At 35.6% G+C, this 71,532-nt stretch overlaps 5 protein-coding genes and 1 non-coding gene across 8 annotated transcripts; 3 read left to right on the top strand and 3 right to left on the bottom strand.

The window, feature by feature from the left end:
- The first annotated feature begins 884 nt into the window (after nucleotides 1-884).
- LOC18604337 (ERAD-associated E3 ubiquitin-protein ligase component HRD3A-like) lies at nucleotides 885-5,869 on the top strand. Its single transcript, XM_018117863.2, has 6 exons — nucleotides 885-1,564; nucleotides 1,657-2,148; nucleotides 2,748-2,963; nucleotides 3,825-4,148; nucleotides 4,255-4,497; nucleotides 5,438-5,869. The coding sequence occupies exons 1-6, from the start codon at nucleotides 1,007-1,009 to the stop codon at nucleotides 5,639-5,641; spliced, it is 2,037 nt and encodes a 678-aa protein (XP_017973352.2). The 5' UTR covers nucleotides 885-1,006; the 3' UTR covers nucleotides 5,642-5,869.
- A 311-nt stretch (nucleotides 5,870-6,180) lies between these two features.
- LOC18604338 (protection of telomeres protein 1b-like) lies at nucleotides 6,181-23,157 on the bottom strand. 2 transcript variants are annotated; one of them, XM_007036751.3, is made up of 10 exons: nucleotides 22,963-23,157; nucleotides 22,418-22,554; nucleotides 18,881-19,070; nucleotides 17,284-17,348; nucleotides 17,050-17,138; nucleotides 8,950-9,231; nucleotides 8,760-8,836; nucleotides 8,545-8,603; nucleotides 7,081-7,233; nucleotides 6,181-6,514 (listed from the first exon to the last, which is right to left on the bottom strand). In XM_007036751.3, exons 1-10 carry the CDS (start codon nucleotides 23,075-23,077, stop codon nucleotides 6,314-6,316), a joined length of 1,368 nt encoding a protein of 455 aa, XP_007036813.1. In that variant the 5' UTR covers nucleotides 23,078-23,157; the 3' UTR covers nucleotides 6,181-6,313. The 2 variants fall into 2 exon arrangements, with proteins under 2 accessions (XP_007036813.1, XP_017973353.1); XM_018117864.2 differs by lacking the exon at nucleotides 22,963-23,157 and adding an exon at nucleotides 22,739-22,870.
- Nucleotides 22,706-22,804, bottom strand: LOC148763527 (small nucleolar RNA snoR113). Its single transcript, XR_016025620.1, has one exon. It is a non-coding gene; the product is annotated as a small nucleolar RNA snoR113 (small nucleolar RNA).
- A 1,165-nt stretch (nucleotides 23,158-24,322) lies between the features above and the next one.
- On the bottom strand, nucleotides 24,323-29,425 carry LOC18604339 (zinc finger (Ran-binding) family protein). Its single transcript, XM_018116637.2, has 7 exons — nucleotides 28,921-29,425; nucleotides 28,450-28,567; nucleotides 27,890-28,236; nucleotides 27,363-27,479; nucleotides 26,823-26,939; nucleotides 24,884-24,982; nucleotides 24,323-24,798 (listed from the first exon to the last, which is right to left on the bottom strand). The coding sequence occupies exons 1-7, from the start codon at nucleotides 29,289-29,291 to the stop codon at nucleotides 24,678-24,680; spliced, it is 1,290 nt and encodes a 429-aa protein (XP_017972126.2). The 5' UTR covers nucleotides 29,292-29,425; the 3' UTR covers nucleotides 24,323-24,677.
- Nucleotides 29,426-30,559: 1,134 nt separating this feature from the next.
- On the top strand, nucleotides 30,560-36,246 carry LOC18604340 (uncharacterized). Of its 2 annotated transcripts, XR_001926887.2 has the most exons (7): nucleotides 30,560-31,056; nucleotides 32,138-32,272; nucleotides 32,424-32,511; nucleotides 34,159-34,253; nucleotides 35,262-35,429; nucleotides 35,727-36,011; nucleotides 36,152-36,246. XR_001926887.2 is itself a non-coding variant. In XM_018116800.2 (6 exons), the coding sequence occupies exons 1-6, from the start codon at nucleotides 30,711-30,713 to the stop codon at nucleotides 35,885-35,887; spliced, it is 993 nt and encodes a 330-aa protein (XP_017972289.2). In that variant the 5' UTR covers nucleotides 30,560-30,710; the 3' UTR covers nucleotides 35,888-36,246. The 2 variants fall into 2 exon arrangements, 1 of the variants encoding a protein (XP_017972289.2); XM_018116800.2 differs by having other exon boundaries at nucleotides 35,727-36,246.
- Nucleotides 36,247-38,932: 2,686 nt separating this feature from the next.
- LOC148763528 (zinc finger BED domain-containing protein RICESLEEPER 4-like) lies at nucleotides 38,933-39,992 on the top strand. Its single transcript, XM_088804572.1, has 3 exons — nucleotides 38,933-39,749; nucleotides 39,852-39,913; nucleotides 39,975-39,992. The coding sequence occupies exons 1-3, from the start codon at nucleotides 38,933-38,935 to the stop codon at nucleotides 39,990-39,992; spliced, it is 897 nt and encodes a 298-aa protein (XP_088660698.1).
- Nucleotides 39,993-71,532: the final 31,540 nt, after the last annotated feature.

Here is a 71,532-nt window from a genome sequence, read left to right on the forward strand (position 1 = left end):
ATTTTCTCATGTCTTAGCAAAGTTTTTATTTAAGTATTGAGTAATTTTTAATTTTGGTAAAGATTTAATTTTTTGTTTATCTTTTTATATGTTAACATTAATATAATCGTATTTTGTTAATTATGATAAGTCTTAACAACCAAATAAAATTAAATATACTGAAAATACTTTATTCATAAATTACATAATTTACATCATCAACTCTTTTACTAGTGTAATTGATATACATTTCGCTTTATATTTGCAAGTGTAAAAGTAATTTGATATACTTTGGATGGATGCTTGTAATTTTGATATTAAAAATCCTCTTAATTTGTATTTTTTTTATTCGAGGAATTTTTTTTTATTTTAATATGACTTTAAATACTTAATAAATACATGAATTGAATTTCATTAAGTATTTTAGGATTTTTGAATGCTTCTTACACTTACAAGAAATTATTTATTTGATGAATTTATAATAAAATTTATTAGATTAATTTTCATAATTTATTTTTGTTATTTCAAAATAAAAATCAAATTATAATACTTGTAGTGACACTATATTTAAAAAAACATTGTGAAGGTGAGAAACATAATTAAAACTATTATTATCAACAAAAATATATTACGTTACATCAAAATTAAGAAATGGTTGCATTGCAAAAGACAAAAAAAAAAAATAATAATAATAAAAAATATATATATATATATATAAATATTTTTACAAATTACAAAAAGTATATACTTAAACCATGTGAGCAGATGTATTTACATTTTTACCCAAACAAGTATTTTTATTTTCTATTTTTAGGTTGAATTACTTAGCCGGAGGCCAAGGGATGACACATGATGACGTGTCAAAAAACAATTGGGTGAAGGACCAAAGTGAACGCGGCAAAACCAAAGCACCCGTCTGTCGGTGTGGGCTTTGCTTCCCCGAAGAAGAAGAAGAAAGTCCCTTCCATTCGAAACAAATCCTCACAGCTATAGCGACGGGCAGCAGGTACGTCTAAAGAAAAGAAGTATGGATCTAAGGTGCCATCTCTCATTACTGCGACTTTTACTCTCCCTCCTCCTTTTCTCTCTTTATCCTCTTTCCCTCCACGCCCGCCAGTTCGTTCTCGTCCTCTCCCAGGACGACCTCAAAGACGCCCAGAACGACGACGCTTCCTCCCCCGATTCCGATGCTTCCTGGGACGACGACGACTTCGGCGGCACCCACGTTAGGCCAGACGACGAGCTCGATCCTGGATCATGGCGCCGGCTCTTCGAACCCTCTTCCACCCCCACCTCCACCTTCGACGACGGCACGCTCGGTTCCTACTACGCCGCCGTTGAGAAAATGATCTCCGCTTCGACCAATGGGGACGCCAGGATGATGGAGGAAGCCGCGGCTGAGATCGAGACGGCAGCAAATACGGAAGGTGATCCACACGCGCGGTCGGTGCTAGGGTTTTTGCACGGGATGGGGATGATGCTTGAAAGAAACAAAGCTAAAGCTTTTTTAAATCATTATTTCGCTGCAGAAGGTGGCAATGCCCAGTCCATGATGGCTTTGGCTTATACTTACTCGCGACAAGACGTAAGCTTTGTGTTTATTTTTAAGAAATTTCGAATCGCCTTTTGTGTTTGATTTTAATTTACCTGAGTAGTTGATATTTTCAAAATTTTCAGATGTATGAAAAAGCGGTTAAATTATATGCTGAATTAGCTGAAATAGCAGTAAACAGTTTTTTGATATCCAAAGATTCACCGGTGATCGAACCGGTTAGGATACACAATGGGGCAGAGGAGAATAAGGAAGCTTTAAAGAAGTCAAGAGGGGAAGACGATGAGGATTTTCAGATATTGGAATATCAAGCACAGAAAGGGAATGCTGGTGCTATGTACAAAATGGGTCTTTTTTACTATTTCGGATTGAGAGGGTTGCGCCGTGATCATGCCAAGGCTTTGATGTGGTTTCTGAAAGCTGTGGACAAAGGGGAGCCCAGGTCTATGGAACTTCTTGGTGAGATTTATGCTAGAGGAGCTGGGGTTGAAAGGAATTACACCAAGGCTCTTGAATGGCTCTCACTTGCGTCGAAACAGGGGCTTTTTTCAGCCTATAATGGGATGGGTTATTTATATGTTAAAGGCTATGGGGTGGAGAAGAAGAACTACACCAAAGTATGTTCATTTCTCTGCTCACTGCATAAATTTCTTGATTACTATTTCTGTATTGTTATCACGTGTCTAGTGTTTCTACTTCTTTTGGTGGCTTCATATGACTTAAAAATTACAGGTTCTTGTCTTTTGTTTCAACAGTAATCTTCACATAGCTGGAAGGTTACGCTTCACTATGAATTATCTTCCTACTCAATGCTGGCTCTGTTTTATAGTTTTTCTCCTTATGGATTGTTTTGAAGATTGAAACTTATGGCGAACAATGATCCTGAATTCCATTTTTCAAGCTGTGCTTTCATCAACTACTAATCTGGAGTTATTGTGATGAGTCAGATAAAAGATGGTGCATGCTTCAGATTTTGTAGCTTTTATAACTAACATTGGAGATAATTATTCACAGATGGGGTTTACATAGTTTTGAATCTGGGAACAGTAATACTAGCTGAGAATTTAATGGAATTTTTTTTTGAAAAAAACAAGAAAGAAAAGAATTTTCCAGACTCCAGACCCCTTAAGAAAAAAAAAAAAAACTGATATATGTGGTTTATCGTTAGTATGTTAATTGTAGAGTTTTGCCAGAAACTGATTCCTTTTTTATGCAGGCAAAAGAGTACTTTGAGAGGGCCGCTGATAATGAGGATGCTGGCGGGCACTATAACTTGGGGGTAATGTACCTTAAAGGGATTGGAGTGAAGAAAGATGTGAAGATTGCTTGTAAATGTTTTATTGTGGCAGCTAATGCAGGTCAACCAAAGGCGTTTTATCAGTTGGCTAAGATGTTTCATACGGGTGTTGGGCTTAAAAAGAATCTTCCTATGGTAAATACTATGGTTTATGCTTATAGTTGCTGTTTTCTAATTTTTACCTTGTTATGAGTCCTATATCTTTATGAATGACATTCTTAAACTCCCTTGTGCTTAACTTAAAGGTTTCTAGCTTGGTACCGGAAGAATTTTCCCTTTTGTCATAATTTTTCACCTTGTGAAGTTGCTGGTTGCATATTTTTCATCCATGCTCTAATTTTCACCCTTGTCCTAATTTCTATTGGGGTTGAGGGTTAACAAATGCAGCATGCTGCAGTATTTCAATATTCTCGTTTATCTTTCTATTATAAGCAAAAGATAGGTTTGACTTATCAAGGTCCTTTGAGTACTTAGATTTGCTTGATTTTGGACCTAAATGAGGAATTTCGTTTAATTTTCTCTTAAAATAACTTGGTTTTAACTGGTAAATATGTGGTTGCCTGTTATGCTAAGAAGTACCATACATAGCAAAAGAAATGATTTGAATGCTAAAGATTGTCCTAGAACAGTTGAATGTTATTTTACATGCCACAAGCTAGATTGCTGCTGTCCATGACTGGTATTCTGGTTGTGATGATAATATTTAATTTCTTGACCTGACAACTTGATGGAAAATGGGACTGCTTTCCTCACTTCTAGCCATGCTTTTCTTTTTGACGGGCCTAAAACCAAAAAGGAAAACAAATTTCTGAGAGTTGTAAAAATATGTGACACTCATAAGTTTTAATCAGTTAAAAGAAGTCACAATAAATGTAACTAACCTTTACTATATTTAATGTGTGCATTGTGACATGAATCCTTTTGAATCATGAATGGTTCTAATGTACATAAGCTCCCATGTACTTGAATTTGATCTTTTTCTGATTCTTTTTTCAGGCTACTGCATTGTACAAACTAGTTGCTGAACGGGGACCATGGAGTTCGCTGTCTAGATGGGCACTTGAATCATACCTCAAAGGTGATGTGGGCAAGGCATTCCTCTTGTATTCTAGGATGGCTGAGCTAGGCTATGAGATAGCACAAAGTAATGCTGCATGGATCCTTGACAAGTATGGTGAGCGCAGCATGTGCATGGGTGAATCTGGGCTTTGCACTGATGCAGAAAGGCATCAACGTGCTCATTCGTTGTGGTGGCAAGCCTCTGAGCAGGGTAACGAACATGCTGCATTGCTTATTGGGGATGCATATTACTATGGTCGAGTATGTATCTGTAGTCTATATAGATAAGACATTATCTGGTTTTCTTGGGTATTGCTTTGTTATTGCTCTGCTGAAGTTTCCTATAACTATATCGTTTCTCTTTTAGGGAACTGTGAGGGATTATGAGCGTGCAGCAGAAGCTTACATACACGCGAAATCCCAATCTAATGCACAAGCCATGTTCAACCTTGGATACATGCATGAGCACGGCCAAGGACTTCCGTTTGACCTCCATCTTGCCAAGCGTTACTATGATCAAGCGCTAGAGATAGATCCTGCAGCAAAGTTGCCTGTCACGCTCGCTTTAACAAGTTTGTGGATACGAAAGAATTATGCTGATAGTCTCCTGGTGAGTTGCTCTTTGTGGCATATGCTCCCTCTACCTTTTGAACAATGTCCGAAGATCAGACAAAATTCTGTTCAATCTTCAATCACAATTATGTTCCTTTCACTTGGTCAAAATGCTTGCAATTGCACACAAGTTGGAATTTATAGTTTGACATTTCCCCATCAATTGAGGTGCTCACCTTGTTTTGCATTCCATCTCCAAGAAATGCAAAAGTTTTTATTTAACTTTAAAACCGGAACTAGTTACTGTGCTTAAGTTCTTCAACCCCTGTGAATGCAGCTTGGTAGTCAATACATATTGATAATGAACATAATATCGTTTCATGCAAGTTAGGTTGATAGCTCTTTGATCTGCTGTTTGGGACAGTGATCAGATATTTCTGCTGAGACTTGTGTGAACACACATGGACTTCAAAATTGTTTTTGCATCTTATGGAGAGAAAATAGCCTCAACAACTTTGTTTACTTATGTTCCATTGATTTTTAGCATTTTTTTCATTCTCATTAGGTTGGTATGTGGAAGAAAACCAAGTTATTCCCTTTTTCTTGAAAATCATGCATAGAAATGTTTTATGATAGATTGGAACTTAAATAAGAAAAGGAAAAATTCAAAAAACAAACACAGGTTTAGAAGGGATTTTCTCGTTTTTAGCTAGTCTTTTGCTGTTACATCCAGTAATGAGTTTCAATACTGATGGCGTCAAAAATAATCTTAAAAGAGTTATAGCATTTCATATAATTTTTTGTCAGTAGTGGAAGAAAAGAAGGAAATCTTGAAAATGTATAGTTATTGGTACAAGTTTGGTAGATGAATGCCAAGTGTTTTTTTATTCCTTCTGCCTTAAAGTCAAGAAAATGAGTCAGTCAGATATAAGTGCTGGATTTCCACCAGTTGTTCTAGTTAATCCCCTGACTCATTGCTTTGTGTTTTTTATTATTAGGTCAACATAGTCGATTCCCTGCCTGAAGTCTATCCAAAAGTGGAAGAGTGGGTGGAGAATGTGATAATGGAGGAAGGAAATGCTACAATTTTGACTCTCTTTGTGTGTCTACTCACTGTTCTATACCTTAGGGAGCGGCAACGCAGACATGCTGCTGGGGAGGTGGCCCTGCCTAATGAGCATGATTTACCTGCACCCCACTAATGGTATTCAGGTTACATGTGGTTTTTTGGGCTGTCATCTGAAAAGTTAATTTCCATAGCAATACATACCCATGTACAGGTCGGTCGGCTTCTTTGGCTTGGTTGTAGAGATCTCCCTATATTGATTTGATTGTACCGTAAGAGATTTTTTTCAAGTCGAAACAGCTCTGTGCCTCACTTAGTTTGGTAAGATTTATATGAATCAAACAATATAGCTCTTCAATAGCAACACACGGATGAGAGTTATTACTTAACATGACTTGTTTTGATGCCATATGTTAAGTACAATTCGATGAGATTTATTTCGAAATATAACATCATGATACCTTCCACGATCAAAGTTATTACATTCAATGAGATTTATTTCGAAATGCCACAAGTTGGAGTTATTACAAAATCTTGACATGAGGGGAAATCAAAACTGTAGCAACACATGACAAATGCCAAAGTTGATGATATATGTGCTTTAAAATTCGATACTGCATGCCAAATTTTAGGCGCTTCTAGTGTTATATCAGTATAATGGGGGGAAACCAAGGATGGAAAGACAAATGCCTATTTTTTCTTTTAAATACAGGCAAAATAATATCATATTTATAGAATCCTCAGTGATATAGTAGATAATACAAGTAATTTACCAGTGAGAGTTCCTCTGGATACCAATCCATTGCAGTCAAACTTGTTGACCAACAAGCTTGGTGTCACAGATCTTACAGCACTTGAGGTAATGAGATATCAAGCAACACTGCACCCATGGTGGATTTCTAGCAGCATCCTTAATTTCCTTGCCATCAGCACTTATAGCTACTCCAAGCAATTTATTTAACTTGCTACTCAAAACATCCGCCGACAAATAACCATTGAAAAATTTCTCCTATCACAGATGAAGAAATGCAGTTAAAAAGGAATCCAATAATATAGAAGAGCCTTGAGAAATGCATAAGTATAGTCAACTTCAATTTCACAAGACAGATGATATTTTTACAAAATTAAAATCAGCAGATGCACCACACTTGAAGTTTGTAAGCAGATGTTGAGCTGAAGAAAACAATAGGAGGATTTCCAGAAAAGGCTTCTGAAAATGAATTTTTCCTACTACTAAGGCTAATTTGTGTTTGAGACACTTGTTAAAGAAAATCATATCATGCAGGTATTGGTCATGGCACAATTTACAAGGGAAGAACCTTATAGCTCAAGCTTAGAAGGAAAACTTTCTTTTGGGTATTGGCATCAGAGACTGAACATAAGAATGAATCTAGCTGCTTTGGGTAAAAGGGAGTGTTTTTAAAACTCTTCTCTTTCTATTCTTCAATTTTCATTTGGATTTACATTTGGGGAGTAGGAGTCAACTATTGGATGAAGACTGTTATTGAAATTTACAATCATGATTCTATTTTGCATGTATATAAATGCGGAGGAATGGTAGAATCATGTCCTTACCCCATCTTCAGCATAAGCAAAAGCATGAATTCTGGCAGTTGGATCTTCTACAGTGAACCTAACCCTATAAGTTCCACGAGGAGAGCAGAAATCCTCAACTTGCCATGGAATTGCCGCTACAAACCGTACTACACACCTAAATTTCTTTCTTACCTGTAAGGTTACCAAGCACAATGTTAAACAATATTCTCTGAATTTATGCTTCCATTGCTTTCATGTTTAAATATAACTATCCCCTTTCTGGAAACATGCTAAGTCTACCCCCCTTTTGACCCAATTCAACACTTCCTTCCTGAGACCATCAGCTACTTTATATACATAAAGACCAATGGAGAAGGGGAGGATATGGATCCCTGCTCAAGTATTCAAGGCCTTGCCACAACATGACAGGTGCCTTCTTCCACTTCCCCTTCTGCCAAAAAGATAAAAAGGGTAAAACCATCTAGAGCTCAGTCCTCTCTACTTAAGATGGTGCTTAGCAGACTCTATTAGGTATAGCAACCAATCAGATGGCAGATTCACCAATCAGCTTTCTATATATACCAAGACATCAAGACAAAAGGAGAGGATTAGTACCCAAAAGAATGGGTCAGAACTACTTTTTTTTTTCAAAAGAAAGAAAAAGGAAAATTAGAGACAATTGCAAACAACAAAGAAGAAAACTATCTACGCCATCACAAGACAGTACACAACCAGGGCTCAAACCACTCAGACCATCCTGCCACCCACTGCCAGTTGGAATCAACTTCCACCATCACAACCACCAACTACAACCATTAAACAGCAAAAACTGCAGACACCCAAAAATCTGTACACTCACCAAATTATTGCAGCCAAAAGTTTCAAATTTCAACTAATTCAGAACAAACTCAACTCCCCCAACAAATCTTGAAAGACCCATAATGTAGGTCGTGTGTGAGGGACGAAAAGAGGTTGTGGATGATTCGAAAGGGTTTCAAAGGTGTCTGACGGTATTTTGAGCATTATGTGGTCCCTTTGGCATTTTCCAGCTGGTCGAAATGAGTCCCATGCAAAAGTAATGTATGAAATTGGCTTGGGTTGGATCCAGGGGGGGGGGGGGGGGGGGGGGGGGGGGCAACTATTTCTGGGTGTTTTCAAGAGGGTTTTGTAATTACTCTATTGCTTTCTAAGGAATGACAATATCGAAAGATATTAAAAGGAACTCGTTGACATCCAACTATTTAGATGTAGGGTTTGAAAATAATAAACAGAATCATAAATATAAATGCCCAAAATATAAAAGTGCCTCTTTTTTCAAAGATGGAGGGAACAAAAGAAAGAAGAATCTTCAATCAAATATTAAATCATCACCAACCTAATAAGTGCAACAATGAACATAATTGTTTTGATTTCCATATAGTTACCAGGTCAATTGGTACATTCTACTTCTTTTAACAAAATAGCCATCTCCATATGATCAAAAGATACTCAAGGGTGTGATACCTTTCGACAAGTGAGAACATCCATCAATGTCGCAAATGGCACATCATCGCAGCTAACCTCTGAGGAAGGACACACAAAAATAAAAGCTAAACTATCAGTCATCATTGCCGTCGGGGTTCCAGGAAAAATGAGATAACTGTGTCCAGGAGATTGAATCAAATATGCCAATAAATCAAAACTTAAAACAACTAATAGATTCACTAACAACATGAAACCTGTGATTCTTGACGGCCATGGAAAGCTCCAGTATGGCATCCGCTCCAGTTTGCATGATAATCGGTGATCATAATTGCTGACATAAATATATTAAACGAGTGAGATATTGAACTTCCAAAACAAACAACAGTCACAAGAGAATAAAATCTATTTCTTTAACAAGGCGTTACATGAAACTAAAAATATCACCTCTGACGCTCAGATATGAGCGTATCCTCATTTGGCATATCTTGGATTTTTGTAGATGGTGTCAACACACCATACCATAATCCTTCACGCACTTTGCATGGTACATTAAAAAGTTTCACCCATTGACCAATTTTCAGCAACTGAAGAATATACTTTCTGCAGTTTTCATCAATGGTCACCCTTAAGATAGTTCCAACGGTAGGAAATGTACATAGCACATCTCTTGATAAAGGCAAAGGTTCCAAATGTAAAGGCAGCTGGTTATGCATTTCATCTTCCAGCCTGTGGAGTAGCCATTTATATGAATTATTAAAAAAGAATCAACCAGACACAGCTAACATCAATCTTGCGTTTGCAAAACTAAACCCCATTCATTTAGGCAGGAGTCATTAATGAAGTTAAAAACTGTTGACAGACCAAGTTTTAATTTTAAGAAGATATTATGCCACAAAGGTGGCAAGGCATGCAGATGTACTCCCTCCGAAGTAGGCCAAAGTGGTAACAATAACAATAAAAACAGATAACGGCTAGCTTATTCAGACCCAATACCTAACTATGCACAAATGCAAATGACTATTTTCAATTTTTCAGTTTTTGAATAAAAATTGAAAGGAAAAAAAACATTGGTTAATAGAAAAATCATTTGTCAAGTATAGGAATATAAAGGTAACTATTTGAGAAGGTCTCAATACATGCTACATAAATGCATATTAGCACAGCAATGGAAGGAAAAGTTAGCTTGCTTTTTGCTATTTAATTTTAGCAAATTCAAAAAAATATCAAGTGTAAGGACAACTTTGTACTTTGGCTATATTTTTGGTAATGTAGAAACTCTAAGGCTTTCTTTGTAGGAAGGATAGGAAGAGGTAAGGGCCAAAAAACTTTTAGTCCAATGGTTAACCTACTAAGTGGATATGAAACCTAACCATTACATTACAAAATTTTCCATCCTTACCCATTTTTATCTTTCTAATGAAGCAAGGTCTAAGGTTCTAGAAGTTACCAAAATTCCAATATCAATCTCCTTAAGTGGGTCCCCAACTCATCTTCTGAAAGAGCTTTTCTACTCTAAAAGCTTTTCTACTTTTTAGTTTATTGGGAAGCTAATTTGGGATTTTAAGAACAGTTAAAAGTTGAAGTGACGTAGGCACATTTAGAATTTTATGTTATTTAATTTAGTTTTTCTAATTTTAATTGGTTTAGGATTTTATTTGCTTTATTCCATTTAGTTTGGGGTTCTTTTCCTATCTTTATTAGTATTTTTATACATTAAGCCTTAATTTATTTGAATTAAGATTACTATTCAATATTTGATTAAGATGCCTTTATTTATTTGAATTAGGATTACTATTCAATATTTGATTAAAATTTATCCTAGCTAGTATAAATAGGTGATCTTTGATAGAGGACTTATTGTTATTATTATTTTTGTTTATTCTGAATTTTTATTCAAGTGGTTTCTTTAAAACCTAATTATCCTTCTATTTTTTTCAAACACAATCAACCCCATTTAAACCCTAATTATTGAGTTCTAACTACCCTAAACCTTTTTGTTACACCAAGTGGTATAAAAGCAAATGATTCTACCATCCTACAAGGTTTTTTAGCTAAGAGACTATAGTTGGCCGAGGCAAAGATTGAGGTAAGGTTGTTGCTTCCACAAATAAAGGAGGTAGCAATTCTCAGATTCAATGTTTTACTTGTAGGGAGAAAGATACACTTTTTTCACTTGCCCACAACAAATGTGAACTAAACAAAATTAGGAGAAAAGTTAGAAATAGTTTATGATGAAGAGATAAAAGAAATTAATGTTCATTTTGCACAAGGTGAGTTTTGATAATACAAAGAGTAATGACAATAACAATCAATGAGGAAACAGAACATTGATGGAGGCAAAATATTTTTCACGTGTTGTTTGTAAAGGTAAAGTGTGTGATCTTGTCATTGACGAAGGAAGCATAAAAAATATTATTTCAAAAGAGGCGGTTGACAAATTAAAGCATCTTACAAGCAAACATCCTTATCCTTACAAGATTGGGTGGCTAAAAACAAGACACGAAATGTTAATAGTTACTCGATGTTTGGTGAAATTTATTATGAGAGGTAACTTGGATAATGAGGCTTTGTGTCATGTTGTGCCAATGGATGTTGATCATATGCTTGTTGGTAGACCTTGATTGTATGATCACGATATAGATCATAAGACAACCAAATACCTATTCCTTTTTTAAGGACAACAAGAGGTATACTTTATATCCTTTTAAAGAAAAAGATAAGCAATTGGCAACTTCAAGCCTTACAACTAGCAAAATCACTGGGTATTTATCTTTTAAATATTTTGAAGTTGAACGTAGTGAGATGAGAATTATATATGCTTTGCTAACTAAGTTTCTAAATTGTGATCATGTGGGTAAATCGCCTCAATATCCAACTAAAATTCAACAGCTATTGAAAAAGTTTAGAGAGTTGGTTAATTAAGATTTGCTGAAAAGTCTACCACCTCTAGGGAGCATCCAACATGCAATTGATTTGATAGCAGGAGTATCATTATCAAACCTGCCAGCATATAGAATGACACATGAGTTGCAAATCAATCATATTTTCAATGTTTCCAACTTGTATCCATTTGATGGATTTGATGAGACTGTATCTATTATAGATGCTCAAGTTCAACACCTTCTAGTTGATAAGGCTGAAGTTATTGAAGAAGTGTTAAATGTAAAAGAAGTTCGATCTAGATGAAGGAATCTATATAAACGATTTTTGGTGAAATGGCTTGATAAACTTGCTAATAAAAATATTTGGATTGCTTAAGAGAAATTGAAACCTTTCTATTTCAAATCTAACACTTGAAACCTTTCAATTCCTCTTCAGCAATCCAAGTGCTTTCATTAGCAAGTTTACCAAGACACTTCATCAAAAATTGTTTATATGGGTTCTCTCATCTAGATCGAACTTCTTTCACATTTCACACTTCTTCAATAACTTCAACCTAAGCAATTAAAAACTACTAAACTTGAGCGTTTATAGTAGATGCAATCCCATCAAATCCATCTAAGTTCAAAATATTGAAAATAGGACTGATTTGCAACTCAAATGGCATTCTATATGTTGGCAGGTATGGTAATGATACTCTTGGTACCAAATCAATTGCATGTTGAATGCTCCTCAAAAGTGATAGACTTTTTGGCAAATCCTTATTAACTAACTCTCTAAACTCCTTCAATAGCAACTGAATTGGATATCGAGGCGATTTACCCATCTGATCACTATTCGAAAACTTAGTTACCAAAGCATACAAAATTTGCATCTCACTTTTTTTCGCTTCAAAATTTTCACCTGATAAATAACCAGTAATTTTGCTGATTTGTTGCTTGTAGGGCTTGAAGTTGTCAATTGCTTAGCCTCTTCTTTAAAAGGATATAAAGTATACCTCTTATTTTTGTAAAAAAAATAGGTATTTGGCTTCATCTTATGATTCATATTGTGATCATACAACCAAGGTATATCAACAAGAATATGACTAACATTGACACATCACATAAAGCGTCATCATCCAAGTTACTTCTTATAGTGAATTTCACCAAATATTGAGTAGTTACCGATATCTCGTGTCTTTTCTTTAGCCACCCAATCTTGTAAGGATGAGGATGTTTATTTGTAGAAAGTTTCAATTTATCTATTGTCTCTTTTGAAATAACATTTTTCATGCTTTCTCCATCAATGACAAGATCACACTTTACCTTCACAAACAACACACGTGTGAAAAATACTTTGCCTCCTCCAATCTTTCACTTCCTCATTGATTATTGTTGTTATCACTCTTCGTACCATCAAGGACACCTTGTGCAGGATGAACATCAATTTCCTCATCTCTTCATCATATTCATCATAAACTTGTCTTAATTCTTCACTTAATTCCGCTAAGTTCACACTTCATTGTGGGCAACAAAAAGAAATTTGTCCCTTCTCTCCACCAGTAAAACATTGAATTTGAAAATTGTTGCCTTTATTTGTGGAAGAACCAAAACTGTTTTGTCTACCATAAAGCATTATACTCTTGCCTTTATCCTTCTTTTCAACATTGGTTACACCCCATTAGTTTTATTGGTTGTGGCAACCCCTCGATAATTTTGTTGGGATGTTTGATAACCTTGCCTTGCTCTAAAATTGCTTTGCCAATTAGTGCCATATAAGGGCTTTTTAACACCATAGTGTGAAACTCACTTTTTCACTACTCAAGCATATTGATAAGCATCTTCAATGTTGTACAAACAAACTACACCCACCTCCCAACAAGATGATAAGTAATTTTTTGTTACTTTTACTTAACCCAACTCGAATTGATATGTTCTTAAATTTCGATGTATACTCCTCAACAATTATGTTATTTTGCTTCAAACAATAAAATCTTTCATATAATTCCATAATATAATCAATAGGTAATAATTTCTTTTCATGTGCTCCCAAGTGTCGACTTTAAGCTTCCCTTGCCATGCACGTTGCTCTTCAACTCTCTTCCACCATTAAAGTGCAGCACCCTTCAATTTCAGTTTTACGAATAACACTTTTTGATTTTTGACATGAATTTCCTCAAAGTAATTTTCCAAACAGGCTTTCCAATCCAAATAATCCTCCACATGTAACTTGCCATGAAAATCAACTATTTCAATCTTGACTACACCATTTAAATCAAGGCATGTAGTAACCGATCCTCTGATCCAACTCTTGCCATTTGATTTGCAAGTCGATCTTTATAAGAAAGGTTCTCATTCTCAAATTTATCATCATCCTCGATCTTGAATCTCAAGGGGATTGTGGTCACCTTTCGAATTCTCCATTTGGCTCCCATTAGGTTCCTGACACTGCAAAGCTTGCACAGCCCAGGTCAAGTCATAAATCATTTTCCATATCTCAACCAACTCAATTTGTTGGGGTTGGTTGCCTCAACCTCTACCTTGACCAACCATAGTCTCCTAGCTAAAAATCCTTATAAGATAGTAAAATCATTTGTATTGATACCACTTGGTGTAGCAAAAACATTTAAGACAATTAGAACAAAACAATTAGGGCTTGAATGGGGTTGATTGTGTTTGGAACACTAAAAAGATAAATGGGTTTTAAAGGAACCACTTGAATAAAAAATCAGAATAAACAAATAATAATAATAATGATAGGTTCTCTATTAAAGATCACCTATTTATACTAGTTAGCATAAATCCTAATCATATATTGAATAGTAATCCTAATAAGAAATGACTTAATGTACTAAAATCTTAATAAAGATAAGAAAAAAATCACAAACTAAATACAATAAAGAAAATAAAATCCTTAACCAACTAGAATTAGGAAAATTGTTTTAAATAAAATACTAAATAAAATAAAATTCTAGATGCAGCTGCATCATCAAGCTTCTTTCAAGGTAGCAACTAGAGGGCTTATTAATATTTCAAACTTCCACTTTATCCTTCATGCTTAATAGAATTACAAATAAAATTACCCCATTGTATAGGAGTCAATTATGTTGTGATCTCTGTCAATCTCAAAGCTGCAGGCATAAAGATTTATGTTTTTCTTAATTATTTGATTGGCTTTTATTTTTTGTGTTGAACCTTACATGTTTCTAAGAGGGAAAAAAAAGTGATTATGGTCACTTGTGGATAAATTTATGGGAAGAAGATAAGTACAGTCATGAAACAAAAACCATCAATTCAATTATAAAAATGAACCCAGAAGCAAGTAGTTTTTAATTTGAATAATCAACCACCTCAAGTTGCCAACATAAGTGATACCTCAAAGTGAAACATTGCGGAATAAAATTACTAATACCTAATAGTCAATGAGAATTCACATTTGGCCAAACAAGTCCAGCACACCTTGCACACCTTAAACAATTAATTCACAATTTGTTGGGAATTAATTTATCTTTATTTAAAGTGCTTGCCTAGTGCAGTTTATCCTTTCTACCTAGTTCACAATTTAGTTTATACTCTCCCAGGAATGTGATTAAGTGCTCTATTGGTGTTTGGAAGAATAGACTGGATATATTGCTCAACATGCTAAATAATTTACCTATAAAAGTACTTCAGAATCACTTCTAAAAAAATACTTCCCTAAAATGCCTCTTTTTGTAAATTCAGCATTTGACAGCATTTTGACAAAATACAGTAAGTAAAACAGCTTTCTTCATCCTACAGTGCTTCTACAGTTAGTTTGGCAACACTATGTTAGCTTCTCTTTGCAGAACTTATCGAACAGCTCTACTCAAACAATACTTCCTACAAAAACTCCAGCAGGGCCAAGTAGGCTATAAGAGTTTAAGATGATCATTTATTTTTTTACCGGACAAGATTATTTGTGTTGCTAAGGTAGTTACCCATTTGAGAGTCCAAATCTTTGGAAGACAATGAATCAGTCTTCAAAGTTTCCATAAAGATCTATATGCTTATTATATTATGCAAGTTTCATATTTGACGAAGTTACGAATAATTACGTTAAACAAATATGGATGCCTAACATTTTGCTCCCTTGCAGTCTTTTCCTTTTCTCATTGTCTTCTAAATCTCCACAAACATTTCTTTCCACAATCGATCTGATTTTCAGTTTCCAAGTTTATATCAGAGTTCTATAACCTTAACATGTCACCCTTAATAACCGCAAAACTATACAATCATAAATATATCACAACCAACCTGCCACTGTTTACATAGCAACAATAGCACCCACAAGCTTCTTCTTCAATTGCATAACCACACTACCCCTTATAAATCTTGCACAAATTTCAGACCAATTTCAACCAATTAAACCTGTCCAATATATCCTAACTGCCAAAGTGCTCCAGCAAATATTCTTCACCGTCAGCAAGCCAAACAGCCTTAAAGCTGCCACTTTCTGCCTCTAAAACACTAAAATCAATCTCCCATATGTAGACATCAAGAAACCTAATTTTCTTACACATAGATAGGATAACATACAGAATTAGCATAACTGGCTTCATGTTGTTATGCAATCATTTAGGCTTTAAAATTTTCTTCTATCAAAACACACATAAGTCTTAAGAGAACTAACAGAAACTCTAATTACATGCACCACATGAGGGCTTCTACCTAAAATGTACCCATGCAAAACAACTGCCAGCTTTCAGCACTTAAGCTCATCAAACTCTTAAACTAACTCCTGAACCACAACCTCTTTTACCATGATTGGATACATAGCTTAATCTGAAGCTAAGATACACTCGTAAACATACTGGCATGGGCAATGCCCTCTATATATGATTCTACTAGAGAAAGAAATTAACAAATATAAGTCACTTAGACTCTGAATAACAAAGCAGAGCCTTTCCAATCATAAAATTAAAAGATACAATAACCTCTAGCTCCCAAAAGACATAAGAACACTAAGACTTCACTAGTCCTTCTTCATCACCATATACTTTACCATTACCACAGAGGTTCAATTGCAAATACACTAAGATATTAGGAACAACCATGTCTCTGTGATATAGATGCATATGGCAATTACTTGCAAAGTCGTCTTTCTTTTCAATCCAACCACCTTTAGTTTCTATGTATGTAAAATTAACAGCCTTAAGAGAGATCAGCAACTAGCCAAACTTTCTTCAAATGGAAAAGAGAGGCGAAAGGGGGCCTATGATGCGGTCAAGAAAACAGCAAGTTTTGAGCATAGCCACCAATGTGCAATCATTTGCTAATCCACCAGACTTATATTCACACTGCCTAAACCAATCTTCAAGTCAAACTGTCAAACTAGAGGTCTTGGGGGAGAGAGAACCAGTTAGCTTTACTAAATGCTGAACTAATTCGAGCCATTACATAAATTTTCAAAGAAAAGGGATCAAATATCTGCAAGTGTTAAAAAAAGCAGGCACTGAAACAGCAGGAGTCACAGTGCCGTATATGGCAAAGGCATAACCATATGCTTTGATTACATGTTGATGTATCAGAACTTCCATGGAAACATGTGTCAATGTTGCCAAGCAAAACTATAGGAATGCGAAGTCCCTCAAACCCTAGGGCTTACTTTACAGTCAAAGATTCAACATAAGTAGTAAGGAGCATTTAAAAGACACCAACTCACTTTCTATGAATACTGAGAGGTGGGGCATCAGTTCCATCCCAAAGAAAGACCATCCACTCATCTTTAGCAATTTCGCATATATGAAGTACCTTAGTATGGCCAAAGATAAATACGAGGATGGATCAGCACACCTTGAAATAATCAAAAAGCAGGATTAACTATGACTACTTTGGAAATATTTGAACTATATCAAGTACAAAAATATTATAGAGAAAACAAAGATATGGTTAGTACCTTGCAAGCTATATTTATCGTATCCACTTCATTGATCTCTCTCAACAAAATGAAGTTGATTGGCACTACCAAGCAAAAACATAAAAGAGGTGATGTTTTATATTGGGTAACAGGTATAAACAAATATGTGGCATCACAATTAGAGGTCAGAATCATCAAAGAAGGCAGTGCACGTGCATAACATTTAACATACAAATGCATGGAACCAAAATCCCACTTCATTGCTTTAGTGTAGCAAGTCAACATATTGGAGGATGACACGCGCATATACACACAAATATATATATATATATATATATGGCAGACCTTTTAGAAGAGTTAAAAAGGGGTAAATTCAGGAACTGTCCTTCTTAAGCTAATTTATATACGTAGACTTACATGATATTCTATGCTGACAATCTGATGCAGGCGCATCAAGAATTTTATTTTATTTAGTATTTTCGTTAGCTTAGGATTTTATTTTCTTTATTTTGTTTAGTTTGAGATTCTTTTTCCTATCTTTATTAGAATTTTAGTACTTTAAGTTTTTATTTAGGATTAGAATTATTATTTGATTAGGATTTATCTTAACTATTATAAATAGGTATCTTAGGTAGAAGATTATTATTATCATCTTTTGTTATTTTGAAAAATTTATTCAAGAGGTTTTTTTGAAAACCCAATTATCTTTTTATTGTTCCAACACAATCAACCCTATTCTAGTCCTAATTGTTGAGTTCTAATTGCCCTAAACCTTTCGGCTACATCACAATCGAAGTTCAAAGAGAAGAAGGCACACTGTTAAATACCAGTATATTATAAAAACTTTCAATCTATTCCTCATATCCAGCCACTTTGAGTCCACTACTTTAAAAAATTAAAACGTTATAAGAATTCTTCAAAAAGAATAGGCAGAGGATAGGCTTATCGCTAGTGGCTTAGTGTTAGTACAGCCCATCACTGCCCAAGCCCAGGCTAGCATGCAATATCACTTATGTTACTCCTAATATCAGAGCATGGCAAACTCCCTAGGATTTGCAGAAACCCTGTTAGTTTATACCTATGTGTTCAAACCACCACAATGAATTCAAACTTCCTTCAAGGACAAAATGAACTAGCATCAAGCTCTCTTAAACAGAGAATCAAACCCTGAAGGGCTTAAAGAAAAGAGGATGGGGGCTGAAGAAATCAACCTCAGTCTAGTGGACCACCCGTGAAAAGAAAGCTTGATGGCAAAATTTTAAATAGACAAGACCCCATAACCGAACACCAACCAAAAATGTTAAATAATTAAGTAAATATAAGCATCAAATTTAGAAAGGAGAAAATAACAATAAGTTTCTGAATTGTTCTGACTGAAAGTGAACCAAATGGAGAATATATATAAAACCAGCTTCAAAAAAGCAACTTATACCAATTTCAAACCATACACATTTCTTAGAGCATGAAAATGCAGATCGATGTTGATTGAGAAATTATCGTTATTTAAATTTAAAAGACATTTAACCCACAAGTTAGAGATGAAATATAGATTTCTTTTTATCATAGAAAAGGTGAAATATAGATATGCTAGCAAAGGAATTTACCAGTTACTTATTTAATGAGCAGTTGAGCATACCGTCAATAACCTTCGAATCAGCTAACCATTTTCTCAGGTCTGCTATTAGCTTTTCATCCTGTTCTCTTGCGTGAAATCTCAAGGAAACTTGATAAGGATGGAAACCTTCACCATTTTTCCCTTCATATAAAGCAAATGAAGAAAATCTTTTGTTGAATATAGCATATACATCTCCTTCATGGGTTTTCATCTGCAGAAAAGTAATTACCATTTTCAAACTAAATTTATAAAAGACAAACACTATTTGTGGACAGTGAAAAATATGAATGTAAATACAATTTTCTCTTAAAAAGTCTATAAAAAGGTAGAATAACTCATATATCAAGCTAACCTCTGTTCATACAACAAGAAATATTCATAGAAGATTAGATGAGATTAAGTCTCATGCCCTTCGTCTCATTTTCCCAATTTTATATTGACTTTTTGGCATTTAAAGACTTATTCTTCTAGCCAAAAAGGATGGCTTATTCTTTAAGGAAAAAAGAAAAAGAAAGTATATATTGATTAAATGACACACCAAAGAGAAAAAAAAAAGGAAAACAAGAGATATATAAGGTTTTGATCCTGCAAAAAAAAAAAAAAAAGGTTATATTGAAGCAAAATTTTCAAAGTAGAATCAAAGAAGAATATAAAGCTAAAACTAGAAACAGTCGAAGAAAACTTTTCTGTTTTGCTTTAGAAAATGTTAAAAACATAGTGATTTCTGTTAATGTTAAACCAATGTCAAAGATTTTCAAAGCCAAAAGAATGGTGATATTTGTGTTGATTTTTGGAGGAAAAAGTTTTCAAAAGAGGGGAATAGATGCAATGAGATGGGTACTTGAGTATTTAGGTTTTATTTGTAAATTGGAGTAATGAGACAAGGAGAATTGTTGTCAGAAACGTCCATTTGGCAGGTTAATGATAAAATGGTGTGACAAGGCATTGAGTTCCAATTTTTGTGTAACTTTTGACTACCAAAGCATATGGTCAAAGGCCAAACATGTATTTTAAAACAAGGGGGAGCCCAAGTGTCCTTTTGGGTGATCTCGGACAAGAGCCCGGTGGGGGAGAGCGGGGGGGGGGGGGGTTGGGGGGATGGGGGGGGTTGTATTTTACCCTGTCCCTCAGATTTTGAATCAATAAAGAGTCCATCTGAAAAGGCGTTGAAACTGAAAACAATGGTTGCTGGAAATTCTTGGAAGAAAGAAGATTTGGTTTTGATTGGTTAGTTGATGGGCTGCTGGGAACTGATAGAAGATATGGGCAAGAACCAAGTTGAAAGTCTCAAGAAAGGGGGTGTGATTTAGGTTGCAAGGAAGAGAATATACAATTTAAAATAGGAGGCTCTCGAGCAGTAAACAGTAATGCAAGAATAATGTAAAAAGAAAGATAGATAAGGAGGATGACGAAGAGAGATAGAAAAGCAACGATACATGCCTCCATAAATCAAAATACTCATAATTCCATTGATACTAAAATCTAAAGAATACATAGGTATTTATATTGAGTGCTAAACTACTGCAAAACCATTAGTAACAGAAACTAACTTGTAAACAAGTAAACAGCAAACTTGGGCTCCAAGAAAATAAACTTAACTCCTAAAAGTTCCATGATGAAAACTCAACAATTATTATAATTATTAAAGCAATAAAGTTTCTTCCTCCATTGTCTCATCACTTCCCCATTTCTCAAACCTAGCTGACCAAAAATGTCAAATCCTTAGTAGTCAGAATTTCTTCACTTTGTCCTACATTACCAATCACTTCAGAAGGTGCAGTCTTAGAAACTCAGAAAAATATAGTTTTTCAATCCTTTGATTTAATCAAACACTGCAAGATGCACACTAAATTCCTAATACCTTAACAGAAATTGCTCACAACAACAGCATAACAACCATATTTCAACAACCCAATGATTTCATAAAGCAAGTCAAAGCTCAAACTCTTAGAATAACTAGAATCCTTAGTATTATACATGCACGCAAGCCCACACCCACCTACAGCTAGTAGTCTATATGTATATGTGAATTTAAGGGGAAACACACATTGGAAGTATCTTGAAAGACTACATTTCTGCGAAAGTACTATTATGTGTATCTGATTCAGTTATAAGGAAATTCAGATGAAATAGCTAAAACATTGAAACTTGACTATTCAATTCTTCCCAATCCCCTTACCTTATCTAACAAAAAAAAAAAAGAAAGAAAAAGAAAAAACTTCAACAAAGTGTAGAACTCTTTTCATAAAAATTTAATAGTGAAATAGAAACTGATGTAGCCGAAAGGTTTAGGATAATTAGAACTCAACAATTAGGACTAGAATAGGGTTGATTGTATTGAAACAATAGGAAAATAATTAGGTTTTTCAAAGAAACCTTTTGAATAAATATTCAAAATAACAAAAGATGATAATAATAATTTTCTATCTAAGATCATCTATTTATAATAACTAAGATAAATCTTAATCAAATAGTAATCTTAATCCTAAATAAAAACTTAAAATACTAAAATTCTAATAAAAAAAGGAAAAGAATCTCAAACTAAACAAAATAAAGAAAATAAAATCCTACGCTAACGAAAATACTAAATAAAATAGAATTCTTGATATGCCTGCATCAGTCCCCTCGGGTTAGAAAAACTCGACTCTGACGAGTAGGCCTTAATACCCTCCTCATAGATGTCTAGATTTACTTGTTTCATTTCCTTTTCATTACCACCTTCAGCTTCAAAATTTTCAACAGATAGATACCCGGCAATTTTGCTGTTTGTGAGGCTTGAAGTTGCTGATTTCTTAGTCTCTTCTTTAAGAGGATATAAAGTATATCTCTTATTATCCTTGTAGAAGGAATAGATATTTAACTTTGTCTTATGGTCCATATCGTGATCATACAACCAAAGCCTACCAATAAAAATATGACCAACATCCATTGGCACAACATCACATAAAACCTCATCATCCAAGTTACCTCCATAGTGAATTTTACCAAATATTGAATATTTACTGGTACTTCGTGTTCCTTCTTTAGCCATCTAATCTTGTAAGGATGAAGATGTTTGCGTGTAGGAAGCTTCAATTTGTCTATCACCTCTTTTGAAATAATATTTTGCACACTTCCTCCATCAATAACGAAATCACACACTTTATCCTCACAAACAACATGCGTGCAAAAAATACTTCGCCTTCTCCAATCTTCTTCTTCCCCATTGATTGTTGTAGTCATCACTCTTTGTACCACCAAAAACTCACTTTATACAAGATACACATCAATTTCCTCTATTTCCTCATCATATTTATCATAAATGGGTTTTAATTCCTTCCTAAATTCTACTAAGTTTACCCTTCTTTGTGGGCAAGCAAAAGAAGTATGTCCCTTCTCCCCACAAGTAAAACATCGAACATGGAAATTGCTGGCTCCTTTATTTGTAGAAGAACCAGAAATTAAGAAAAAATGTAATTGAACCGGAGAGGTTCCAGAGAAAGATATATAGATAAGCAAGCTTTTTAATATTAAACAGAAGGCATGAGACAGAAAAACACTTTGGTTATCAGAATATACCATGACGCGAGAGAGGTGAATAATATCTCCGATGGAGGCAACCTGAGGAAGAGCATCCATATGTTGAGCAAATAGATGAACTGGAATCCCACATTTGGGATGTGACTCATCAATTATTTTTAGCTTACAGAAATAATCTGCAAAGAAACCATAAAGAAAAAACTAAGACCAAAATGAAATAAGTTTACAAATAGCCAGAAAATACCAGCTCTTTATCCCATTAAAAATCACAGCTTTCTTATTCGGATTATATTAAGAAATTCAGAAAGGATAGATATATAGTGGCAACTGGCTCAGCACGAACACCTTATAGCAACTTACATCATCCTACTACCAACCCAAGGAGCAGTAGCAGCCGTAAGACCGGCCTTTGTGTCATCACGGCCAGTCACAGATTGTAAAAACGAAAATGTATTCCCATTTAAAAAAAGAAAAACCACGAAAAGCTTTAATAGCGGCCGAAAAAGTTCAGAATCAACAGGTAAAATTTGGAACATTTGAACTCAAGCAATGAATCTCGATGGCGAGTAAAGAAATGGTAGTACCGGTGCCTTTGGTTTTCTGGGGCACACTGAAGTCAAGAATGGCGCCAATAAGGTTAACTTTCTGGTTGATGCAAGCGATGGCGTCCTCTATCTTAAGAAACTTGTAATCATCCATTTCTCTCTCCGTCCCTAGCTCTCTGCTAATCGCCAAATGCTTAGGGTTTATTTGTTTTTGGAGGGAACTGGATAGAGGTGTAGACAGGCCGAGGGCCGAGCAGCCTTGCCCAAGCTAGCCCCCCACTATTCGGAGTTTGAAGGAAATAAGATCCATTCCATTAAGGTTTCGGGTGAGTCCATGCCATTAGGCTCAAGATTTGAGGCCTGAGTCCATGGATTCCTTCGACGAGAGGAGCTCTTACGTTGTCTGTTGAGAAGGGGTTAATTTTAAAATATCTGAATTTAAATTTAATTTAAATTTAATTATTTATATTTTACACAAATTTATTAAAATTCAACACTTAATATGTCACGAGCCCTTAAACTCTAAAAATAAAAGTTAAGTAACCTATAAATTAAGAGTTCACGTTTTTAACTTTAAAGATAAATCTGATAGGTGGTGAAAAATTCATATTTATATTTTTAAAATTTATTTTATTTTTTAATAATGTAAAATCTGTAACATAATAATCAAACCTAATTATTAATACTCACAAAAAAATTGAACTAGATTTAGAATAAAAAATAAAAATAAAATTAATTTATTTATATTATTATTAAAAATTAAATTAATAAATCAAAATTAACTCATAAAAAATTGAAGTATTTAAAACAATTAAGGAATTTTAGTAAGTATTTTATTAATGATAAATAATTTATAAATAAAAAATAATATATAAAAAATTAAAATTTAATATTAAAATTGTTATTTATAATCAAATTTGAAAATTAGATACCCTACAATCACTACTCAAATCCGTGACAACTACTAATTTTATTATCCAAACTTTATATTAATCCTACTTAATTGAATAGAGTAGAGCAAGGTTCCAGTTATAGGGCAGTGCCAACGGCCATTGTTGAATTATTATCGTATCAATACAATTTAAACTTTATAGTAATATTTTTCTTTTCTAACCATAACTTTATGGTGTGATGAAAAAATAAGGTTACAATACAAAAGACCCTATATGTTTCTAAATTTTTAAATAAGTCCTTATCCTTCAATTTATACCCAATTGAACCCTTCAAGTATTAATTTTATTTAATGAAACCCTTATTGTACTATTTTTGTTTAATCAAACCTTTATATTTGCATCAAAAAAAGTACTAAACATGAACATCCACGTGATATAAAATCAGAATATACAAGATGGAAATATGTTTTGTTTTTCGCCTATCCTTATCCAATATAACCGTATGCTCCACTTAAACAATGATTTCCATTAAACTTTGAAGACCTTAGGGAAGGCATGACTATTCAATTAATGTGAAGAACATTTGCATGCTATACATTCCATTGTAACCACAAACTATGGCATCCTTCATGTTTACAACTCTTCGTTTCAATTTACTTCTAGGAACTAAAATCACTTTAATTGAAAGCTCAGGGAAACTATGACACAGGCTGAGACATTCGTGATGCAGTGAGCAGTCACTTGACTCATGGCCCTCTTAGTAGCATGCTACTCAAAATACTCACAGTTTCATGTTCTGAGCAATTAGATCATGCAGAAACTTTGCAATCTTCTCTGGTAACAAGCATCTGGCCTTGTTACTTAATTGTACTGTAGAGGTCTCCTCCATGTGTGCTCGTTGTACTCTTTTGTTTGTTCTTTGGGGCGATCATGATTGCACTTTAGACAAACCTTGTTCCTTCTGTAATTCAAGAAATCACATCTGCAAAGAACATTGTACTGGTAAATAAATATATTCATTTTCAAATCAAAACTGAACATTGAGAGGCACAGATAGAGAGACATACGAAGGGCATTCCCATTCTCCAGGATTTAGCTGTCTCTTCGGCCTTGCCTCTTGACAACGTAAACACTTCCTATTGCTAGCAAAATTCATAAATCCACACCTGCAGACAGAAAAGCAAATTTACTAAGAAAGGATCAAAGTTATCAAAATTGCAGACAAGGAGCAAGTTACCCAAGTATGAAGCATCATTCATGTAACCTAGGCTGTAATAAAACCAGAATATAATCCCACAGTCGGATTACATTCTGTCCTATAAATAGTCTCTTCACCATATGAAGCAAAGCATATGATAGAAAAATTCCAAGTAATTTTCAGGTGTCATTTCCTCCAAATTCCTACTAATTCTTTTTCCAAATCAGCAAATCAGAAGGGTTAATGGCAATTCAGGTCACAGTACTACTACAAAATGTTCAACTTAGCCCCTGAATTCTGGAAATGTTGAAGTTCATACTCAAAATATCCCTCCCACCCACAAAAAAAAAAAAAAAAAATCAAATCCTTTCTCCAAATCCATGACAAATATTCCATTATTAGCTATATTTAAAACAAGAAAAAGCTGATGTGGGCAAGACCCATTTAATGGAAATTTCAATGGGCTCCACTCAGCCCCTTTACTTCCCAGGTTGTCAATTTGCTGTTTTTTCCTCTTTCTCTCTTCCAAAAATTGGAAGACAATTGATGATGAAACTTTTGAATGGTTGAGAACTGAAGATTAACCAATCTTTGTATCTTTAATAATGTGAAATACCATCTTGTATTGTAATTTGTAGGCAAATCCTCAGCACGATAAGTGTGTTCACCCCAAAAATTATACCAAAAACACCACCAAAAGAAATTGCCAAAAAACAAAAATCCAAAAAGATATCTACCCAAAACCTAAGGGCAAAGTGTAAAGCAAAAGTTTGAAGGAATAGAAAGCAATTCGTTCACAATCTCCCTTGACCAGTTTCAAGCCAAGCTCAGTTTAAATAACTTGGATGTCAAATTCAAGATTGTCAGTGGGCTTTCAAGGGTACTAGGAGAGAAAGAGAGAGAGAAAGAGAGAGAGAGAGAAGACCATTACTAGCAAGGCTCTGGAAATAGCTCATTGGTGAAGGTTGCTAGTGACGACAAGAGGCCTTCAGATAGATGACGAGAGAGAGACAGGGCAAAGGAAAAATACAAGAACAAATGTTCTTTTTGTTGAATTGCAAATGATGGCTCTGGCCATCACTAGACTTCCAGCAATGGTGGCTAAGAAGTAGAAAATTAGGGAAAGATGAGATGTTGCACAAACGAGAAAAAAAGGTTGTGGAACCTAATAAACATTCAGCTCACTGGAGGCTTAGGCAGCTACAAAATTCTGTAGTAGCATTTTTACTCCCTGCTACTGAATCTTTTTATGTCAGCAACAATGTAAAAAAAAAGGATTTGATAGCAACTTTTTATAGTTTAAGGAGTAACTTCAATATTTTCAGAGGATAGGGACTAGACTGAACATTTTCGTAGAGTGCAAGGACCAGATTTTCTGTTAAGCAAAAGAAAAAAATTGGTGATGTGGTTTATAGGGAACCTTCAACAAAACAAACCAAAAGCATGCGGCAGTCTAACACAACATCCATATACATCTTCTTTCAGTCCAACTTGAGATGTATGTTTTCTAAAACCAGCAGTAGAACAAGATATGCAAGTAACTCAGATGGCAATTAGATTGATTGCACCAAAAACTTCGAATATGGACAACATCAATTACTTTCTTTCTTTCTTTTCTCTTTTTTTTTCTTTTTGATAAATAGATTGCATCAATTTCACTAAAACTAATTCTGAATAATAATAAGGATGATATTAAATATGGGGCTGCCAACAGCACAAACGCTATTTAATAGAATGATAGTGAACAATTAAATATTCTTGGAAATTAGAAGGGCCCCTTAGCAGCATAAAATTGAAAAGCAACTTACTCTGGGCAGTTCCAATCTCCTTTCTTCATTTGAATATCATCTGTAACAACCTTCTTTGGACCCTCTGCCTTGCACTTTAAGCACCGTATGTTTCTAGAAAAGTTCATGAAATTGCACCTGGAACATTAAAGGCAATCAATGGACTATCTGAAGACAATATGAAAAATCTGCACACAATAAGTCTTCAGCTGGGAAGCACGAAAGTCATTGACAAGACTAATTATAAGAATCAACAAATAAATTTTGACAGATATCAGAAAAATAATTCCCAACCAATAACAACTATAACACAAAAGAAATATGATAACTTCATTCCTTCATTTCAACATATACACATCCACAGACTGATTTCTAAATATAATAAGTGAATTATTAGACTATTATGAAACCTGTACCAACAAAGAGAAAAGTGCATAACAATGTACTGTAGTGATAAACATGAGTTTCTCACCCACTGAACAGTGATAAGCATCAACTAGTATACTTAGAAAGCATTAAAATATTTGATTGCTGACAGCTGGGAAGATAATGCAAACTTACTCAGGGCAGATCCAATCTCCTTTCTTCATTTCAGTTTCATCACCACCAACATTTTTGGGGCCATCTTCTTTACATTTTAGGCATTGCAGATTTTTCGAAAAGTTCAAAAAATTGCATCTGCAATCAACAAGCAAAACTGGCCTATTATTGAAACTGCATGAAGTTCTATAAGAACAAAGAATGTGGAACTTCAACTTGAGACATCTTTCAGTAAGTTATATTTTCATAGGGTCATCCCTTTTTCCACCAACAGTACATTGCTCACTGCTCATTCAGGATCCTTGTAGGAAGCTTATACCACGGAGACTCTAAACTTCATTCATATTTAATATTCATCTTGGTTCAATTAGGGCTATAAAAAGCTTCTTTACTATTAAGAACCTGATTCCTACAGGTCGTTGGCCTCTTCCTACCCATAAAGCAAATGTTTCAATATTATCAAATCATGAAGGAAATAAAGTCACTTTTTATTCAACAAGATGCAGGGAAATAACCTCAAAAGCAAAGAAACTTCACATGAAACTTACTTGGGACACATCCAATCTCCTCTCTTCATTTCAACATTTTGAAAAACTTCATCATCATTGCCACTGATGGTTTTTTCCTTTCGAGGAGAAGCTTTAGCAGCAGGCCTAGGAAGTTCAGGAGCAGGTGATGTCTCACTCAATTTTGTCAAGTCAGAAAGCAGATTCCTTGCAGATACATCGATATGCTCTCTACCAGGAGGCTTCTCTCCCCCAGAAATAACAATGGGATCAAGGGCATAGGATAACAATATACGCACAATGTCCACAGTACGACTAGCACCTTCTGATTCCTTTAGTATCACATAAGCTCTATCACAGGAACCACGCAGATTGCAAGTACTACAAACCTGCAGAAAAAGTGCATTCAGACAATCACTCAAAGTTCTTACAGGCCTGGGCAGTTGGCAGCAAATGTGCCTTTCCAAACATGAAGTACATTTTCCAAGAGGTAAAAAGCTCGAAAACCAAATAACCGCAAAATTAACATATTGGAGAGTACATTCTCCTGTTGCTGAAAAAACTGTGCAAAGAATTTAATACTAAAAGGGAAAACAACATACATCCCCTTCATCAAGTCGAACATAGGCTCTCAACCTTTTAGCTGAATTCACAGCTTTTCGAAAAAGATTAGGACATCCACTCCCCACGACTGTTTCAATTTCATTAGTAGACAACAATCTGCATTAAATGGCAAAAGGTGAAGACCAAATTTGTGACCGAGTAAATTATATATCAAATTATTGCCATAAAACAGATAGACACCATCGCCACATAAACAATCTCAGAATTCACTTTAAGTTTCACAGCAACTTAAGCACAGTAATAATCTTCCATTTCACAATATAAGAACTAAAATTCCGTTCAGTTGTTGCGTTTACTCTTTGTTATCTGCTTTTGGAAGTAAAGCAGAAATAACAAAAAATAAGTAACGAAGAAACAAAATAGAGAGAGCTTTGAGTTTATTTAGAGGAGAAATGGAACTGGCCACTAAGCTAATGATAGTAAGGCCATAAAAATGAAAAAACCATTACTTGAAAAGATCGTAACGGTCACGAGCGAAGCTAAGGCAAGCATCTTTCAACAAATTCATGTCCTTATAATCAGTGCCAGCATCGGCAGTGGCAGCAGTAGCTTCAACCAAGTAACCCTTGGACTTTAATCTGTCAACGAAAGTTACCCATTCAGGCCAGGGGTGAGGTTCAGACGCCGAATCGAGAAGTTCTGTGCTGTTGGCGTTGAGTGTAGTGTCCAGGGCGGCAGCAGAGGAAGTGTGGCGGTGGAAGCGGAGGGCCAGGGTGGGAAAAGGCTTGGAGGAGAGAAGCTGAGAAGGAAAAGGAAGAAAGAGCGGTTTCTGGGCACGGAAGACGGAGGTGCCGAAGAGTAAGGATCTTAAAGCCGACATTTCGTTGTTTGGCAGAGAGTAAGGGAGACAGAAGGAGAGAAAGATGTGTTAGGTGGCCATTGAAAACTGTTTGAAGAAGCAGGCTTTCTTGGCTTTGGAGGGTTTTAGAAGAAGCAATAACTGAAGATAGGGTTTTCTTTCCTTTTAATTTTTTTTAAAAAACTAGTGCAAATACTATTTATAGTAATAATAATTCAATTTTTTATGTATTCACAGCCATTAGTAAAATTTAATTTTTATTTTTATAACTGTTTTTATTTAATACATTACTTTCATCAAAATTAAAAATAAATAATATACTAATTACAAAAATCTTTATATAAATATTACCTTATTCCGATAGCATTCTTTAACATTTTTGTGTCTAATTAATGGTTGTTATTTATCTAATTCATTTTTTCATCAAATTTAAGAAAAGAACAATATCTTACCTTAATGGTTTTTTTAACAAAGGCATACCTTGATGTTACTATATTAAGTAATATTTTTTTACAGTACATTAGATTCATCACGTTAATCGTCAATTATTATATTTAATATAAAAAATATCTTAACTATGTTAAGTAATAGAGTTTTGCTAATGAGTAAACTAAGGATACTCCTTTAAGAGTATTATATTTAATAATATCTGTTTTCAATGCCTTGAAAACAATTACATTAATATTAACTATTAGATTTAACACAAGAATATGGGCACTTGTTAGTAAATTCTTAAATAATATTTTCTATCAACATATTAGAATTTCTCATATATGTTAATCATTGACTATTACATTTAATACTAAAATATGGGAACTCACTTTAAAAAGTACTAATATACTTTAAGATTATTACATTAATTAATTATTTTTTAAAAAATTTGGAAAGATTTTTGTTAACAACAGCTATTATAGTTAATTAAGATATTATTTATGTAAAAAACATATTACAATTATCGGGATGCTATTCAAAAAATTCACCAATTTATTTATTTGAAGGAGGTAATATATTTATTTATTTAAATTTAAATGAAACTAAATAAAGTAAAAAACTAAAAATCACATTTTTGTAAATAAATAAAGTATTTTCTTTCAGTTTTATTGTTTTATATGTGTTAGTAAATTTCTGAAAAATATCATCAAATATATTTTTTATTTTTTGTTAAATTAATTTAGTAATGTTTAAATATACTAAATGGAGTATATGGTAATAAATGTCTGTTTATATGTTTTTATAGACAAAAGAAATTACAGTGAACAAAAGGGGCAAAAGAAATTGGGAAATAAATAGCAACGAACACCTAAAACCCCATCCCCGGAACATCATAAACCCCTCTCTTTCTAATTTTTTTCTTTTTTTAAAAAGAAAAAGTTCTCCCTCGAAACTTTCCTCAAAAAACCACCACGAGCCGAGATCTGCTCTCTCCCATAGGATTGCCAAATGAGAGGGGCCTCCTCATTCACCTCCTCCGTCCTCTCCAGGACCCTCGCCACCGTCCACGACAGAGGAGCAGCCGCCGCCCTCCAGCCTCGTTCCCTCCGGGTAGCGCTCTTTTGCAGCAGCAGAACCAACAATTCCTACACTCGCTTGCGTTGGTTCTCTCCGGTCCTCACCTCCTTTTCCAGAAGCTCGGCTCGAGCCGTCTCTCTTGGTCTTGCCGGCGCTGTCGCCTCCGTTGCCACCGCTGCTTCTGTCTACGCCAAGGAGCCGCCACCAGCTGAGATCATGCCCAAGGACGTCGTTCTTTATCAGTATGAGGCCTGTCCTTTTTGCAATAAAGTTAAAGGTAGTTTACCTTTATGGATTTTGTTTTTCGTACTTTCATTGCATTCATTCCAATTCAAATTTTGTGGGACAAAAACAATCACTTTAAAATTAGTATTAGTTGATTTGGTACTTGCTCATTTGCCTCTTGAGGCATGAAGCAAGAAGCAAAAAGGGGAAAACTTATTTGGATACCAACTAATATTTTTGAATGATTAAAGTTTAAACAGTTAATGTTATCGTTTTAGTTATACTCGAAACAATTATATTCTTACAGTTTAGCTATTCGATAACTTTTTAGTCAGATATGATTTGCCTTTTACCTTCTAATCAAAATTTTATGTATAAGCATATCTGATTTTTGATTCATGACTCCGGGATCATCATATTAAGATCTGAACTCAGTGTCTGAGATGGTCCTAATTCCTTTTCTACAATTCTCTAATCTCCGAGAACCTAAACGTAAAAGACAAGAGAGGGAGGAGATTTAGCTTTTCCTTTATTTAGTAAATCCTTAGTCTCATCCATCATAGGATTTAGGATTTCATATAGGCCTACACAGAAAAGCGTAGCCCACTTTATTAGATCATATTATGGATTATATTATTGTCTCATTATCCTGATCAAATTAACTTAGTCTAATCTTGATAAAATATAAAAGTAAGTGATGTAAGTCCGCATTTTAATTATAAGGGAAAATCTAGCACTAGCAACTTCTAAGGAAGTAGAATGTAAATTGTAGCAAAAGCAACAACCATGGGAGATACTTAATTAGGTATCATTTGGTTGTTTATGCTACTTGCCTTTTGCTCTTGAAAAAAAAAAAAAAAACAAAAGTGCATTCAGAAAGAAAGACAAATTATATTTTTGAAGAATTAAAAATTAAAAGATAACAAATGCATGATTTTACTCTGATATGAAACAATTATGTTAGAGTTGGCCTTGCCTTTTAGTCATTCGTTCATTTTCATAAACTATAATTTTCCTTTCTACCATTTGCATTTCTAAGCAACTTTTTAGGAAGTTAAAAGCAAAGAGCAAAAGTAACAAAGAATTAGACTTCGATAATTTCATGATTTGGGGTTTACGTCTTGCTGTTTCAGCATTCTTGGACTACTATGACATACCATACAAAGTTGTGGAAGTCAATCCCATTAGTAAGAAAGAAATCAAGTGGTCTGATTACAAGAAGGTGCCTATACTCATGGTCGATGGTGAACAGCTGGTGGACTCATCAGGTTCTTGTTGTCACAACTCTTTATAGTTTATGTTAACTTTTTGGTTAGATATTTATTATGTGTAAAAAAACTAACCATTTCTTTTACATTATTGACTTATTTAAGCTCTTTTGTTGCAACAATTGATTGAACTGGCATGTGGAATTTGCAGCTATTATTGACAAATTGAGTGAAAAAGTCCTTCCAAAGAAAATGATTAATTCAGGTGCTAACGAAGATGAAGAGACAAAGTGGCGAAGGTACTGTGTTGTTTAGTTGTTTTTATTGTTCTTCTGTGCGAATTTTCTTTTTTGCTCTTAATTCTTTAATCCGCCTTGGAACTTGGTCTCTGGGGCTTCTATGTATCGGCTGATATTGTTCAAAATTTGAGGAATGCTAGGGGCAGTCACCCCAACCGGTGCTTTTCAACACCTATCCTCTCAATGAGCCATATCATTGCACATTTTTATGCAGAGACTAGCAACTTCTCCTAGCAAGTCGCCGGACTTCATTAAACTTTTTTCTCTTCTATCACTAAATGCATATTATTTTAAAAAATTAAATGATAAAGACAAATTCTCAAAGCCTTGAGGCCCAAACCACCCAACATAACTAAAAGGGAGGGAAAGCTAACTTGGGTGGGAAAAATAAAGAGAAAAATTCTCCCTTCAGGCACAGAGACCGATATATCCTCTTTCTGTTTTGGTGCCACGTTTATTAGAAATTCTTTTCTTTTTATTCAATTGGGGATACTAGGTGGCAAATACTATCTCCATTATTTCATCTCTATTTTTGTCACTTACATATAATTTTAAACATGATTGGGTATCTATCACTTTTTGTTTTCCCCTGAAAGGGGTGTCTCTCTATCTGCTTCTATATCAACTTGTCTTAGTTGTCTATATAGTATATAATATCTGTGTATGAACTAAAAAATTGAGAAAAAAATAATTTTAAGGTAAAATTATATTTAGGAAATAATATAATAATTTAATATCTAAACCCATTGGAAATTGAGTTTCCTTTGATGACGCCAAAATATTTCTCAATTGTAGATAATCTTTTCAATTCTACTTTTATTTGTATAATATTGATTTAATTCTTATTAAAAATATTTTATCTGGCTTAGCAATAGTAATTGAGAAAAATTTAGATATAGATGCAATTGATTTAGTTTTCTATAAATTTTAGATTCGAAACTAATTGAGATAAAATTGATCATGAATAAGTTCAAAATAATGCCAAAATAATGGTATACTAATAGAAGACCAACCAGTCAATTATGTTTCTATACTAGAGTGTAGTAAATTGAAGGGTATTTTAGTTTTTCGAAATTTTATTTGAGACGAGCGAAAGCCTACGTAGACTTTGACTGTACAGTGAACAAAAACGAGTTTACTGGAATTTTGATTAACAGGCTTCCGGTCTTTTATGTGAGATTACATGGGTCTTTTAACTGCTCAACTGTTGAAGCACCTACTTCTAGCATTCCCCTTAAATTTTCCATTATGTGATCTTCTTGAGTGGTATTGTGTTGTGGCCAGTTGATCTCAATACCTACCCTCACAAAAACAAGAATAATTTGTATAGATATTTAGGTTTCTTTGTAGTTGAGTCCCATGCTTACAAATATGAAATCTATACTTAGCAAAGCTGTTAGGTATTATGATATATATAATGAGCATAGATGCAAATATTCCTGGAAGTAGATACAGGTATGTCTCTGTACATAACTGTACATATGCTGTTTTTTTCTTCTGTCTCAGACTTGCTATCGATTGATGATCTCCTTCTTTATCACAGTGGTTGATACATTTTAGTGTATCATTTTCATAGTCTTCCTTGTGCTTTAGCTGCTAGGATTGCTACTTCATCTTTGGTACACTAATAATGTTGTCATTATGTAGGTGGGTTGACAACCACTTGGTGCATGTCTTATCTCCAAACATATACCGCAACACTTCTGAGGCTCTTGAGTCTTTTGACTACATCACTAGCAATGGTAAATCAATGCATGGATTTATAGTGTCTATACGTTGCTTCCTTTGCCCCCCACACCTTTGCTGTGTTCGTATTAATTTTTAGTTAAAATGCTTGATTCATTTACCCCTAAAGTTAGGGTATAATTAGGTGAATATTATGTTGTATATAGCAGATTCTTTAATAAGTCATGAGCACACAATTTTATATATTTATGAATAATAAGAATCATCAATTTATTAGGCTTCTTTGTATCTTCATTAATTGAAATGTTTTATAAAATGCCTATGACTTCTTATGTACTTTGCCAAACAAATTGCAACATTTTAAAGGTCAACAAGCATTAAGTAGGGAACATTACTATTTTTGAGAATTAAACAATGTATTGCCTTTGTTTTAAAATACTTGTTAAAATAAGAAACATTACTATTCCCAATGATGAATTTCAGATAAAATTTTACAGTTAAATTTTAGGAATAGGATATTGAGGATGTGAAACGGTACAAAATAAATTGGATAGAGGTAATTGGGATTAGTCATGTCTAATTTCTTTTACCGTCTGTACCACCACCTCTCTCACTATGTTTCTTTGGTGATGTTCTTAAGCATAACCTGTAAAGTGCAAACCTGAACTTTTGTTCTGCTGGTGAACCAACCCTAAACAGAGAGTGCCAGGTTTCATATGGTGTTTTACACTTCATGAGTGATTTGAGAAAGCGAGACTAAGAAAGTAGTGGAATTATGGGAATAAGATTTGAATAATAGGGAAACAGTGATGTAGGTGGGTTGACAACCACTTGGTGCCTGTTTTATTCCTAAACATACACCGCAACACTTCTGAGGCTTGTGACTGTTTTGACTACATCACTAGCAGTTGTAAATTAATGCATGGATTTGTAGTATCAATACATAGCTCCCTTAATCCCAGCCGCACCTTTGCTGTGTTCATAGTCATATTTAGTTTCAATATCAATTATATTCCATGTTCTAATAGTCTTGATTTTCATGATAGTCTCTTCTCTAACTGCAGGTAATTTTAGCTTCACTGAGAAGATAACAGTGAAATATGCTGGAGCTGCTGCTATGTATTTTGTATCCAAGAATCTAAAGAAGAAATATAACATCACTGATGAACGTGCTGCCTTATATGAAGCAGCAGAAACATGGGTGGATGCTCTAAATGGTCGGAATTTTCTTGGTATGTTTTTTATACGCAGTGAATATAGTTTTCAGAGATCAAGTCAAATACATTTAAGTATATGCACCAAATAATGGATTGATCATTATGACAAGCGTTGATCACATGGCAGCTATATGATGTCTATATAGAAAACTTTGGTTGTTAGTCTTGGTAGGGTAACAATTGAATTGAATTGATACATCAAAATGAAGCTGAGTCTCCCAGAGCATAACCTTGAACCAATGTTAAGAGTGTTCTATAGGAGCATTGCTTTTCTATATCCTATGCCCTTGAACAATTGTTGAATTTGTGTAGGGGGATCTAAGCCTAATCTAGCTGACCTTGCCGTCTTTGGGGTGCTAAGACCCATCCGTTACCTGAGGTCTGGTAGAGATATGGTGGAACACACTCGAATTGGAGAGTGGTACTCTAGAATGGAGGAAGTGGTTGGAGAGTCATCAAGGATCAAGGCTTAAGACCATGCACTCTCAGCAGCATCTGTAGCCAACAATTTATATATCTTCCATAGAAACCAAAAACAGTTTCGGTTCTCAAAACAATTTTTGCGATCAGGTGATGAATGATCACAAAGTTTTTTGGGTAATTCCACAAACTTGTAATTCATTGAACGTTGCAAATTGTCGATTGTTTTGTACGTAGATTTTATAAGCAGTCCTAAACAAGTTTTATGGCTTGGAGGGGAGTAAGAATCTTAAAGCTGACATTTCTTCGTTTGGTAGAGAGTAATGGAGACAGAAGGGGAGAGAGATTTTGTTGGGTGGCCATTGAAAACTGTTTGGAGAAGCAATAAATTGAAGGTAGGGTTTTCTTTCCATTTTATCTTATCTTCTTTTCAATTTTTTTTAGTAGCTCTTGTTATATATTAGTTGAATTTCTTATGGATTTTGTTAATAAGCGAATTTTTATAATTAATTCTAATACTATTTATAGTAATAATTTTATATTATATGCTGTAGTTATGTGATAAACTTCAATATATTGAGAACATATATTATTTAATATAATAATAATATTAAAATGTAACCTTCCACACTCAGTAAAATTCAATTTTTAGAAAATGCTTTTTATTTAATACTATATTTTCACCGAAATTAAAAATAAACAATGTGTTAATTAAAATTTGTTATAAAAATTTTCTTTTGGTGGACTTAAGCCAATTGTCCTCAAATCATTCATTAACAAAACTTTACCTTTAATTAGTGTCTATAATTATAGGGTTTAATAATGCATGCTCTAATGGCATATTTGGTTGGGAGAAATGGTAATTATCACTTTTTTCTTCATTTTTGAATAAAAAAATTATCAATCTCGAAGAATGCCCATTCTATTAAAACTTGGAATAACTACTACCGAATCTCTACATGATATTATCAATTCTAAGTTTCATGGAATAGAACGCAAATAGTTATGTAGAATATTAAGTGAAACTACGAATCTTACCATATAATATCACATTAATATTTTACAATAAATTATTAAATTAATAAAATTTTAATAAAAAATTAATTAAACAAGAAAAAAGGAAAAATAAAAATAGAAAAAAAATAAAAATAAATTCAATTAAAAATCATATTACTAATTTGATAGTAAATTATTAATATTTTACTATTTGAATAAAAAGAAATTAAAAATGAAAAAATGAAAATAGAGAAAAAGAGAAAATTAAAATTAAAATATCATTAATATAATATATATATTTAATTGAAAATTTTTGCAAGGCCCAATTGCCTTGTTAAAATTTTATTAATAAAATAAATAAAAACGTACAAATAGGAGAGGGACATCAACCTTACCTCCAATTTTACATGGGCACAAATTACTGCCCTTTTTACAAGAGTCTAAAATTAAAAGAAAATAACAATAAAAATAAGTTAGGAGTGTTACTTTTTTACATTTATTTAAAACGAACATAAAATAAATTGAGTTTATCTAATTTTAAAATACCACCTGATTGGCCTTGAACTTGAGTAAATACCTGAAGATTCTGGTGAGTATGACCCTGATTAGATAATAAGTCTGCCACTCGATTCTCTTCCTTGTAAATATTTGAAATTCTATAGGAAATATTTTGCAAGCATTTCCTTATAGATTCCAACAAATACCGTAAATCATGCGACCTTTTTTATCCTCTTGTAGCATATAAATAACCACCAATGCAACCATCTCTATCCACACTCTGGGTATATTATATATTTGGTATAAAAGCAAGCCTCTGTGTAGAGGTGTCAATATGGGCCTAGCCCATCGGGCTAATTCATTTTTTATTAAATATGGGGTGGTTTGGGTCTGAATATTTTAGGTCCATATTATAACCGAGCCTAAATGGGCTAGCCCGTTTGATTAGAGGGTTGACCCGGGTTGGGGCGGGCCAAAAAAATTAATTATGGGTAATTAGCCAAGTAAGACAAAAGAGGCCCCACCGGCAACTACCCAAATGTAAGACCCAAGACCAAGAAGCCTAACCGCCCAAGACCCTAATTGGCTAACTCCCTAACCGGCTAACCTAATAACCCCAAATCGACAAATCCCCATCCGCTCGACTACTCGAGCCACTTGTTTTGCACCGTTGCTGGACTTCTGGACAAAAATTCCCTAAATCGGTAAATCCCCAAATCCCTCATCGCCCGACTGCCCGAGCCATCTGTTCTGCATCGCTTGCTCGACTTCTGGACAAAAATTCCCCAAATCAGCAATCGGCAATCACCTAAGGCCTAACCACCAGATCCCCAAATCCCCCGCCTAAGTCCTCTCTCGTTTTGCTTCTCGTTCCCGGCTATAAAGCTTCTCGACTTCTGCTATCTCTGTAAGTCCTCACTCCTCACTTCCCGGCATGATTATGATTATATTTGTCATGGGATAATAGCTATTTTCAGCGTTAGAATTTTTCCTTTTTTAGCATGCATCGCAATAATGTTGTTAACGCTGAGAGTGTGGAAGAACAGTCTTTAGTTTCGGAAACGACACCATATTAATTGGTTCTTTAAGTAACCAAATCTAGTTTAAGGGATAGTGAGAATGGTCTGTCATTGTGTTGTTAGATAATTAAATACTAACTTTGAACTGCTTTGTTTGCTAATTCTTTGTGTATGTTTGCTTTTAGTTTGTGCATTTTTAAGGGTAGACGTTCATTTTTAAGCTTGTTCACCACAAAACAACCTTAACCCCTTATGCATTCACCAACAGAAAAAAAAAAAATAGTTGGGCAGGGTGAGGTAGATTTGAGATTACTGGTGGATATAAAACTAGTCATTTAATACTTGCAGTAAGTAGTAATTTTGGTGATGCATGCTGAATGTACTATTCTTGGAGTGGTTTAATTTTTGTGAATTGTGAATTTGTGAAATGTTAGAAGTGGTTTAATTTTTGTGAATTGTGAATTTGTGAAATGTTAAAAAATGAATTCACCCTTGCCTAAAATCCAACTTTTGAATTGGATCAATCAGTTTTTATAAATTTTTAATATTTTTTATTCATGTTGATGTTATTTGAAGGTAACGGTGATGGATCAATTAGTTGAAAACTGTATAAATGTGGATGATGACGTGGACATTTTGAATGAGGATGAAATTCCCTCTCAATCTCATATATCTGAATCTGAACAATTGAATAAGAGGATCAAAAAAGAAACTTCAAATGTTTGGAATTATTTTACTAAAATAGGCAAAAAGCAAGATGGAGTAGAAAGGGCAACTTGTAATGGTTGTAAAATGGAGTACAAGGTTGGCCCTAAACCTGGTGGCTCTAATTATGGCACTTCACATTTGAGTCGTCACATTGACACTTGTAAATTCATTTCCTATTTTAATCCACATCAAATGCTAATGGATTATGAAGCGAAAGTAAAGGCTAGAAAGTTTGATCCTAGGATTTCACGTGACATGCTTGCTGAAGCTATAATTAAACATGACTTGCCTTATACTTTTGTTGAATATGATAAGATTAGAGCTTGGGCTAAGTATGTAAATCCAGATGTGGTGATGCCTTCTAGAAACACTACTGTATCTGATGTCTTGAGAATTCATTTGAGAGAGAAAGAGAAACTTAAACAAGCCATGGCCAAGGTTCCTAATAGAATTTGTTTGACTTTTGATGTATGGACAGCATCTACTTCTGAAGGTTATATTTGTTTGACTGCTTATTTTGTCAATGAAAATCAGAAGTTATGTAGCCAGTTACTCAACTTTTGTCGTATGCCTCCTCCACATACTGGAGTTGAATTAGCTGCTACTATATTTGATTGTTTGAAAGAATGGGGAGTAGATAGAAAAGTTTTCTCTCTTACTTTAGATAATGCTTTTGCTAATGATAACATGCAAGGTATATTGAAAAGCCATCTTCATTTGCAAAGTAGCTTGATTTGTGATGGTGCATTTTTTCATGTCTGTTGTTGTGCTCATATATTAAATCTTATTGTTCAAGAGGGCTTGAAAGCAGTCAATGAAGCATTGTTTAAAATTAGGGAGAGTGTGAAATATGTAAAGGTATCAGATGGGAGGATGAAAAAATTTCAAGAATGTGTTCAACATGTTGGTATTGATGTAGGTGTTGGGTTGCATTTAGATGTGTCAACTAGATGGAATTCAACATATTTGATGCTTGAAAGTGCAATCAAATATCAAAAAGCTTTTGCTAGCCTACAATTTGTTGATAAAACTTATAAATATAATCTATCTGATGAGGAATGGGAGAGAGTAATGATCATTTGTGAATTCTTGGAGCCCTTTTATGAGACCACAAACTTGATATTCGGTTCATCTTATCCAATTTCCAACTTGTATTTCATGCAAGTTTGGAAAATTGAATCGATTTTAAATGATAATTTGCATAATGAAGATGAGGTTATCAAGGATGTGTCTCAAAGGATGAAAATGAAATTTGATAAGTATTAGAAAGATTATAGTGTAGTGCTTGCATTTGGAGTTATTCTTGACCCAAGGATGAAGCTTGATTTATTAAGATTTTGCTATTCTAAGGTTGATGCTTTTACTTGTCATGAAAAGTTAGAAAATGTGAAGACAAAGTTGTACGAGCTCTTTGAAAAATATGCAAGCAACACTCATGCATCAAGTACATCTTCTCACTCTACGAGTAATTTGCCTAAGCAAGTTGGAGGGGGAACTAAACCCAAGGGATCAAAGATCTTTAGTGTAAGTTTTGTGTCTTTCCTTTATCTTATTACATGAGAATTTATGTTACTTTATTTATGTTTTGATAATTATTTTTTTTGTCTATGTATTTAAAAATTGTAGGAGTTCAAAATGTTTCAAAATGAAACAATTTCTATTGTTGGAAAGTTTGAGTTAGATGTTTATTTAGATGAGGCAAAGCTTGATTATGAAGTGTTTGAAGACTTGGATGTGCTTAATTATTGAAAGGATAATGCCAAGCGCTTTCCTGATCTTTCTATTATGGCACGAGATGTATTGAACATTTTGATTACTACGATAGCATCAGAGTCTGCTTTTAGTATTGGTGGTCATGTTCTCATTAAGTTTAGAAGTTCCCTCCACCATGAAAATGTTTAAATACTTGTTTGCTCGAAAAATTGGTTGCATGGCTTTTCTTTAGCTGCCGATGGTATTGTTTATTTTATATATTTCAATATCTTTAATCTTTACTTGTTAAATTAATAATTTTAGTTAAAATTGAAACTCACTATATCTTTTTTTTTTTATGATAATGAATATTAGATGATAATGATTCAGAGTTGGAGAAATCATTGCTGTCCAAACAAGACTCAAATGTTTTGATTGAGGATGAAGATTGAGAAGAATATAGATTAGTTTTGAAGTTTATAAATATTTGATTATGTACTTATGTAGTTATGCTAATGGGATTGTAGTTTGTGTAATTGTGTTAAAAATTGAAATTTTATTTATATTTGATGTAGTGTATTTGCTTATTTATGTTTGGTGTAATTTATTTGTTTGTAACATGTTTTTATTATTCAATTTATGTATTAAATCATTGTATAATTTTATTGATAAAGAGTTAAAATTTTTTTTTGAAAAAAATGGGTTGGCCCAGTTGGCCCATGGGCTAGCAAGGGTTGGGTTGGGCTGGGGATTTGATAGCCCATATAAAATATGGGATGGCCCTTCTCGGCCCATATTTTTTCAACCCACAAGGGCTTGGGTCGAGTTGGGCCCGGCCGGCTCAAATTGACAAGTCTACTTCTGTGTAATGCTAATAATTCCACCTTCATTGAATGAGTGGCTGTCGTAACGTACGGGTCCGGGGACCCGATCGCCAGACGCGGGCGAAAATAAATCGGTTTAGAAGTTGCCACCAATCTTTTTTTTTTTATCTAGGTGTGATTGGTCACCTATTAATCTGATTCTAATCGACGAAGTCCTAAATTAATTTTAGCTTCGTCGAAAGAACGAGAACTGGTCTACATTTTTAGAGATGGGTTCGGGAGTGCAGTTACGCACGGAGAATGGTTAGCACCTCCGTGGCACCCGTTCCACGAACGGTACCATTTAATCTTAAGTTATCTTTAATATAGCCTACTTTTAATTTAATCCCTACTTATTAATTAAATTTTTGTTAAATTGACTGACTGAGAGTTTTTATTTGGTTTTACGTATGCACATGATGCGAGCGTAAAATGATGTCATGACTTATTTATTTTAAATAATGGGGTCGGTAATTTTTTATTGAAAAATCATTCGAAGACCATCCCAACGCTTTGGTGAAGTCTCGAAATTTTTCTCACCTAGAGATATCCCTGGAAGAACTCGTCTCTACAAGCTCCTCGGGGAAATCCCATCATCGGGACTCCCGCACCATTTGCAAGATAAATGTGGCATGCAATGACAGTATAAAGTGATGAAATCTACATGACCGTGTTTATTAATTAGTTGGTTGGTAATACTAACATGCTTAATAATTTCAGGTAATTTATTGACTTATTCATATATTTATCATTATTATTTATAATTATTATATATCATTTTTTTATATACTATTTTAAACAACAATTATTCGAACTAATGCGTATAGGAGTATAGAATTCGGATTTATCCCGACGCTTCGGTGAAAATTCGCTTTGAACTCCGCACTTAAGTGACCCACTCGAAAGAGACAACTCTTTGCCCTTTTTAAGTGGTAATACTCAAATAATTGTTCCATTTATATTATTTATTATTATTATATTTTTAAAATATATATTTGTATCATGGATTATTATTATTATTATTATTATTATTTATTATTTGCAAGCCTCTAAGTATATTTATAATATAAATATTTTTTATTCACTTATTATTGTTATTATTTATATATATATTTTAATTTTTATTTTATTTTTATTTTTTTTAAAAAAAGAGGTAAACTAAATCTATTATGAATTTTTTTATTTATTTACTTATTTTATATATATATTCTTCTAAACTATGCATTTTTACTATTATTTTTTATTATTACTATCATTATTATTATTTTTATTTTTTAATATTAAATATAAGCATTCATGATATATATATATATATATATATATAAATAACTTTTCCTAATATAATTTAAATCATAACAATAAAATGTAATTTATTTAACCGAATGGGCCAACCCAAAAGTAATTGGGACAAGTCCAAACCAAAGAAGATGGGCTATACCTTTCTGGGCTCGAATTAGCCCAGCCCGCTAGCCCGCAGAAGCCCAACTCTGTTGCACCTAGTCCGCTTCTTGAGGTCCACAAAGCAGGATTCAAAACGCATCGTTTGGTGTCTGTAGAGCCGTTCAAAACAACGTCGTTTGGACCTGGACCTTCCGACTTCTGCCACTCCACTAAAACGACAACGTTTTGCTACTTGAAACCTAGGTATTTAACCCCTTTTTCTCTCTTTCTCTCTTCATTTTCATTCCTCACTTTCTCTCTCTAACGGCGGCACTCTCTCTGCCTTCTCTCTAAAATGCCTTCCTTCGCCGCCGGCGCCGGCATACTAACCCTTTTGCTTCCTTCCAACCGACGGCCCAGATGTTCCTATGCCTCTCCCTCGAAGCCTTTTTTCCTTTCGATTGATGGATCTGGCACCCCCTGCCTCGGTCGGCGATGACCCAAACGGGGTTTAGGCTTTCCCCTGCCGATGATCGGCACCCCAAAGACCTAACCTCCCCTCACAGCTCACTAATCTCTCTCGCTCAAACTGAACCGAATCCCCCGTTGAAACCCTGATTGGATTTTTTTGGCTGCCCTTTTTTTATTTTTTTTGTTTGTTTTTTTTTTTTGTGGCTAGGTAGCTTCTGCTGGTAGATTTTGGATCTTAGATTTTTTGTTGTCATCTCCCCCCCCCCGATTTGGTTTTGCAGGTGGTCCTTAAAAAGCTGGGTTGTCCAAAAATTTGGACAACCCGACGATGAGGTTCTAGCACCAGGGAGTTGGTGGCCAGAACCCCATCACGCGTGGTGGTTGGGGAAGGGATGGCTGGGCGTACGCCCAGCCATTCCCTCTCTCTTTATTTATTTATTTATTTATTTATTTTACTTCATATTTTATTTTCTTATAATTTAATTTTTTATTATTATTATTTTTTTAGGTGTCTACAGTTGCCCCTCTTTGTACATTCTTGAGAATCAAGAATAGTGCAAAGACGTAGACACCGCATTTGACTTATCTCGAAGCCTGTTGATTTAATCAATTCGATTTAGGCTCGACTTATCTCAAAATAAGTTCGATTGAAATTCCTAGACTTGATCTAGGCTCGACCTATCTCACAACAGGTTCGATTTAAATAAAATTAAAATTCCTAAACTTAATATAGGCTAGACCTATCTCACAACAGGTTTGATTTAAAATTGAAATTTCTAAACTTAATCTAGGCTCGACCTATTTCACAACAGGTTTGATTTAAAATTGAAATTCCTAGACTTAATCTAAGCTCGACCTATCTCACAACAGGTTCGATTTAAATTCTTTAATGCTAACTTAATTGGATTAACATAAAATGAAAAAAACTCAAATCTTTCCATCAAAGTTTTACAATCTCAACCCTTTAGGTAGAGTGACTTTCTACCTTCGACGCTTGGGACATGAATTAATTTTGATTCTTGTCGAGTGAGTGGCTAAGCATGTATGCATGATTGACATGATAGAATGCTTTTCATGTTTATGATTCATTAAGGTTCCAAGACCTTTCTCTTGCTTCATCCGATTTTTCACTGTAACTTTCGATCTTCTTTGCCTGTTTTCTTTCCTCCTGTAGAATTCAGGTAACTCCAGATTTTCCCTAAGTACCATCTCTTTTGACATCTGACTTTGCCTTAGGTTCAGGGCTCTGCCATTCCTTTTTTCATCCTTAAGTCTTTTGCTGAACAATGAGTGTAATTTCTTACTTAATTAGTTTATTTCTTTTACCAATTATCATTCATTTCTATGACAATCACTATGTGAATCATGGGATGGTAAATAACGAAAGGGTTAAAATAAAGAGGCGAAGAAGAATTTCATATATGAGGAATCAAATAGTTCAAGGCAAACAGAATTTACAGGGCAAACATTAGATCTTTAAGTAATGAACACTCAGACCACTAAGAGAAAACAATCTAATATTTGACTTCAAGAATTGTCCTTGATTGATGCTTTGAGCAAATCTGTAGGTTGCAGACTCCTTAACTTCCCCTATTTTGCAAAATTATGGAACTCCATTCATGGTGTATTTCTACCTCAATCTTGTGTTCCCTTTAGGCTGACATCCTCAAATTCCATTCTAACTTCCTGCTTTTTGGCCTCAAGCAGCCCTTTTCGGGTTTTCAGCATGAGCCTCCTCCTTTAGGTACGAGCTGCCCTTTTCGAGTTTTCAGCACGAACCCCTTTCATTTTTTGTTTTTTTTTGTTTGTTTTTTTAGGCATAATACTTCTTCACCGCATCCGCATTTATCGGATTAGGCAGATCTCCCTCATCCATGTCAGCCAAAATCAAAGCTCCTATTGAAAAAGCTTTCTTTATTACGTATGGCCATTCCCAATTCGGCATCCACTTTCCCCGAAAATCAGTTTGATTAGGGAGTATTCTCTTGAGAACCAACTCTCCTTCTCGGAACTGCCTGGGATGAACTTTTTTCTCGTATGCTTGCATCATCCTTCGTTGGTACATCTGACCATGACAAAGAGCCGCAAGCCTTTTCTCCTCAATCAGATTCAATTGCTCGTAGCGGGAACAGACCCACTCAACATCTTCCAATTCTGTTTCCATCAACACCCTCAATGATGGGATTTCTACTTCAACAGGTAGAACTGTTTCTGTACCATACATTAATGAGTACGGAGTTGCCCAGGTGGAAGTACGCACAGAAGTTCGATATGCATGCAAGGCAAAAGGGAGTTTCTCATGCCAGTCTTTATAAACTTCAGTCATATTTTTGACAATCTTTTTGATATTTTTGTTGGCTGCCTCTACCGCTCCGTTCATCTTTGGACGGTAAGTTGTCGAGTTATGATGCTTGATCTTGAATTTAGTGCAAACCTTCTTCACCATCGCACCATTCAAATTGCTTGCATTATCAGTAATGATCCTTTTCGGCAGCCTATACCGACATATGATCTCCTTTTGGATGAACCTGCACACCACCTTTTGTGTCACATTGGCATAGGAAGCTGCTTCTACCCATTTCGTGAAATAATCAATGGCCACCAATATGAATCGATGTCCATTAGAGGCTTTCGGCGTAATAAGCCTAATCACATCCATTCCCCACATTGAAAATGGCCAAGGTGCTGTGAAAACGTGCAATGGGGCTGGTGGAGCATGGATTTTATCAACATATACTTGACACTTGTGGCATTTTCGAGCAAAGTTTATGCAGTCTGATTCCAATGTCAACCAATAATAACAAGCTCTCATAATTTGTCTAGCCAACATATGTCTATTAGCATGAGCTCCACAAGTTCCTTCGTGGACTTCTTTCATTATTTTGTTGGCTTCCGCAACATCCACACATCTCAAGAGTACTTGATCTTGACTCCTTTTGTAGAGCATTTCTCCGCTAAGGAAGAAACCCATTGCTAATCTTCTAAGAGTTCGCTTGTCATTGTCCGTGACATTCTCAGGATATGCCTGGTGCTTGATGTATTGCATGATATCATGATACCACGGCTTACCATCAACCTCTTCTTCAACATTCAAGCAGTGTGCGGAGACTTTACGGACTTCTAAATCAAAAGGGCGTACATCAGCCGCCTCTTTTATTTTGAACATCGCTGCGAGGGTGGCCAAGACATCAGCAATCAGATTCTCTTCTCGAGGCAAATGGTTGAAGCTAATTTCTTTGAACTGTTTGCTTAATTCTGTAACCAGCTTTTTATATGGGACTAGTTTAGAATCTCTAGTTTCCCATTCGCCTCTCATTTGACATATCACTAAAGTTGAATCTCCGTAAACATCTATCGCGTCAGCCTTCATCTCAATTGCTGCTTGTAATCCCATTACCAACGCCTCATACTCCGCCATATTGTTAGTACAATTGAAATTCAATCTCGCCGCGGCTGGATAGTACTTTCCATTTGGAGAAATCAACACTGCCCCAATTTCGTGCCTCAAAGCATTGGATGCTCCATCAAAGTACACCTTCCATGGATTAAGTTCATTGGGACCACCCTCTTCTATATGCAAGACGGCCATCAAATCTTCATCTGGAAAATCGAAACTTACAGATTCATAATCCTCATTAGCTCGATCTGCGAGGAAATCAGGGTTGGCGCTCCCTTTGATCGACTTTTGAGACACATACACAATATCATACTCAGACAATAGCACTTGCCATCGAGCTACTCTTCCAGACAAAAAGGGTTTTTCAAAAATATACTTGATGGGATCTAATTTTGCCACCAACCATGTTGTGTGATACAACATGTATTGTCGGAGCCTCTGGGCGGTCCATGCTAGCTCACAACACATCTTTTCGAGCGCAGAGTATTTGGACTCATACTCCATGAATTTCTTGCTCAAGTAATATACGGCCTGTTCTTTCTTCCCAGTTTCATCACGTTGTCCCAATACACATCCCATAGAATTCTTGTTCACAGTCAAATACAAAATAAGAGGTTTTCTAACCGTCAGTGGCACCAACACCGGTGGATTTGTGAGATATTCTTTGATTTTATCAAAGGCTATTTAACATTCTTCATGCCACTCTCCTGGGTCTCGTTTTCGAAGCAGCTTAAAGATTGGATCGCATTTGCAGGTGAGCTGGGATATAAATCGAGCAATGTAATTCAACCTCCCTAAAAATCCTCTAACTTCTTTTTGTGTTTTGGGAGGTGGTAGCTCTTGAATAGCTCGTATTTTATCTGGGTCCACTTCAATTCCTTTTTCACTTACTATGAACCCCAACAATTTCCCAGAAGTTACACCGAAAGTGCATTTTGCAGGATTCAACTTGAGCTGGAACTTTCGCAATCTCTCGAACAGTTTGTTGAGATTGACAGTATGATCCCTTTCTGTATGAGATTTTGCAATCATGTCATCCACATATACCTCTATCTCTTTATGCATCATATCGTGAAACAAAGCTACCATTGCCCTTTGGTAGGTGGCGTCTGCATTCTTCAATCCAAATGGCATTACTTTGTAACAAAACGTTCCCCACATGGTTACGAACGTTGTTTTTTCCCTATCTTCGGGTGCCATCTTAATCTGATTGTAACCAGAAAAGCCATCCATGAATGAGAACAAAGCATGTTTTGCTGTGTTGTCCACAAAAGTATCAATATGTGGCAAAGGGAAGCTATCTTTCAGACTCGCTCTGTTCAAATCCCTATAATCGACGCACATTCGAACTTTTCCATCCTTCTTAGGAACTGGAACTATATTAGCCACCCATTCAGGGTACTTAGCCACCTCTAAAAATCCAGCATCGAATTGCTTTTTTACTTCCTCTTTAATCTTCAGCAACATTTTTGGCTTCATCTTTCTCAACTTCTGTTTAATAGGCTTGCAATCTGGTTCCAAAGGTAACTTGTGAACAACCATGTCAGTATTAAGACCTGGCATGTCCTGATATGACCAAGCAAACACGTCCACATATTCACGGAGTAATTCTTCTAGCTTCTGCCGTTCATCAGATGACAGCGAGGTGCCAATCTTAACCTCTTTCTTCTCTTCCCCATTTTCGAGGTTAATCATTTCTGTGAGTTCCTGATGAGGTACAATCTCCTTTTCCACCTGTTCCAACATTCTCGACAAATCAGGGGGTAAGTTATAGTCATCCATCTCCTCTTCATTTTTAAATTCATCAACGTTCGGAATGATCTCAAAATCGATATTCAAATCGTTGTCTAGATTGTCTTCGTGTTCATTATTTAAAGACCTGTAAACAGGTAAAGTTGGACGCGTGTATGGGCAAGTATTTATTGGCTAAAAGAATATATGAAAGGAAATATGCAAAAAGATTGATGAATTATGAAACACATTATGCATTGTCATTTATTTAAATGATGAAGGTAACAAAAAGCCCTACTAAAACAAGAAATTACTCTTAACACCCTTGGGCATAGGCATTTAGATAAAATTGTTCATTACATTTCGGAAGACTTAAAGATGATGGGCAGTTCTGTGGCTGTCCAATTGCTTAGCTTCTCTCCTGGCAGTATTGGATACACCACAGGGATCTTCTCATTAGGTTCTTCATCTCTGATCATATGGATTGATAGCTCATCAAATATCCGTAGAACCTGATTAACCTTTGTTGGTGCTTCGAGATGAATGAAACCTGCAGAGCGAAAAGTCTCATATAAGTGTGGGATTGTCTGTTCCCCAAATTCTTTTTCCTTTCCCTAAAGTTGAGCCATCCTTTTAATCTTCTTTCGAGCTGCCAATTTCTTTCTTTCTTCTTTGGTAGGCCTGTACCCCAAACCAAATCTTTCTTCATTCTTTATTGGAGTCAGAGGACGATTAATTCCTTGTAAATTCTTTCCTAACCCCAAACCGGCACGGCATCCTTTACCCACTGTCTACTTAACCCCCATTTTAGTTGCTACTGACAAACGAGGAGTCGGTATCACTTTTCTTTCCCCCACATAAGTAGCATTAACAAATTCAAAAGATCTGAAAGAGCATTCTGGGACTTCTTCTGTCTCCTCTACATAGGGAGCAGATGATGGTTGAATAGCCAGTATGTCTTCCTCCGCACATACATTTATCAGTTGGCCCTCAGCTATGAATTTAACTTTTTGATGAATGGAAGATGGTATGGCTCCCGCCATATGAATCCATGGACGCCCTAACAAGCAATTATATGACGGGGCAATGTCCATGACTTGAAATCGGACCTCAAAAATGCAAGAGCCAATTTTTATCGGTAGTTCAATGTCCCCTACCACCTCCCTTGTGGTCCCGTCGAAGGCCCTTACAACCATGTGACTGGTTCTCATGTATGACACATCTACTGGCAACTTGGTTAAAGTAGAGCAAGGCATGACATTTAAGGCTGAACCATTGTCGACCAAGACCCTAGGTACGGCATGGTCCTTGCATTTGATAGTAATGTGCAGAGCTTTGTTACTCCCTCGACCACCCGATGGTCTTTCTTCATCATTAAAGGCAATGAAGTTCCCCACTGTAATGTTCCCCACGATGTGGTCTAACTTTTCCACTGATATATCTTGTGCCACATAAGCTTGGTTCAAGACTTTGAGCAGCGTGTTCCTGTGTGCTTCCGAATTCAACAGTAAGGACAACAGTGAGATGCGAGCAGGCATTCTGGTTAATTGTTCTACCACGCTGTATTCACTGTGTTTGATAAACTTGAGAAATTCACCCGCTTCTTTCTCGGTAATAGGATTTTTGACCTCATTGTTCGGAGCAACTGCAGATTCGACAACTTGGTCCTTGGAATAGGTATCCGCTTTCTTCAGGCCTCCCTCTCCCTATGCAGGTTTCCCTTTTTCAACTCTTTCTGCTATCTCAAGGGAATAACATCGCCCATTTCGCGTTATACCCCCTACTCCAGTTAGATCTTCAAAAGATGCTTAGGGGGCGGATGAAGCTGTGCCCAAAATATTACACTCATAATTCCATGGGACAGCCTTATCGCTCTTGTAAGGGAACAGGCTTGGGACTTCGATGGTAATACCACCTCTGATCATAGTAGGGGATGTATCATTCATCGAGCTCCTGTTTTCTTCATAGAAGATGGTGAGAGGTTTAGGTTTGTTCGCCCCGAATGAACTCGATGCCACTTTAGCTTGGGTGTCTTCATTTATGGTTCCGACTAACTTGTCTTCGGCTTCTTCATAAAACTCAATTACCGATGAATCCATCAATTCTTGCAACTTACCACGAAAGCTATCACAATTTTGAATGGAATGCCCAGTTGCCCCCATATGAAATTTGCAAGAATAAGCGAGATCATGCCTCAATTCCTTTGTGTCGATGGGTTCTGGAGTGATGGCATTTATCTTGGACAACGCCTCAAACACTTTATCCATTAGCATTTGAATCTCATCAATACTCTTTTTCACCCTTCGAATCATCCCTTCATGTATGGCATTCACAATCGGTCTTCCATGATTAGGTAAAGGATTCCCATCAACACTTGAACTATCTTTTTTGGAAAAATTTAAAAGTCTTGCCTTAATGAGCGCTTGAACTTTATGTTTTAAAGCAGTACAATTCTCGGTGGAGTGCCCTTGAATTCCAAAATGGTAATCACAACGCGCATTCGGGTCATACCATTTCGGGAAAGGTGGTCGGAGTGGTTCTAAAGGGGTTCGAGTAAGGAGTCGATTTTCTATGAGTTGTGGCAGCAATGTAGTGTAAGGGACTGGAATATGATCAAATTTTGGTTTTTCTAGGGTAGTTTTTGGTCCTCTTTGACCATGACCAGGATTATTGGTTAAAGCTACCAGTCTAGGTAGTGGAGTTTGTGGAAGAACATTGGTCTGAAACGTTGGTTGCGGGGCAGGTTGGTACACATATGAGTTTTGTGTGATGTTGCCTATGTTCGGATAGAAGGGTTGATATAGGGGGTAAGGGTAATATGGGTTAAAGTTGTGGGCTTGTTAGCTGTCGTGGGCGACTGCTTGTACATCCCCTTCTTTTTTCTTGGGTGTATTCCCTTTCTTTGAGTTGGTAACTTCATGCTCTTCAATTTTTCCACTTTTGATAGCTCATTCTGTTTTTTCTTCCGATAAGACCAAATCTACAAAGTTTTTTGTGGCATTGCCGATCAAACGCTCATAGAATGGAGCTCGGAGTGTGTTTATGAACAACACAGTCATTTCTTCATCAGTGAGAGGTGGCTGAACTTGCGTTGCTGTATCTCTCCACCTTTGGGCATATTCCTTGAAGTTTTCGCTTTACTTCTTTTCCATAGTCTGCAATGACAACCGATCAGGGGCTAATTCAGCCACATGCTTGTATTGGGCTATGAAGGCTCTTGCTAAGTCTTTTCAAGTCTTAATACGATTTCGATCTAGCTACACGTACCACCGAGCAGCTGACCTAGTCAAGCTGTCTTGGAAAAAATGGATCAGTAACTTATCATCGTGAGACTGTGCAGCCATCTTCCGGTAATACATGGTAATATGTGCCATGGGACATTTTGTTCCGTCATATTTTTCAAATTTCGAAACCTTGAACTTGACAGGGATCAATACATTCGGCACTAAGCATAGCTCGATTGCGTCCATGGTACCAAACCTATCAACTCCTTCGATAGCACGAAGACGCTCTTTCAATAAATCGTACTTTTTCTGGTCTTTTTCATTTTCTCCTGTTTGTGACGAGTCCTTTCTTAGTTTCTCTTGCTCTTTTGGATCGTCTAAATCTGGGACGTGTATTGGTTCAGCAGGATTTATCCCAGAATATGACCCAAATTGCCCATGAGTCGGTTGATGGCCCAGCGGGGGTGGTGCATTGTAATCAACGGATGGCATCATTTGAGGGCGGACCCTTTGAGAGGTTTGGGCATGTGGTGGAGTGAACCCTGGGGGATAGGATGGATCATCCCTTTGGTTTCCACTGTCTTGTGCTGATGGGTTTTCTGACGGGGCTAGCTCTTCGATCGCTCTTTTTCCTTTACTGAAACTCATCATCAATTCCATCATCTTTGCTAACTGTTCTCTCATTTCTTCTTGAGCTCTTTCCATTCTGTCCATTCGCTCTCTTTGTTCTTCTTCCATGATCCTTGCTCGCTGACGCGTATTATGAACACATTGGTCACTTGGCTTAGGTGGTCGAGCTATTTTGGAACCTTATTGTAATCATAAACATGAATTAGATGCGTATTCGATGCATGAATGAACCCATTATCATTATTTTTTAGATGAAAATACTTATTGTCATGAAATGATGATTTATGCATGTATGAATGATTATGTACTAAAAGTATTCGTCACATGACACCCAACAACAAAGTCATCTATTGCATAAGATATTTGTCTTTGATTACAACTCAAGAGTCATCTAGAAATATTCGCCAATCTTATTATAATGGCTATACACCTTATCTAAATACTTAATCAACTGTTGCTCTTGTTTTCCAACTAGAAAGATCTGGCTCCTTAATATGTCCGTCTTCCAAGCCATGCTTCTCCCCTTGTAAGCCACCTCCGTCATTTGCCAAACCAAGTAATCCATCTGGTCGTGTTTCTCTGTATAAGCTTGTTTGTAAGATTCACCCCATTCTTGAATTTTGGTGCTTTGTTGCTTGAGGCGTTCATATTCCTGTTGATAAGTCGTCATGACCCCTTTGAGCTCTTCATACTCCTGTCGTAGTAATTGGATGGACTATTGTTGGAATCGTACTTGACTTCTTAGTCCATCATTGTGTGCTTGAAGTTCATTGCCTCGATTTTCTCTCACTTGTATTTCCCTTTGAAGTTCACTAGTTGTGGCAGAAAACTTATTATTCAGGCTCTCATACTTCCCTTCTATTTTTCGGACCTTCTTTCTTTGTTCAATTACTTCTTTTTTCATTTTCTCACACTCTTTTTGGAGGTCTTCATACCGTTGCTTTCAACTGGCATTTTCAGCTTCGGACTTCTTTCTAGCTAACTCATTTTCGAGCAAAGCGTCTCGTGGTTCTGGATCAACTAGGCCACGTAGTGCATCTTCTTTCGGATATACCACATCCTTAACTCGTTGGTCATGCCATATCTGATACCGGTAGTCACTTCATCGGTGTACCTCCCTTGATCAACTCGGCTAGTTTTCTTCTAGGCTTGCGCAATCTCCTCAATCTTTTTCAGAAAACCCGGTTCTCCATAAGCAAACTCCAAAGTATTAAGTCAGTGTGTCATCGGCACAAACTGCTCTGACCCAAATTGTCTTTTCACCATAATTGGGGCGTAACTGATGGCTCCCCATGGCCCCATTAACGGTACCCAAGGTTCATTTTCGCATTTGTACAAGACCGGGTGATGCGGCATCCACAGAGCTCTCCATGTTACTTCCACACTCATGAGTTCCCGAAGTCTAGAGATCCATTGCTTCTTAGTCCTATTTTCTGGCCATTCACTCTCACAAAATTCTCTGATAAGGGCGATTTGCGGATGAAATAGCTTTCTGAACTTATCGACCTTGCATTCAAAGTGACTTACTATCCAGATGGAAAAAAGCTTTGCACATCCCACAAATCGTCCTTCCCTTTTTCTTCGACAGTAATTCAGTGATCTGAGAGTTTTCGCTAGAATAGAGGGTGAAGGATTGGCCTTGTTGATGACTTGCTCGAAGAAGTCTATAATTTCGACCTCTTATGCCCCAAGACTTTGGGAAAGATCAGTAGCCCGTAAATTCCCAAGGCCATCACAAGCTGTCCTTGCGCAGTGTCTCGATGCTTCATGATATAGCTACGCAGAAAACTCCATGGGATACATTCATTATCCCCTTTTTTCCTTAGGTTCTGATCAACTTCCGCCGGGGTAATACCCATCATTTTGGCTAACTTTCGCCTGTGTCTGGTTTTTTGTCCTCTCCAATATATCTTGTCCGGATTATCGAGATCGATTTGTAGGAGAGCCGAGTACTCTTCGATTGTGGGGACCATATCCACCTTATTGAACACGAAGCATCTATATGACGGATCCCAAAATTGCATAATGGCCTTCAACAACTGTTCATCTATCTGGACCTTAAGGAGTCGAGCTATGTGGCCATATTTCTTATCGAAATTTGCCCGAGTGGTAGCCCCCCACTTATCCCATATGTTGAGCAAATTGGTGAAGTCGTTCTGTTTGAGATCAAGGTGGACCCTATCAGGTAGTGACGAGAAGTGATCCTTTGACAAGCAATCTCCTTCACTTTGTTGGGCACTCGCCATATGCTGAGTCACTTCATAAATTCCATCGTAACTTGAGGATGGCCATGATGACTCCATGTATGCAACCGGATCTACTCTGTTAATGGTTGTCAGGTGACAAATACTTTTCCTATTATGATGCAAATATGCATATGACAAAAAATTCAAGTTAGCACCCTAAACAAGAATTCCAAAAGATGAATGAAAGTAATTAATAACCTGATACCTTCATTACTTGCGGAGAAGAATTTAGAACAAGGGGATTATGAAAATTTCTTCATGTGTACCTAGTCAAAAGGTATATTCTCACGGGTGAAGCTCTACCTAAGCAAAGGCGACTCACGGTATTCTACATGCTGAGTTTGGGTTGAAAATGGAGCTAAAGGTTCCCAAATCGCTCCTCACTGTCGTCCACACGAACTAGTAAGGCACTCTGGTCCTCACCCATTACAGGCTTCAAACGGATTAGGTTCGATCTGAGTGGGAGTCTTCACTAGCCCATGCGGAGGTTATCACCTCACGAGAGCGTAGCTACTTAACTCCCTCTTAATTAAGGACAAAGCCCGAGTGGAGGGCTTATGCATGAATGCAAGATGTGTAGTGTGTGAGAAGGAATATACTGACCTTGGACCAATAATTTCACATTCCCCTTATCCTAAATTTCTCGCAATTATTAAAAACAATGAAGTAGTAATAGCAAAATAACTGAATGCATTAAACAAAAATTTTCAAAATTGATGCTAGGGAAAACAACAAATTATTTAAGGCTTAAGATAACTTATGATTAATTAATGGCTTGACTCTCGATGTCCCCAGTGGAGTCACCATTTGTCGTAACGTGCGGGTCAGGGGACCCGATCGCCAAACGCGGGTGAAAATAAATCGGTTTAGGAGTAGCCATCAATCTTTTTTTTTTATCTAGGTGTGATTGGTCACCTATTAATCTGATTCTAATCGACGAAGTCCTAAATTAATTTTAGGTTCGTAGAAAGAATGAGAACTGGTCCACATTTTTAGAGATGGGTTCAGGAGTGCGGTTACGCACGGAGAAGGGTTAGCACCTCCGTGGCGCCCGTTCCACGAACGGTACCATTTAATCTTAAGTTATCTTTAATATAGCCTACTTTTAATTTAATCCCTACTTATTAATTAAATTTTTATTAAATTGACTGACTAAGAGTTTTTATTTGGTTTTACGTATGCACATGATGCGAGCGTAAAATGATGTCATGACTTATTTATTTTAAATAATGGGGTCGGTAATCTTTTATTGGAAAATCATTCGAAGACCATCCCAACGCTTTGGTGAAGTCTAGAAATTTTCCTCACCTAGAGATATCCTCGGAAGAACTCGTCTCTACAAGCTCCTCGGGGAAATCCCATCATCGGGACTCCCGCACCATTTGCAAGATAAATGTGGCATGCAATGACAGTATAAAGTGATGAAATCTACATGACCGTGTTTATTAATTAGTTGGTTGGTAATACTAACATGCTTAATAATTTTAGGTAATTTATTGACTTATTCATATATTTATCATTATTATTTATCATTATTATATATCATTTTTTATATACTATTTTAAACAACAATTATTCGGACTTATGCGTATAGGAGTATAGAATTCGAATTTATCCCGACGCTTCGGTGAAAATCCGTTTTGAACTCCGCACTTAAGTGACCCACTCGAAAGAGACAACTCTTTGCCCCTTTTAGGTGGTAATACTCAAATAATTGTTCCATTTATATTATTTATTATTATTATTTTTTTAAATATATATTTGTATCATGGATTATTATTATTATTATTATTTTTTATTATTTGCAAGCCTCTAAGTATATTTATAATATAAATATTTTTTACTCACTTATTATTGTTATTATTTATATATATTTTTTAATATTTATTTTATTTATTTACTTATTTTATATATATATTCTTCTAAACTATGCATTTTTACCGTTATTTTTTATTATTACTATCATTATTATTATTTTTATTTTTTAATATTAAATATAAGCATTCATGATATATATATATATATAAATAACTTTTCCTAATATAATTTAAATCATAACAATAAAATGTAATTTATTTAACCGAATGGTCCAACCCAAAATTAATTGGGACAAGTCCAAATCAAAGAAGATGGGCTATACCTTTCTGGGCTCGAATCAGCCCAGCCCGCTAGCCCGCAGAAGCCCAACTTTGTTGCACCCGGTCCACTTCTTGAGGTCCACAAAGCAGGATTCAAAACGCACCGTTTGGTGTCTGTAGAGCCGTTCAAAACGACGTTGTTTGGGCCTAGACCTTCCGACTTCTGCCACTCCACTAAAACGACACCGTTTTGCTACCCGAAACCTAGGTATTTAACCCCTTTTTCTCTCTTTCTCTCTTCATTTTCATTCCTCACTTTCTCTCTCTAACGGCGGCACTCTCTCTACCTTCTCTCTAAAAAGCCTTCCCTCGCCGCCGGCGCCGACGTACTAACCCTTTTGCTTCCTTTCAACCGGCGGCCCAGATGTTCCTATGCCTCTCCCTCAAAGCCTTTTTCCCTTCCGATCAATGGATCTGGCACCCCCTGCCTCGGTCGGCGGTGACCCAAACCGGTTTGGGCTTTCCCCTGCAGATGACCGACACCCCAAAGACCTAACCTCCCCTCACAGCTCACCAATCTCTTTCGCTCAAACCGAACTGAATCCCCTGTTGAAACCCCGATTGGATTTTTTTGGCTGCCCTTTATTTATTGTTTTTTGTGGCTAGGTAGCTTCTGCTGGTAGATTGTGGATCTTAGATTTTTTTGTTGTCATCTCCCCCCCCCGGTTTGGTTTTGCAGGTGGTCCTTAAAAAGCTGGGTTGTCCAAAAATTTGGACAACCCGGTGATGGGGTTCTGGCACCAGGGAGTTGGTGGCCAGAACCCTATCACGCGTGGTGGTTGGGGAAGGGATGGCTGGGCGTACTCTTTTATTTATTTATTTTACTTCATATTTTATTTTATTATAATTTAATTTTTTATTATTATTATTTTTTTTAGGTGTCTGCAGTGGCCTCAAGATTCTCAGAAAAACCAAAAATGAGCGCACTTGTATGATCGCAAAAAACTCCACCAGCTGCATTTTGAAAATTGTTCTTGGAACTACCATCAACATTTAGCTTAAATTCACCTGTCAATGGTTTTACCCATCTAATAATTTAAGGTGGCTTGGGCTGTATGGTGTGGTATTCAAAACCCCATAATTTGGCAATTTGGATATCTCTTTTCCACTGTCATTTTTTTAAAAGACCACCTTGGTGCAATTGTGTTAGTATTTTCATGATACGCCATATAATTCTGCTATAGTACATGCCTAAGTTCCTGTGCTTTGCATCATTTTGTTCCGACCACAAGAACCAAAAGATAAATAGAGGTACTAATTCACGAATATGAGTAGTACCATGAGTAGATAACATGAGTAACATTTTGCAGATTAGTAACATAGATTTGAAAGAATTTTACAAAATAATTCCAAACTTGTTTTGCCACTGGCCCATCTCAAAGCACATGAAATAACGATTCCTCAAAGGTACAACAAAGACACTTAGAGGCTAAATGAATATCTTTTGATTTCATTTGAAGCTCCATCGGTATCCAGTTTTTTATAATCCTTCATAAGAAAAAGGAATTCGTAAGCGGTATGTTTTTATGCTAAATAAGCTTACTCAAAGGATTAGTAGGTTGATGATGCCGAATTACGACCCATGCACATTTGGTGGAGAACTCACCATCCGATGTAAGAGCCCAGTAAGCCATATCATCCCTGTTTTTATCAAATGGAATTCTTACAATTTCATTAACAATAACATCTGGAATGACAACTTTCAATTTCTCTACATCCCATTCATTTCCATTATAAAAATAATTAACTTTAGTTATTGAATGAAGAAATGAAGGAAATGATTGTGCTAGTGGTTGATCTCCCATCCAACAGTGGTTCTAGAAAAAAAGCTTACCCTTACCTATTCGCCACTTGATATTTTGCTATGCAATTTGGCAGCAGTTCAATATTCGTTTCCATACCAAAGAGTCATGTATTTTCGGCTTGACAAGCATTGGAATTTGGTCCTTGCAATATTTTGTCTGTATGAATTGGGTCCAAAGGTTATCACGAACTTTAAATCTCCACCATAGTTTAACCATAAAGGCATCAAATAAGTCCATGAGTTGCCGAATATCTAATTCATCTTCCTCATATGGAAAGGTTATTTTCTTCCATGGGCCCTAATGAATTTGTTTAGATTCTATTGAACCTCCCCAAAGAAAATTATTGAATAGCCTCTCTATCTTTTCAATGACACATATTGGCAGCCTGAGGACTTGGAGCAGGTAAATTGGCAACGAAGATAGGACACTCTTGAGTAAGGTGATGTGGCCTCCTTGAGTTAAGATCTTATTTTCCCATATGGAAAATCTATCTCGTATTTTTGAAACAAGATCATCAAATAACATAACCTTTTTAGGACCTTTATAGAGTTGAACTCCCAGATATGTGATAGGGAGAGTTTTCTGAGTGAAACCAGTCATTTGGGAGATGATTTGCCTTCTAGTGCTTGCGACATTATTATGAATGATGAAATCGCTCTTCTGAGGATTAAGAACCTACCCAAAAACTTGTTTATAATCCTGTAAAAATAGCATGATTTTTTGTAATGCCGATTTATTGCCATTTGTGAATATCAACACATCATCTGCAAATGCTAAATGGCTAATTGATAATGAGCAACTAGATGAATAATGAAGTGATGGAAATTGGGAGGATAATGCATTCAGACCTTTAGACAAGTATTCAGTTGCCAATATGAATAGAAGAGGGGAAATAGAATCACCTTGCCGTAGCCCTCTTTCCGATTTGAAATATCCCACAATTACACCATTTATCAACAAAGAGAACCAACAATTAGAAATGCACCGTTTAATCATACTAACCCACTGTTGAGAACATCCAAACTGCTCTAGCATGAGATATAAAAAATCCCAATTTAATCTGTCATAGGCTTTCATCATTTCTAGCTTTAAAGCTACATTACTGCCACGAACGTTCTTATCAATTTTCCCCATTAGTTCCCCGTGCCAATAAAATATTATCATTGATTAAGCGACCACCCACGAAACCACTTTAATTTTCAGAGATTATAGACGACAGAATTCTAGCAAGCCTATTAGCCAATAATTTTGTTACTTTTTTTTTTAAGATAGTACATAAGCTAATTGGCCTAAATTCACTCCATTTGGAGCAGTGGAGGTCTTCGGTAGAATAACTAGAGTAGTAGAAGTAACTCCCCTTGGAAATGCTGTACCTTGGAAGAAATCCAACACAACTTGAAAGAGATTTTCAGCTATAATATTCCAGCAGTACTGATAAAAAAGGGAAAAGAAACCATCCGATCCAGCCACATTATTTTTAGGGGCATTTTTAAAAATAACTCTTAAAGATGAGATGTTTTCAAAAATATCCCTCTTTATAATTTTAATTATTTTTAACCAAGTTGGATAAAATTACCCTTAATGAAATTACACGCTATGATGTTACACGCCATGTACAAAAATATGTTACACGTCATGTGCAAAAACATGTGACACGCCATGGTTAGGTTGTTACACACCATGTACAGAAACATGTGACACGTCATGTATAGAAACATGTGACATGTCATGTACAGAAACATGTGACACGTCATGTACAGAAACATGTGACACGCCATGTACAGAAACATGTGATACGCCATGGTTAAGTTGTTACACGCCATGTTGAAAAAAATATTGTTGTTACATGCCATGTGCAAAGACATGTTACACGTCATGGTTAAAAAAGGTTGTTACACGCCATGTTGAAAAAAAAATACTGTTGTTACACGCCATGTTGAAAAAATGTTATTGTTACACGCCATATTCAAAAACATTTTGTTACACTTTAATGTTTAAAATGTTGTTGTTATTTACGAATCAAAACTTCAAATCCTCTCAACTCTATTCATTTCTTTTTGTTTTTTTGACAATTTGGCACTGATTAAAGTGTTTCTAACATATTTTCATAAATCAAAACATAAATTTTCTTATCTAAAACACCTATTTCAACTAAAAATAAAAAAAATTTCTTTTGAAAACCTAAGTTTATAAATTTCAATTTTTTGAGTTTATTGGTATCTAGGTCCTGAATTGATTCAATTAAAAACTATTTCAAACATCTGTGATCATTTTTACCGTTTTAGTTTTACCAAAAATACCTAAAAATCAAATTTCCCAAATAACCACCTATCCAAACACATCAAAACCATTGTTTGGTGTCTTGAAAGCGCAAGAAAGAGAAATCTAAAAATTCGGGAGAGAGAAATAGAATGTCAAACCCTGCTTTGTAAAATAATTATAATGTCATTCACATGCTCGATAGAATGTTTGTATATTTAGGAAGTTCGAGAAATCGTTAAAAGATGATATTGCTCTAATGGTACCATTGAGTCGATTAAGCCTCGAACTAGTTCAAATAGGAATTTTAAGGTGAAATTAAGAGTTTCACAGTTCAGGGATGACTCAAAATGGTAATTCAGAGTTCGAGGATCAATTTGGAGTCAAACCGAAATTTTCACTATCTAGGGGTAAAATCGTAATTTTTCCACCCATGGACAAATTTTGAGATTTTGAGAGAATTTAGATGACATTTGACAAATTGGAGAATGGTATGAGTATAAGGGATGAAAAATATGTATATGGGCAATTTTTCAGTTTTTGAGGCAAAAATGTAATTTTTCACTTTACGGGAGTAAAAGTGTAATTTTTAAAAATTTACTCCACCAAAACTTTGGAAAAGTCTAGAAATTTCATGGAAGACATGGATAAGTGAAGAGGATTGAGTGGTAGAAAAAGAAAGTCAAAAAGATGGCTAGAAAAAAATAAAATAATAAAATATTCAAAAGGTAAATAAAATAATAATATTTTATTAAGCCTATTAAAAGGCTTGAAAATTCCAGAATTATTCATTGGGAGGGTCAGCCAAAACCAGCAGGAGAGAGAGAGAAATAAGAACAAACCCTAGAGTGAGAAAATTCAAAGAAAAAGTGTGATTTTTCAAGGAATCAAGTGTTTAAAGGTATGATTTTTCAAGCTTAGCTTAAGATTTATCATTTCCATGCATTTCTCCTTATTTTTCATGGTTAAATTATGTGTTTTGATGATGGATTCAAATCTGATCATATGGGTTTAGAGAGAGAAAGTTGTTAGATTAATTTGATTTTGAACTATGTTAGTGTTTAGTGTTAGTTTAACATGTTTATGAGTAAAACAACAAGAAAAATATTCATTTTCTCCATGAATTTCTCTAGCCCGAATCTAGCCAATGGTGTGTGAGGATGAGGTTGACTTTATTTTAAGAGAATTAGATGGAAAAATGATGAATTATGAGGTTGAAAATTTAATGGGAATTTTTGGTGCAAAAAATTGAAAATTTTACCCATTAGGGGTAAAAGTGTAATTTATGATCCGAACTGATAAATTGGACCACATTCACAGTCATTGAGGTATTGTGGATATAATTGGATAATTGAAATTGAAATGGATGGACTTGGAGTTGAATTGAAGATTTTAGAAATTTACACTGTGTATAGGCGAGTTAGGTCGGACACTGTGATTAAGCGATTGTCCAAACATTTCACACCCTATCTAGTGCATACGCATGGATAAGAGCCTGAAATAATATATATTGATTTGACACAAATTATTGAATTTTTTGTGTCATGTATTGTGGATAGGTGGTGAGCTATCTGATACGGGTAAAAGACTACACCCGAGGACTGAGAATAAGAGTATATCTACTCCTAGTACAGTGAGTAAACTTACTATCGTCTTAATTATCTAGAGTAGATTTATTTAATTGTGTGATTTTATGGAAAAATGGTTTAATTGGAAAATTATTGTGTTTTATGGGAAAATGGGATTTTATAAAATTTTTAAAAATCTAATAATGATTTCAAAAATAGAGTAATTGGAGACCTATACTATGATTGTGTTGTTTATCCATGATTTTACATTAAATAGCTTATGATAAATGTGGGTATGACTGGTTATTTTTATGATTTAAAGAATATGTGAACTGCTTTAATTTGCCTTGAATGTGTTAAGTGAGCCATGTCATACTATTGTGATTTTATTGGTTGGTGGATTATAAAGTGGGCACTGCAGTGACGGGGGTTCCGTGGGCCAGCCTAATTAGAGGGGCACGGTTCCCAATTATTGTGCTTACCTCGATTGGAGAGGCGCGTAGGATAACTCCCGAGGTAGGATTTGAGTACACTTCACGTTGGCCACCACGTGAAATTGGGACTCAGCCAACGCCAAGGAACGGCTGTGTTGTCAGAGGTGAAATGTGTTTGTGTGTGTGACAATAAACAGCCTTGGCGGTCTTGGTAAAATGCTTTCGCGAGGTATCCCCGAGAATGGATTTTTGGCAAGGGCCAAGTTTTTGAAAAGTGCATAAGCCATGTTGAGTAATTAGATGAAATCCAATTATTTATATGGGTTGGGATGAATTATTTTAATTGTCTCCTATTACTCGGCTTTAGATTATTTTGATGATATTTGTCTACTCACTGGGATTTTATAATCTCACCCCTTATTCCTATACATTTTTTAGGCTCAGAATAGGCAGTAGACTGTCAATTGCATCGAGAAGTAAATTTCGGAGTTGCATTCTAGAAAGCAAGGTTATAGACTTAAACTTTCTCAGTTATTTGGGGGCTCACGTGTCATTGTAATTTAAATTGCATACTCTAGTTTTCTATATTATAGTATGTATAAATTTATTTTGTTTTTATGTGCAGAAAATTAATTTTTTGATGTTTCAAAAATATACATATATATATATTTACATTAAAATAGATTATTTTAATTAATATTTTTAGTTTATTTTATTATTCAAAAAAAAAAAAGAAAAGGAAAAAAGAGAGAGGAATGGAAAAATTGGTACAAAAGCCTTGCGAGGTCTCGAAAGGTGTTCGGGGGAAGAATGTCTATCGAGGCTTCGCGGCGGTTGTCACGGGCTCGATGGGAGTTTCGGGTCGTGACATAGAAAGTATAGCAGATGAATGCCGAAGAGAGAAATCGATAAAATTTGAGAGACTGGAATGGTGAGAGAGAGAAATCAAAAATACAAATGGGAAGAAATTGTGATGAATGGTTTAATTTATTTAAAATAGTTTTAAGGGCATTTTTGTCAAGTTATGGATAAATATGGTTAAAAACAGTTAAATTTATTTTGATGGTTAATTTTAAAATATCCTTATCAAGAAGACTATTCCTCATAATTTCCTCTTGTTTTTATCTATTGCAAACACTGCATCTTTCACCTCTTGCATTGTAAGATCTGCACATAGGTTATCATTATCTGGAGTAGAAATAATGGTGGGAATTAGAGAAGAATTAAACTTGGAAATTTCACTATTTTCTGCTTGCAGAAGAGATGAGAAGTATTCCACTGCAGATTCTTGAATGGTAGATCACTGGTTTGAACATGAAAAATATGATTTCTAACTCTTTTTTTGCAACCGCATATGGAAAAATTTAGTGTTTCTTTCTCCTTCCACCAACCACCTAATACCTGCTTTTTGTTGCCAAAAAGTCTCCTATTTACTCAATTAATGGCTGAGGTTAGCGTAGGACCAGTGCATTGCTTCCCTATTTACTGGAGATGGATCCTTTTGGAAGGTGGTTTCACAAACAACAGCATGGTTCTCCGCAGCTTTTAAATTACTAAAAATATCTCCAAAGATATCCCTATTCCACCACTTGAGGTATTTCTTTAAGGAGTTCTTTAATCGTAATTGCTTGCCCCAAAATGCATACAATCCCGAGCCTTGTATGGGCTGTTTCCAGTTGCTTTCCACCGAAGACAAAAATGCATGGTGTTTAGTCCAAGCATGCAAGAACCTGAATGAAGGACCTTTATTGGAGGAGGTAGAACACGAAACTAACAGTGGGTTATGATTTGAACCATCTCTGTTGAAATGTTGAATTCTTGTAGAAGCAAAGAGTTCTGAGCAATGGTAGTTATAAACTACGCGATCAAGTCGTTGAAACATATGGTTATTTGTCCATGTGAACTGGGTGCCTTCATATCCTCCATCAACAAGACCACAATCCAGTAAAGTTGTCGCAAAATCCTCCATGGATCCGTCATGCGATGCTGCCCCATAAAGACTTTCTTCTCTATTTAAAATCACATTAAAATCTCCACCCACCAGCCATGCATTTGTTATATTAGTAGACAGGTTTCTAAGACAATTCCATGAGGCATTTCTCTCCAATCGAGTACATTTAGCATAAATAACAGATGCAAACACTGGGTCAGGCAGCCAAGGAAAGGACAGTTGAATGTGCAAACATTGAATATGGTCAACAACAACTTCACAGCTAACTTCATGAGCCCAAAAAACCCATATTTTGTTGGAGCAGTTAGTTACTGCTCCCTTATAACCCAACCTTCTCCTATAGTATTCAAGCTTACCAGCTTCCACCATGGGTTCCAAGATGGCCAACAGTTTAATTCTATACATCAGTTGCAGTTTCTTTAACCGTCTTTGAACAACTCTTCCAGAGATCCCTCTCACATTCCATATCAGTGCACTGATCAAGGAAATGTTTGAGCAGGTAAGTACGTTGAGATAGAGTCAGTATCACTCATTCCATCTTTTACCTCGTTAACATCTTCTAAGGAACCGTTTTTGGAAAAGAGAACTCACTTTCTGACTTACTCCGTCGAAGCAAAGAAGGGTGCACCTTTATGTCTCTACTCCCAGTACCCGTTGCATGCATTACTGGACGTGTTCATTACTGCTCTCTACATCTTCAACTGCTGTGGGAGTAATCGTAAGCTTTAGAATCGTCCGAATCTACTCCTCCTGATTTCCTTTAGGTCTGGATGAAATACTTGTTGGTTTAACAGCCAATCCAGAGAGCTCCAAGTTCTGCTTTGCTTTTGTTTTCTGTTTGTGTTTCCTAACCGTGATGTTGTGAGCATTATCAATAGCCCATTAAACATAATCATGATCCTCAGTATTCTTTATGCTACATGAGAGTGCATTTCCTATATTTAAACTATTTTCCATTCGTGCATCCCTAGATAAATGATAACTGCTAACTGGCACCGATCCTTTACTCTTATCTGCTTCATCCTTGCTGCTATTCAAGTCAAGCCTCTCACCACAGGGAAGTTCAGCCTGCATTAGAGAAACTACTCCGTTATCTGCTTGTATACGCGCCTGATCTAGAGTTTGTAAAACCAAAACGTTTGCTGGCTGTTGGGTACTATTCACCCATTTTGTTTTACCTTGTTCCGCGTTCTCATTTTCATCTGCTGCAGTTTCCACTACCAATGCTTGGAATCGGTTAGAACCATCTTTACACCGATTTTCATTTTCATCTCATTTTCATCTGCTATTTAAGAACTTCTTCCGAGCCGATCTCCACCCCTTGAGAATTCTTTACACCGCTCCTACCAACTTTCTTTTTTTCCCGCCATTCTCGATTCTTTTTCGGGACATCCTGTTCTTGTTAATGTAGAAAAGAGGCAGCAGACATGCAAAGGAGAAAGTAAAAGCAATAGACAAAACAGAGAGCAGAACTTGGTTAATATTGATCCCTTTCATTAACTGAGGAGAAATGCATAAATATATACAAGAGCTATTTAACTAACACTTCTACAAAAAATATCCAAGTGTTTGACACAGCATTAGAGCAAACATGCGGTGCTTACATGTCCTAGGACAAATGTGCAGCAGCATGCACTGTGAATTACCAAACCAGCACAACAAAACAAAGTGGACACTTGTCCTGTACATAGTTAGACAAAATAACATTCAAGCTAGTTTTTATCTCAACACTCCTCCTAAATACTAGCTTGCTGAATATTTAATTTGCTTCTTAGCTCTTCAAACCTGGACAAGTGAAGAGGTTTGGTTAGAATGTCTGCAAGCTGATCACTGGAGCTACAATGCTGAACAGATATATCTTCATCTTTTTCAGCTTCTCTCAAGGCATGGTATTTGACCTTGATATGTTTTGTTCTGCTATGAAAAACATGATTTTTCACCATGGCAATGGCAGATTTGTTGTCCACATACAGCTTGGCTGGAGGCACATGAAGAAATCCAAGATCAGTTAAGATCTTCTTCACCCAAATGGCTTGATTTGCAGCTGTAGCTACTGCTATATACTCAGCTTCTGCAGATGATTGAGCAGTGGTTTCTTGCTTCTTTGAATTCCAACAAAAAACACCATTTCCTAATGTAAATACATATCCAGAAGTGCTTTTACAATCATCTACACAGCCTGCCCAGTCACTATCCGAGAATCCAACTAACTCAACTGAACTTTCATCTGTATAAGTGAATTGAAGACCAAAATTTGCAGTGCCTTTTAAATATCTAAGCACTCTTTTTGCTACTGAAAAATGCTCAGTTGTTGGAACTTGCATGAACCTAGACAAATAACTTGCAGCAAACATCAAGTCAGGTCTTGGTGCACAAATATAAAGCAATGATCCTATCAAGCTTCTAAAGGCTGAAGGATTTTCGAGTGCAGATCCTTTATCAACTGACAGCTTCTCATGAGGAATAAGTGGAGTGGCTACTGTCTTGCAATCTGTCATTTTAAACTTGTCCAGAACCTCACCAATGTAATTTGATTGGCATATGAAAATTCTAGAATTACCTTGAAGGATTTGTAACCCCAGAAAATAACTCATCTGTCCAAGATCTGTCATTCTAAATCTGCTTTGCATTTCAAGCTTGAGTTTTGCAATTCTTTGATCATCTCCTCCTGTAACTAACATGTCATCAACATACAATGAAATAATCAAAGGATTTTGATCATCAGCTTTCTGTATATATAAAGTAGTTTCATTACTGCTCTTTTGAAAACCTTGACCCTTCAAATAGTCATCAAATTTGCAGTACCAGGCACGTGGTGCCTGCTTCAAGCCATAGAGTGCCTTATGAAGTTTATACACTTTGTCTCGGTTAAGAAAGCAGATTTGATATCCAAATGGAATATTTTCCATTTAAACTTCGCTGACAATGCTAGTAGTAGTCGAATGGTATCCATTCTTGCAACTGGTGCAAATATTTCATGATAGTCTACTCTAGGCAATTGAGCAAAGCCTTTAACAACAAGCCTTGCTTTATGCTTGTTCAGAGAGCCAAATGAGTTCAGCTTCATTCTAAACACCCATTTCACTCCAAGAACATGATGATGCTTAGGTCTGTCAACCAAGCTTCATTATTGACAGCTTAAGTGATCAGAATATTTTACAAGTAAACTGCAGTGTTAGCTGCTTCAGCCCAGAAGCTTTTAGGAAGCTTCTTCTCAAACAGGAGACACTTGGACATCTCAATAATTGTTCTGTTCTTCCTCTCACTAACACCATTCTACTCAGGAAAATGTGTAAAGCCCGACCTTATAAAATATTATTCATGACTTACATGTGATGATAGCATGATTGCATGCTAGGAGAGTCTCGAAAAATTTACAAAAGTCGGTATTGTACCTAGAGGTACAACAAAGTTTATTTAATCCTCGAACTAGATCAAATAGGAATTTTAAGGTGAGATTAAGAGTTTCACAGTTCATGGATGACTTAAAATGGTAATTTGGAGTTTGAGGATCAATTTGGAGTCAAATCGGAATTTTCACTAACTAGGGGCAAAATGGTCATTTGCCACTTGGGGACAAAATGGGAATTTTAGAAAAGAATATTTTGGCCCCATTTGACTTATTGGAGTATAATTTGACTTATTGAAGTATGATTTGAGGTTTAGAAGTGAAAAATTTTAATTTCGGTATAATTTGGAGTATAGGGGTAAAATGGTAATTTTGCCACCTCAGGGGCAAAATTGTAATTTTCCACCACCAGGATATTTTTTCCAGCACATGGTCTTCCTTTGTCTTCATCTTTGACCCTTGACTAAACATGTGGTGGAGATAAAATGTTTAAATTTTTAAAATTTTAAAAACGGGCCAATGACATGATGCCATGTGTCATGCCTTTATTAATTTATTATTTTCCTTTTTAAAAGGCACAAAATCAGCCCATCTTCCACCCCATGGCCGGCCAAACCAGCAAGAAGAGAGAGAAAACAAAAACAAAACCCTAGAGAGAGAAAATCAAAGAAAAAGTGTGAATTTTCAAGAAAATTAAGTGAAAAAGGTGAGATTTTTTCTATTAAGCTTGAGTTTTCTTATTCCCAAGCATTTCTCTTTATTTTCCATGATTAAATTACATGTTTTCATGATGAATTCAATTTTGGAAAAATGGGTTAGGAGAGAGAAAGTTGTTGGATTTATTTGATTTTAATTTATGTTAGTGTTTTTAGTTAGTTTAGCATATTTAGAAACAAAACAACAAGAAAAGAATTTATTTTCTCCCCCAACCATTAATGGCTGAATTTACCATGTAGTGAGTGAGGATGAGTTTGATTTTATTCTAGGAGAATTGGTTAAGGAATAATGAATTATGAGCCTAGAAAAATAATGGAAATTTTCGGAGCAAAAATACCAATTTTTACCCATTAGGGGTATTTTCGTAATTTGCTGTTGGGACCGATAATTTGCACCACACTGAGAGACATTAAGTTAATTTGGGTGCAATTGAGGTATAGAAACTGAAAAGAATTAAATTGGAGTTTAAACGGACCCGTTAGGAATTTAATCGGGTGATAAGACGAATTAGGCTAATACCGGGTTTAGATAGTTACCAGTGCATTTTTGCATTCCATATCATGCATTGGTAGTCTAAATTAGTTTAATTTTGATTTAGTACCAACTTGGTGAAACTCTCGATTTTGTACTGTGTCAAGGTGGTGAGTCCTCCGATAAAGGCAAGGAAATTGCATCCGAGGACCAGTAAACAGAGTGCTTCGAAAGTCTGCATTCTAGACATTGTGAGTAAACTTACTATCATTTTAATTATCTAGGGTGGTTTTTAGATGCTTTCATGAATTCTATGGAAAAAGGAATTTAAAAAGATAAATTTTCATGTTTTATGAATAAATGAGTTTCAATGAAATTAAATTATAAATTGTTTTGAAATTAATAGTGATTTTGAAAAATAGAGTACACGGAGACTGTTAATTGTGGCAATTTGATTGTTTAAATTAACTGGCTTATGATAAATCGAGCATGATTGGCTAGTTGGCAATTGTATTGAAATGCGAATTGTTTGGTTACCTTGAAAAACTACGAATTACAAAATTGCCATATCATGTTATTGAGTTTTATTATATGGTGGATTATATATTAATTAATCACTACAGTAGGGGGTTTCTGTGGACCAGCCTTTTAGAGGGGCACGGTAAACCCCATTATATTCTTACCTCGAACGGAGAGGCGCGTAGGGTATCTCCTGGGGTAAAGTTTAGGGTTCACTTCACGCTAAACCACCACGTGAGGGGGAACTCAGCCAACGCCAAGGAACGGCTATGTTTTCAAAACAAAAACATGATTTATGTGAAATGTGAATTTTAATAGCCTTGGCGGTCTCGGTAGGATGCCTCGGCCAAGGTGTCATCGAGAATTGATTTATGGCACAAGCCTAGATTTTTATGAGATTCATAAGCCTTTTTACGTATTTTGAACGAGATGTGTTCTAATTGTATAACCCAGTTTATGATGATTTACTTTATTGTCTCCATGTACTCAACTCTAGATGTTTATGATGATGTCTGTTTACTCATTGGGATTTTATAATCTCACCACCCTCATTTCCACCCATTTCAGGTTCAGTATAGACTGTAGATAGCTGATCTCATCGAGGACTACAGTGGGATCTGCATTTTCCAAATCGTAGGTTCACAGTCCTCTTTACTTTTGTTTATTCGGGGGCACTCTTGTTATTGTAAATTAAATTAAATATTTTGGCTTACTGTATTTAAGTATGTATAAATTTATTTAGCTTTTACGCTATAAAAATTATTCACGTATAACTCTATAAATATTGTTTTATAAGAAAATAGAATATTTTACTTAATATTTCTTTTATTTTCTTATTATATTCAAATAACCATAATTTCGTTTTAAATGAAGATTTTAGACTTTTAAACTCATTTTGAATATGAATTGTGTGTTTTGTACTTGTATATTACGTTTTAGCTAGTTTCAAAATTTTTGAGAAAAATGACCAAATTACCCCAGTGAGACGAAAAATTAATATTTTATTTGTTTAAAGTTGGAAACAGCTTAAAATCTTTTAGAACACGATATTTGACAATGGTTGCTCACAAGGGAACAGAGAAACTGATAGTAAAGCCTTGCGGGGTTTCGGGTTGACATTTCGGGCAATAAGTGTCTACCGGGACACCGCGGCGGTTGTCACGGGCTCGAGGGGAGTATCGGGTCGTGACAATATGGAGCTGTCAGTTGGTGATGAATGCCTTTCTTCTCCAAATAGCTTGTGAATTCTGAAGAAGTGTACTCACCTCTATTGTCTGTCCTTAGTTTCTTAATTCTGTAGCCAGATTCATTCTCAACTTTTGCTTTGAATTTTTGAAATATTGAGAACACGTCTAACTTATGCTGTATGAAGTAAATCCAAGTCATTCTGGACATATCATCAATAAAGATAACAAAATATTTGCTTCCATTTAAAGAGGGCTCACTCATAGGTCAAGTAACATTTGAATTATCTAACTCAAATCTGTGCTTTGCCCTATTCAAACTTGCTTTGGGAAAAGACCTTCTAGTCAGCTTACCATATTGACAGGAGCTGCATATAGGACCATCTCCATGTAGTTTAGGAAGATTCAACAGCAAACCAGAGGCACTTACTTGCAACAAGGACTTATA

The sequence above is a fragment of the Theobroma cacao genome, chromosome 3, assembly GCF_053813885.1.
Source record: "Theobroma cacao isolate CCN51 chromosome 3, ASM5381388v1, whole genome shotgun sequence".
Taxonomy (NCBI): domain Eukaryota; kingdom Viridiplantae; phylum Streptophyta; class Magnoliopsida; order Malvales; family Malvaceae; genus Theobroma; species Theobroma cacao.

Excerpts from the sequence above, each read along its gene's own strand:
- LOC18604337 (XM_018117863.2), top strand. The coding sequence starts at position 1,007 with ATGGATCTAAGGTGCCATCTCTCATTACTGCGACTTTTACTCTCCCTC. Across the intron at positions 1,565-1,656 it reads ATACTTACTCGCGACAAGAC|ATGTATGAAAAAGCGGTTAA; the intron begins GTAAGCTTTGTG and ends CAAAATTTTCAG. Across the intron at positions 4,149-4,254 it reads ATGCATATTACTATGGTCGA|GGAACTGTGAGGGATTATGA; the intron begins GTATGTATCTGT and ends TTTCTCTTTTAG.
- LOC18604338 (XM_007036751.3), bottom strand. The coding sequence starts at position 23,077 with ATGGATGATTACAAGTTTCTTAAGATAGAGGACGCCATCGCTTGCATC. Across the intron at positions 17,349-18,880 it reads TGATTCGAAGGTTATTGACG|TGCCAATCAACTTCATTTTG; the intron begins GTATGCTCAACT and ends TTTGCTTGGTAG. Across the intron at positions 8,604-8,759 it reads ATGGCCGTCAAGAATCACAG|AGGTTAGCTGCGATGATGTG; the intron begins GTTTCATGTTGT and ends GTCCTTCCTCAG.
- LOC18604339 (XM_018116637.2), bottom strand. The coding sequence starts at position 29,291 with ATGTCGGCTTTAAGATCCTTACTCTTCGGCACCTCCGTCTTCCGTGCC. Across the intron at positions 28,568-28,920 it reads GACCGTTACGATCTTTTCAA|ATTGTTGTCTACTAATGAAA; the intron begins GTAATGGTTTTT and ends CATTTAATGCAG. Across the intron at positions 26,940-27,362 it reads GGAGATTGGATCTGCCCTGA|GTGCAATTTCATGAACTTTT; the intron begins GTAAGTTTGCAT and ends TTAATGTTCCAG.
- LOC18604340 (XM_018116800.2), top strand. The coding sequence starts at position 30,711 with ATGAGAGGGGCCTCCTCATTCACCTCCTCCGTCCTCTCCAGGACCCTC. Across the intron at positions 32,512-34,158 it reads GAAGAGACAAAGTGGCGAAG|GTGGGTTGACAACCACTTGG; the intron begins GTACTGTGTTGT and ends GTCATTATGTAG. Across the intron at positions 34,254-35,261 it reads TGACTACATCACTAGCAATG|GTAATTTTAGCTTCACTGAG; the intron begins GTAAATCAATGC and ends CTCTAACTGCAG.
- LOC148763528 (XM_088804572.1), top strand. The coding sequence starts at position 38,933 with ATGGATCAATTAGTTGAAAACTGTATAAATGTGGATGATGACGTGGAC. Across the intron at positions 39,750-39,851 it reads TGCTAATGATAACATGCAAG|AGGGCTTGAAAGCAGTCAAT; the intron begins GTATATTGAAAA and ends TTATTGTTCAAG.